At 50.0% G+C, this 71169-nt stretch overlaps 1 protein-coding gene across 2 annotated transcripts; it reads left to right on the top strand.

Annotated features, from left to right (window-relative positions):
- The first annotated feature begins 23999 nt into the window (after positions 1-23999).
- Positions 24000-37866, top strand: SHOX (SHOX homeobox). Of its 2 annotated transcripts, none has more exons than XM_074983305.1 (5): positions 24000-24698; positions 27537-27745; positions 31608-31665; positions 31795-31886; positions 33692-37866. In XM_074983305.1, the coding sequence occupies exons 1-5, from the start codon at positions 24416-24418 to the stop codon at positions 33935-33937; spliced, it is 888 nt and encodes a 295-aa protein (XP_074839406.1). In that variant the 5' UTR covers positions 24000-24415; the 3' UTR covers positions 33938-37866. The 2 variants fall into 2 exon arrangements, with proteins under 2 accessions (XP_074839406.1, XP_074839407.1); XM_074983306.1 differs by having other exon boundaries at positions 31795-31883.
- Positions 37867-71169: the final 33303 nt, after the last annotated feature.

Below are 71169 nucleotides of genomic sequence, written 5' to 3' on the forward strand. Positions count from 1 at the left end.
CATTAAATAAGACATTTTTTTAAATATTACCTCTAATAAAAATCATCATCTCAAAAAAGAAGGGACAAGTTAAATCCATATTCACTGGATAATAAGCTACAATAAGAATTTTAAGTAAAGATCTACAGCTAAGGAAGCATTTGCTACTTGCTTGCATTTGAAAATTACCTATCCACCTCCGTAATTCCAAAATCTGAATGTAACAGCCAATAAAATTTCAAATGGCTTGCCATGGACTTCTGTTCGTAGGGTCACATTTAAGTTAAAGTCATATATTCAAAATATTGTATGAACAGCAGTATTGCAGCAATGATACATACGTGTGCATTTCTGATTACAACTACTAAAGGACAATGCTACAGTTACTAGATTTATCATAATCCCTCAGAACAGTGAGTCTCAAAATCTGGTACTTCTACATTGCCAGTTCATAGGCTACAGTTGGATGGTAAGTGGGATGATCAAAAAAGTGGCATGAAGTCAGACTAAGAATCCATTATAACTGCATAGAAGGTAATGGGACAACTTCTTCTGAGTATACAGTTTGAGAGCCGCTGCCTGAGATTATAAATTAAAACAATTGACTTTATTTTTCACCAGCTGTGCTGTTGGCTGGTTTTGTGCACTGCATTCATCTTGCATAAAGAAAACAAACTAGATTGTTTCACTTTTTTTCTTCTGATCTCACAGGGGTAGCCTTGTTAGTCTGTATCTGCAAAAACAATGAATCCAGTGGCACTTTTAAGATTAACAGATTTCTTTGGGTAGAAGCGCTTGGGGGTGAAAAAACACTTTGTCCTGCATACCCACAAAATCTTGTGCCCAAATCCGTTAGCATTTAAGGCAGAGGTGGGCACCCTGCAGCCTACTAGGACTCAACCTGCAGCCCTCGGATGCCTTATCTGTCCTCCTTTCCCGTATGGCTCTTATGAACTGGGGCGCTGGAGCCCCGCTTTTCCTACTCCTCTCCCTCCCTCCCAGTACTTTCAGAACACCACAAATTCACTGATTAGTGCTCTGATCCTGCTCCCTCTACCTCCCAGAGCAGGAACAGATGATTCACAGCATCCCAGCTCTGGGAGGGAGGCGGAGGAGCAGGGACAGAGTGTAAATCAATGGAATAGTGATGCTCTATATGTGCGGGGAGGGAGAAAAGTAAGACGTGGAGCTCCACTGCCCCAGTGTGCAAGAAGCATGGGGGAAGAGTCTGTGGGGCTCTGCGTAGAACCCCAGTGAGCCATGGGTTGCCGAGGCCCACAGATGTGAAGGAGGGTCACTTCATGAGGCCCAGTCCCTATTTTTGGTTGCCCATCACTGCTTTAAGGTAACACAGGACTCCTTGGAGTTTTGTTTTGTTTTGTTTCTTGTCCCTAGTGATTATTCTTATCTTGAATTTTAACTCTTGGATGATCTATTTTTGATATGAGAAATACAAGCTGAAACAGAGTCCAAGCAATTGTTAATTTTGTCAGAATTTGTTTCCCTTTCAGGTTGTTGCTGATTGTGTTTACCTGCAAGCTGTTGCCACTAGTAACCTGCACCAAAAATAATTATGAAGCACATTTTCCCTAATGCAAAAGTACTGGCTATCAGGCCATTTTTCCCTTTCAAATTGTTTCTCTTTCCTTAGCATCCTAGTGCATAACGCAGCACTGTAATTAAGGCCTGCACCTGCTTGAGTTTATTTCAACAGTCCAAAAAGATCTCCCTTAGCTAAGCAAAAGAAAAATAAGGACAGTCATATTGAAGTAGAGTCTTCCTACTTTCATTGTTTCTATTGAACTGAACCAACAATACCTGTGATCTGCCTGGGCCAAATTTTGAGAAACACCTTCCAAGTTTGTATGTCTAATGTCTGTGAGTCTAAAGTTTTGTGTGCTTGTTTTGGCCATGAAAAGTCTGCTCACTTGTGCAGAGGGCAATTATCTGGACCTGGCTTGGGAATTGGGCAAAGTCACTTATGGTACTCGCAGTACTTGTCATACTATTGCTTTAATTGCTGGTTAAGGTTTCACATTTTTCTATGCAGACATGCAGTTGCTTCACTGGAATGGTTTGTGTTAGCAGTGTCTGTCAGTCTATTTCAAACCTAAAATCTCCTTTTCACTAACTGCCTCAGGCTCCACTCCATGTGAACATGCACATGAGTAACTGCGCTCCTGAGGAGCCAAAGGAGTTCAATGCACCAGTTTTTAAATGTGCATATACAGTGCAAATACTTCTTTTACAATGTGGCTTGATAAATAAAATTAATCAAGCAAGTCTGTCATTCAACTAGTTAAATCCACCTACAGCCATCTAACCCTCTCCTTTCTCAAAAACCTCATTCCTCACAAATAAGGATAAAGAACTCCGCATAAAGCCCCAGCTCTTGATTTCATCCTATCTATACTTCTTATTGAAATTGGAATGGAAATTGCAATGGAAATAAATAACTATTTACTTATAGTAGTTAAACTGCTAGAGTACAAAGACCACAGCCTATGATGCTGACCAGTATAGTCTTAGGCTATGTCTACACTACAGAGATCTTCTGAAAGAAGCTCTTCTGAAAGAACTTCTCTCGAAAGAATGAGTCCCCGCATCAAAGAGTGGACCAAAAGAGCGATCTGCTCTTTTGAAAGAGATTGTCCACAGAGTCCCCACTCTTTCGAAAGAACAGGCCAGGGGTTGAAAATGAGGACTTTTCTTTCGAAAGAAAGGCCCTGTGGAGCATCTACACACGTTTTCTTTGGAAAGAGGTTTTCAGAAGGAGGCTCTCTTCCTGAAGTAGGAAAGGAGGAGGATTTCCGAAGGATAGCCACATTCTTTCTATTTACTTTCAAAAGAACACTTCTTGTGTGAGATGCTGCATGGGATCTTTCGAAAGAGCCCCCTTCTTTTGACAAATCTTTTAAAAGAACTTGGTAGCGTAGAGGCAGCCCTACAGTTAAGGTGTACCCTCCAATTGGTCTCTCTCCAGGGCTGTTTCACACAGGCCACTCCCTTTGGAAGTTGCATGCTAATACACAGAGCAAAAGATGCTAAAGAGGCATGGATGGAAATTCCCCATGCCTCATTAGCATAACGTCAACGTGATTTGGAGTCCAGAAGACCATTCTTCCGGACTCCAAAATGCCATGTAGAAGCACGGCCCCTGGGGGAGGCTTCTGAAAGGATGTGCTTCTTCCAGAGGCACCTTCTTCCCAAAAATTTGGCCAGAATTTGACCCAATATATGAAAGTAATTTAGATGTATCCATTTAGATGTGCTACTGTCACTTCCACACATAAAAACATGGCCATCTCCAAGTATTCAGAAATCACAGCCTGAACCCCACATATCATGATGTTAGCTTAAAAGTCATAAAATTTTAAAATAAATATATTTGGGGAACTATTTGTTTAGCTTTTTATTTTAGAGCCTTTAGAAATCACATTTTCAAGCTTTCCTCTGTAAATCTGAGGGCTGGAAAGTTTCTGCTGTTTAAAAATGAAAGCTGAGATTCACATGCAATTACAAAATTCCAGGGACACTGCTTCAGAATGTACCAGATATCCCAAAAGTTGGCAACACTGCCAGCCTGCGGTCCCTTATGCTTCCCCTTTGCCTGTGCATGAAAAACACAGAGACAATGCATGGGTCACAAGTATTTGATGCTCATAGCTGGGATGGCAGAGGCCAAGGTACCACGTTGAAAATGGGGTCTGACTGGTAGGCAGTAGATGCAGTAGCTAATTGGAACATGGGACCCTGAAGGCATGGGCAACTGCCTTGCTCATCTTGCCTTAAAACCAGGACTATTGATGCTGCTGGGAAAGCTTAGTAAGTGGCCTGGTAGCTCTGGTTGCTGGGTCTTTTATCCACTTCTTTCCACAGTCCCCGCCTTCTGCCCTGTGAGGGAAATGTCAGGCTGTAGTACTGTGGCCACATCCAGGACAAGCTCATGCACAGTATAGATGTCACATTTGCAAATGGTGTTCTGTTCTTATGGGGCATTTATTTTTGTGGTATCTAGGATTATTTCACATGGTTGTACTGGGACCCATTCACATTTTCAGAGAGGAAATATGTGCTGTGCTTTCCGAGAAAGGAACTTTGTTATTAACCCACAGCAGTTGCATCTTCTATATATTTGAAAACCTACTTAAATTCCAGACTTCACATTGCCATTGAGTTTCTCCAGTGTCTTGCAGTACATACAGCGGCTCATCCCAATTCATAAAAAGTCATGACAAATAAAGGTGTGGGTGGCAAAACATCCAAGTAAGCAAAAGTATTCCTGACCCCCTCCCTCTCTGGTCAATTTCCTTTAATTTGAGTGGAGATGGCCCTAAATAGTGAAATTTACCTTTAATTCAGGGAGTGTTTGGATCCAGGGTGTTGGTTTGGCTCACTGTAGAAATGAAGGCCAGCTTCACTGGTGCAGCCACTAAGGAGGAAAAGAGGCTCATGCACCATCCCAAAATGCTTGCAGTTCTGGTTATGTTCCCTTCAGTATTGCTGTTGGATTCAATTCTTAAGGAGCCATCCTGCACAACAGTGGAAAGGAATGAGGTGTCCACTGGGCCCAACTGACCCTCTATCACACTGAGGGTTCTAGGCACCACCGAACCATTACTGGGAGGGAAGGAAACTGTAGTTACACTGGCAGATCAAGAGCCTACACTGTTCCCACACTGTTCCAGAATACTCCCTTTCCAAAATGGGGGTGGGCGGTGTAGGGGAGGGGATAATGGAGGGAGATTGTGGCTAAGTCCTACTCAGTAGAGGCCAGATTGTAAAGGTATTTAGGTGCCTAAAGATGCAGCGAGGCAATTAGTGGGACTTTCAGAAGGCATTAGGCACCTAGTTCCCACTGATTTGCCATTTTTAGTTATATTACTGGCTGTTTGATTTGTATCTAGGGAGGTGAGGTTCAGACTCATGGTCTCTTTGAGGTTCAGACTGAGGACTGCTACAAATTGCAACTTGTGGTTTCAGAATCATTGTGTATTTCAGGTACTCCCTTTAATCTTTGTTCCTTTTGAAGAATATAATATTGGAGATTTCTAAACTGTATGGGTATTTTTTTCTGTCAAATATTGATTTGTTTTGCATGATGCATTTAGTTTAAAAATGACAATATTTATTCAGACAAAAAGAACAGGGTGTTATTTGATATTTGTAAATGTTTATTTTTTACAGATTAGGAAAATATTATTTTTGCAATAGTTTCACATGGAAAACAACAAATTTCCACAGTTTTTGATAATTATTTTGAAAAATTGCTTGTTAGTCCCTTACTACGGTTGAGGATGACTTCCTGTTGGCAGATAGCTTTTTGTACTCCCTCCCTAACTCTAAAACCAAACCAAATCTACCTGATTTTTGCATATTCCAACTATCCTAAGGATAGAAAATCTTTCGAAGGTTTGCGGGAAATTAGATCTGGCATGCGTGGGAGTGCTGGAGCCCTATTACAGAGGAATAATTTACTTTTTTAAAAAAAACCTTAAGGAAATTCCGAGAAACTTTGTTAAATTGAGGTTAAGATTCAGCAGAGGTATTACCAAATCTTTCTCTTCCCCCACAACAAACAAACAAACAAACAAACAAAGAAACTCACCCAACAAAACTTTTCCAGGCTGTTTCATTAAACAAAACCAAACAAACACCTTTAGAAAAATTTGAAGTTTACAAAACGTATACAGGTTGAACCTCTCTATTCTGGCACTCTCTTGTCTGGCAACATGTGCAATCCAGCACAATTTTAGTTAGCCAGACAACCACTTATCATGAGCATGGCCAACTTTCCCGCAAAGTTTCTTTACAGCCACCAGTCCTGTCTCCCAGAGTTCTGTGCTGTTATTTAGCCTAATTTACCCCTAAATGTCTTCTAAGAGCCCAGTAAGCAGTGGAAGTGTTGGTAATGTGCTAGACAATATTGACTGCTCGTGATCTGGAAAATTCTCTTCAGCATTTGTCAGAACCTCAGGGTGCCAGGATAGAGAGGTTCAACCTGTATTTGACATTCTAACCCTTATAGGATTGAGAAACTCTCCCGTCACAGAAATATGAAGGTCATGAATTCAAATTCAAAGTACCTCAAGTTAAAGAAAACTTGCCCGATAGTGGAAGAATTTATGACTAAAGGAAATTTTCTTTGTCTCAAACATTTTCTGATTCTTAGAAAGACAGTGTCTTTTTTTATATCTCTTTCTTTAAATAGGCTAAATGACTCTCTGGATCTTGGAACCTTACTGAGCCATGGATAAACAGACATGGCTGGAAAAAAAACAAAGAACATAGTAAAAGAGAGAGTCTGATAATAAGTAACCCACAACATGGAGATCATTCATGGATGCTGCTAGTAAATTATTTTTAAAGTAATTAAAACTTTGTTCTTCAGAAAAAACCAATTCCATTAACAAATACCTAAACACTTAAATAAAAGAAAATTATCCAGAGCTCCTCATTACATTTTCCTTATATCTTTAATAACCACAGAAATTCTTAAGAAGCATTGAAAATGCAGAAGTATTTATGCAAAACCTTATGCACATGTTTACATGCTACACATAGTCTCATGGGAGTCAATGGCATTTACTCATGGTCTGCAAAGTTAAATGTGCACAGAAGACTTTGTGGATAAGGAGGGATGGGTGCTGTAGAAATCTCTAAGATAAAGAGCAAGATTCTTTCACAGCTTCTTGATCTTTATCAAGGAACATTTATGAGGCTTCAAAAATAAGTTTTATCACTAAACCCATCCCTTTCAATTAATAATTACCTATGTAGTGTAGCCTGATCTATAAGTTACATATTAATATATTGATTATTTAAGAATGCCCAGTTATCACTTTGAGGGGTGACAAGTTCTTGTCCCAAGATGAGGCCCAGTATTATTCAAAGTACTAGATAATTGGGAATCCCAATGTGCACAGCTGCAACGATCACACTATCGGAAGTCTCCTGTACTTAATACTAGTCCATTACTAGTCACAGCTTTAGCACAGTCACAAACACACTAAGGGTACATCTACGCTTAATGCAGCATTGACTCTGTGGTGATCAATCTGCTGGGATTCAATTTGGCACCTTTAGTAAGGACAAGCTAAACTGGATGCTGAGGGGTTCCCTATTGACCCTGGTACTTCTTGCAGTTGCATTCATGAGAAGTAAGGGAAGTCAATGGGAGAGGAGAAAGCTGAGATACATTGACTCCAGCTATGCTAATCTCATAGCTCGAGCTGCATATCTTGGGTCAACTTTTTCCCTTAGCGTAGACTTTCCTTAACTCAGTAAGGTAGACAGAGAGAATATAAGCAGTACATTTGAACATCCATGTACTCACACCATCCCTTGTAGGACGATCTGAAATGTTGCTGTCTTTCTCATCATCATGCTCATCATCCCTAGTGGCCATCCTTCTAGCACCTCCCAAAGGCTTCTCTCTCTCTCTCTCTCTCTCTCTCTCTCCCTCCACCCCCACTGCCCACAGGCTGCCTGCAACTTCTGTGATATGATACGCTGACACCATTATGACTCATGCATGTCCAATAGGAGTTTCTTCCCTCTTCCTTATTTGTATTTCCTCACTCTACTAACACAGAGGTGCTCTTCTTCTGCAGGTTAGTACAGTAATGGTTTAAATTTATTATCCTAGATGTCAGTTTGTTGTCATGGCAATCCTGTGGGTGGATGCTCATTCCAAAATTTTCCAGCAGCTGGTGCTAGCTCATGTTGCAGTGGTTGGATGATGTCATTATAAACTCAAACATCATTTGCATTAATGTAAATAATGTAGGCCTAGGTTTTCAGTAGTGTTCACTGATTTTAGTGCCTCATATTTTGGGGTCTGGTGTGAAACAGTATGGGGCCTGACTTTCAGAAGCACACAACACTTAAACCTCCAAGTCAATGGGAATTGAAGGGGCACAAAAATGTGGTAGCTTCAGGGTCACTGAACCTGTATCCCCTCCTCTGTTGTCTACTCCATGTGTGCCCAGTCAGGTGTCAGGCCTTCAGCCGTCACCTGTCTCTGGGTAGGGACGTATGTCCCTCACCCTTCTGATTGGAGGTTTTCAGGCTGCACAGCTCCCTGTTTTACATTGTGTTACCCCAGCAGGTCATTTTGCCTAAAGATCAGCACTTGCACTTTATTTGCTCTTCAAGGACTCTTAGCAGTGCATGCCAGGAGTTACAAGCTACCACACAGTTTTTCCAAAGGAAGACATTTTAAGGGCACAGTCATGCCTCCCTTTGACTCCCCTTCACCCCACATTCCAATGCTTCTGCCTCTCACTGCCTTTATTTCCTGGAGGAGCTATGGTAACTCTCCCCCAGGCTGTAGCACACAATCATACATAAACCATCGATAAAGTGAATACAGTACTCCCCAAAGATAGTGCATGGGGTTGCATTATCTGCCACACAAAACCTCTAAAAATTTGGCTCTGGTGTCTAAAGCTGGGCACCCAGAAAGTGAAAAGATCCCAAATCACTGGCTACTTTTGAAAAGTTGGGCTGGTTCTTCCCAGTCACACTTGATCAGGAGAGAGCCACTCAGAGGCCAGAAGTGTTCCCTCTGCACAAGAACCTGCCTACTCTGCCGAGTCCCTCTTTCTTTGTTGGGACTGTGTGCAGGCATACGGGTTAGTGCAGACATATCCCTCTGCAGGACTGGAGGCTTGTGGAGAACAGAAAAGACCGTTCATTCCATGGAAAATATTTCTTATGTTGTTCTGAAAGACCAAAACCTATACCAGAGGTTCCTCTTGGACATAGAGAAACGAAAAACAATGCCTCATCTCTTAACTATTTGCATTTTCTCTTGTTCTGCTAAGACTGCTCCTCTCATTTTATGAATCACCTGTTAGGAATGCTGCTAACACCTTCTTTTATCCAAAGATGCACTCTTTGGATAGGGTCGCTAAGGAAACTAATTACTTTTGGAATATCAGTCATGAAGAGAAGGTAGCTTACCAGAACAGTTCAGATAGGTCAACTTGCTAGACAATAACAACAATAATAATAACAATACTGCTAGTTACATGTGTATTTACAGGTAAGCTGATACGACTGTCACTTCTGAGTGACTATGCCCTTTGTTAGCATATGAGAACAAGATGGGGATGAGTAGTGAGACTGAAGAAGCAAAAAGAGAGAACCTGTTGAATGTAATATGTGTCTAGAGACCTCCAGTGAGATAGGACCACATTGTGGTAGACATGGTAGAAATCAGAGAATCATAGAAGTGTAAGGACCCTTGACAGGCATCAAGTCCAGTCCCCTGAACTCACGACAGCACAAAGCACCATCTACATTTTCCCTGACAGGTGTTTGTCTAACCCACTCTTAAAAGTCTCCAGTGATAGAGATTCCACAACCAACCTAAGCAATTTTTTCCAGCGCTTAACTACCCTGAAAGTTAGAATTTTTTTCCTAATTTACAGTCAAAACTTCCCCTGATGTAATTTAAGACCATTGCTCCTGGTCCTATCATCAGATGTTAAGGAGAATAATGTATTTTCCCTCCTTCTTACAACAGCCTTTTAGGTACGTGAGAGCTATTATGTCCCATCTTGGTCTTTTCTTTTTCAGACTAAACAACCCAATTACTTCAATCTTTACTCATAGGTCAAATTTTCTAGATCTTTAATCTTTACTGTTGCTCTTCTCTGAATCTTCTCCAACTTGTCCACATCTTCACTGAAATGTGGTACTCAGAACTGGAGTAATACAGTAATGCAGTTGAGGCCTAAATGATGCAGAGCAGAGTGGAAGAATTACTTCTTGTATCTTACTTACGACACTCCTGTTAGTACATCCAAGAATTATGGTTTTTTTTTTTCTCCCAAGAGAGTCACGTTGTTTACTTATATTTAGCTTGTGGTCCTCTGTGACACCTAGATCCCTTTCTGTAGTACTCTTTCTGAGACAGTCATTTCCCATTTTGTATGTGAAACTAATTATCCCTTTCTAAGAGGAGTAAATTGCATTTGTCCTAAGTGAATTAATCCTATTTACGTTATGCCATTTCTCCAGTTTGTCCAGATCATTTTGAATTATAATCCAAATCCTATCCTCAAAAGCCCTTTAAGTTCCTCCCAGCATGGTATCATATGCAAACTTTAGAAGGATACTCTTTATACCTTTATCTAAATTGTTGATTAAAATGTTGGCCAGGACCTGTGCAAAAACTGATCCTTGTGGAACCCAGGTGTTATGCCCTTCCAGCATAAGTGTGTAGCATTGACAACTACTCTCTGGGAATGGTTATCAAATCAGTTATGCACCCACCTTATTGCAGCCCCATTTAGGTTATATTTCCCTAGATTATTAATGAGAAGGTCATGAGAGATTATATCAAATGTTTTACTAAAGTCTAGGTGTACCACATCTACTACTTCTTCCTGATTCACAAGGCTTGTTACCTTATCAAAGAAAGCTCTCAGGTTAGTATGACATAATTTGTCCTTTACAAATCCATGCTGACTGTTACTTATCACTGTATTGTCTTCTAGATGTTTGCAAATGGATTCTTTAATGATTTCCTCTGTTATCTTTCCTGATGCAGAAATTAGGCTGACTAATTCCCACTAAAATCCCCTGAAAAGCTAATAGTCAAAATAGCCAAGACAGATGAAGGAACACATACGAAACAGGTGTATTATTATTCCCATTATAAACATGGAAAACTGAGGCACAGGGAGACTAAAATTGACTTGCCCAAGGTCACACAGGAAAGCTGTGGTTGAATAGACATGGAACCCAGCTTTCACTCCTGGTTAGTGGTGGCTTAACCACTTTTTATGCACTCATACCTTCCTTTTACTGGGGAGAAGGGTGTTCTCTGTAAGCTGTGCACTTGTACAGGTTGCTCAGGAGAAATTCAAATGCCACACAACTGATTAGCAGAGCATTCACATCTGGGTTTTCTCCCTACTGGTGGTGCACATTCACGCATGTCTCAGTGCAGATAAAAATGTATTCGGCTCCTGGATGGAAAAGATTAGAGGGACTGCTGGAAGCCAGGGGACTTCTCCATTTCTTGTTCTCTTACAGAAGGCCACATTCGTAGCTCACTATCCTATGTTTGGTACCAAGCTGCAGACTACAATGTGCCCCGCCATCATATGTAATTAGATAGGGGAATTGGAAGCAGTCTCTTTTCCCTTCATAGTCTCTCCACCCTGAGGTCCCGAACCGGCCCACAGAGCAGTAGCTCCAGTAAAGGCAGTGAGCCTTGCTAATACTAACCAGCATTCCTGCTTCTCATCTTAATACTCATCCCCAGAGGTGGCTTGTCAGTTTAACTGGTTTAAAAGTTAAATTGTCCAGAGGCAATGCGCTCAGCTGTTCCCTCTCCCTGGTCCTTTCAGCTCCCAGCTTCTTGGATTTTGGTAGTTGCCAAAGGGGTATCAACTGTTTTTTTTTCCCCACTCATAGACCTTGAACCTAACCCTCGGCAGATTTGCATGAGACCTTTGGCCTCCCTCTCTGGCCTCTCTCCCCTGACAGTGGCTGGCCTCTACCAGCCCACTGGACCAGAAGCACCAAACTAGGACAAGCAGCTCTGGGAAGCTGCCAGTCCTTTCCATATCCCTCTAATTTTTTGCACTGTCCCACCACTGTCCCCAGCTTCCACTCTCCTTAGCTGAGGTCTGCTCTTGGGTCTCTTCAGGTCCCTCCAGCAGCCAAACTAACCATGGAGAGCTGCTAATCTTCTCATTAATAACATGGAGCCTGTGTATAACTCCTGCTGAACAAATAAGTCAGCACTCCAAGGCCTCCAGACCCCAGTAACTCCAAAGGAAGCCCAAAAGAAACTGATTGCCATTTGGAGGGGCTACAAGGTGGGCTGGGTAGCCTTGCAGCGCTCCACAGCTGCTGGCAGAGGCACCAAGAAAGACTGCAGACTGCCCGCTTTAAACAACCCCCAGAAATCTTCCCCCTGGCATTTGGACCGGGTGATGCCTGGAGACATTCTTAGAATAGAAATTGACCTGGACCTCTGGGCAAAATCTAAGCCAGGTGTGTTCGGATGTGCACCTTTTCAGGGAGAAGTGCCAGCTGTTTGTAGACATTTATCACACATCTATCTTTTCACACAGGCTACAGTTACTCAAGCAAGTTTTGCTGACAGCAAAACTGGTGGAACGTCCACACACAAAATACACATTTTGTCGACAGTTTTTTGACAAAACTCAGCACTTTCGCTGGCATGCTGCCTCAAAGCTTTGAGGCATAACATTGCTGTCAACAGATTCTGTTGACAAAAAAGCCATGTGGATGTTCTGGGGGGGAGTGGGGGGCTTCTGTCAACAGACAGGGCTTCCAGTTCACTGGGAAGTCCTGTTTGCTGAGCTTCCGGTCCGCCATTCTGTCAAGAGAGTGGCTGGGCAGTAAGTCCGCTCTCTATGGGCAGAGTGGATCTCTTGACAAACAGGGCATCCACAACAATGGGCAGCCCTATCTGCTGTGCTTCCGGGTGCCTGTTTTGTTGAGAGAGTGATCCAGCAGTCTGGCTGCTTTGTCAACAGAACCGAGCCCCTTCCAATTGGCTTTTGTACATGGCTGCACTCTGTTCACAGAAGTTTTGTTGGGAAATCTCTTCTGACAGTGACTTCTGTCAACAGAGCTCTGTAGCGTAACCATAGCCCAAAGGTTCTCCTGAGCCCACCAGCCACACTCAGCAGATGGTCTACTCCTGGTTCAGAATGAAGCTGACATCTAGAGGGATGGCACTAGAAATGAAGGAATTTTAGGTATCAGCTGTGGCCTAGGCCTCCTTGTAGCTGATAAAGACACAGAACACTTATTTCTGAAACCCGCCATCTACACACACCTAACCCACAGCAGAATGTGGTGACTTAACCAGTCTTAGCACAACTGCAGTGGCCTCCCCTAATAGGGAAAAAAGAGACCATTTTTCATCTGGGAAAACAATGCCTCAGGAGAAGGGAGAATACATTGGTGAGCCAGTTTAGGCACCGATCCTTAACTTAATGCAGTTGTCAGCGTGTCCTGTGCTTTCAGTGAGGGCAAGATTGGGTTCTTAAATAGCTCCCTCCCTCACTTACACAGAGACAAATAAATTGTTCTTGTTGTGACTTGTGCTAAGAAACCATTGAACAGCAGAATCATTCCTTGCACACACAGGCTGCATCTACACAAGCGACTTTTGCAGACACAAGTGGGGTTTTGGCGACAAAACTTGTGGAGCAAATTATAAACACACAAAATGTGTTTTGTCAACAGAAACTGTTGACAAAAAAGCTGTGTAAATGCTCTGGGGGACCCATTTATTGACAGAGCAGATGAAAAGATGGATCCGCTTTTACGTGTGGATGCGATCTGTTGACAGAAGTTTTATCAGAACATCTCTTCTGACAGTGACTTTTGTAGACAGGTGCTTCTAGTGTAGGCGGATGCTTCTAGCATAGACATAGCAACAGAGAAAAGTCAAATCCACCTGCTTTAAATATGTATTTCATATTCCTGTGGTGTTCACTGGGATGAGACATCAGATAACTTCACTCTCAATCATAAATGCTGTTAGGATCCTTCTCCCAATCTCCTTCCCTACTCTCTCCATAGTTGCTCCTATTGGTAATAAGGAGCTTTGAGCAGAAGCTACCCACTGTAACTTTCATTCAAAGTCATCGCTTGTTGAAACTTGTTGCAGAAGGTAAAGGTCTGATTCCCGCCCCCCCACCTCAACCATCCAGAAAGGGGACATGTTCGCCTGGAGCTTAATCAGCACTTACTTACACCTTGTGGTTTCTGTCAACAGTATTTTGGAGCCACCATTTTCATCATCCTAACTGGCCAGGTTGGTGCTTTCTGGAATCGCATGGGCACACCAGAATGCGTGCTAAAGAAGAAGGAAGAACATATGGAAGCAATGATTCATTTTAATGAGGCAACTCTGCCTGATGTGACTCATGGAGTGCATCAGCTTAACCCAAAGTGCCCTGCCTCTGGTGTTCTGGTCTGAACAAAATTTCAGATGCGAGCAACAAGGGAGCCTCCTTCAAATGAGTGTTTGGGAAGTTTCAGAGTGGGGTGGCAAGAAAATGAATGCTTTGAATTTCCTGTGGGATGTATGGGACAGTTTCAATTTTGCCTGTGTTTCTAGTCAAGTCTGGTCTTCAAGCATTTCCAAGCCTTATTCATCTACAGAAAGCTTCCCCTCTTGTAGTTAATTAGCTTGGGAGCCCTCTTCGTTGCAGCAGTCCAGGGCTGTGTAAAGCGTATTAGTAAATGTAGTGAAATTAAGCAGAGGGCCTGTTACAAAACAGGTCTTAAGGTCTCATATATGTGTGCCGGGGCACGGGGTGGTTGGCATTTCAAAAATGCTTACTCATGACTGAACCAAATGCCCTTGCATTTGTACAACATCCCCAGGGCACACTGCTTAGATTGTATTAGTACCCAAGAGCCTATCCCACCAAAATGATCATGAGTGGGAAATATCTGAAACATTGAAGTGGGTGGAATCATATAGAAAGGGACACCACAAAGATGGGATGTTCGAGGCTAATAAAATGCAGGAGTGAATGACTAGCAAAACGATAAATCGGGTAACATTTGGGAGAGACAGACGAGAAAATAAGTGTTCAGGGCGTAAAACAAAGGTCGTCATAGCACCTGCATCCTTCTTTACTTCCCACCTTTACTTTCTTTCTTTCTTTCTTTCTTTCTTTCTTTCTTTCTTTCTTTCTTTCAATTAAATGATAACAAAGGAACAAAACCAAAGCCTTGTATTTCATCTAGGTAAACTTGCCCTCTCTCGTCCGAGTTGCCAATTTTATTTGCCTTTTTAAAGTGTAGCACAGCTGCATATTAAATCTAGCCCTCTGGTAGCCCTCCTCGAGGTTTTGATATGGACAGCACTTACCAGAGGGCAGTTCTGATTCACTCCCTCCCGGTCCTGTGTTCCTTCTGCATCCCCCCAAAAAATTCCCTTAGTCCCTGGGCAAGAACTTGTTTTTATTATTTAAGTGTTCCAACGATTGAAAGCCCATAGCCAGACCCTCCTCAAGGTCCAATAGAACATACCACGGCAGCTGGAAGGACTGTGTAGAGTCTCAGAGAGGGAGCTGGGTTAGTCTGTATCTTCACAAAACAGCCCAGCAACCCTGTAGCACTTTAAAGACTAACAAAATGATTTATTAGGTGATGAACTTTTGTGGGGCAAACTCACTTCAGATCTGAAGAAGTGGGTCTGTCCCACAAAAATTCATCACCTAACAAAATATTTTCTTAGTCTTTAAAGTGCTACAGGGTTGTTTTCCCAATGCATAGTAACACCCTGACAATTTCCAGTGGCCACCAGGCCCTTGAAGCCGAGGAGGCTGCGTGGGTTAAAACACAGGGTCTGGCTAGAAGTTGTATCTTTCACTCTCTCCTACATAGATCTCCTGTTGTTTGGCTCCTCGCCCTTCATAAGCTCACCTGCAACAGTCCCCCATACCACCGCCTCTGTATGACACCAGGAAAACCTGTCTCCGGAAGGGGAGAGAATTTCTCCACTGTGGCTCTATTCAGGCAGCGCGTGTCTTATTACTTTGCCAATATATGTCCTCGGGACCCACCCTTCCCCCCCCAAAAAAAAAAAAAAAAGAAAAGGACTATTATCTCCTGCTTCAAGTAGCCTTCCTGCAATAAAAGGCGCTCGATTGCGGCCAGCAGCTGGTATTTCACTGGCAGGCCTTTAGGGCTGGCCAGCAGCAGCCTTGTAGAGCCGAGGCGCAGGGCTGTGTGTACTTTGTGGGTTTTATCCCCCTGGCACTGGCTCAGCGGACTGGTGTAAAATGACCCAGCGATGGGGCTGCAGTCGAGAAGGCAGCGGATGAAGACCCAGGCCGTGGAACGCTCCCGGGCCCAGGCGAAGCAACGGGGAAGACGATCTGATGCAGGGGCGCTGCGGCCAACCTACCTCCAAACTTTCTCTTGCTCTTTTCCTGGCACAGCACCAAAGGCTGCGGCTGAAGCCAGCGGCCTCTTCAAAGTGACTTTCTGCGCCGCCGGCTGGGTACACCGCCAGCCAGGTAGCCCGTGCGCCACCTCCCCTGGAAGGAGGCCGGGCAGGGGGCCCTGCGCTGGAGTCTGGAGTTTCCTTATTTCCAGAGGCTGCTTCGGCCCCTCTCGTTCCGATCCCCTGCAGACCTCCCCGCCCAGGGCCCCGCCCTTGCTGTGCGTGGCCGGGGTGCTGGAGCAGGGAGCCCAGTGAGCTGTAGGGGGGCAGAGTCTTCGCAACAGTGGGGCGCCCCCCGCCTGGCTGCCTTGGGACAGGGGCTGGGGCGGCCGGGAGGCGAAGGGCTCTTCCGATGGCAGGTGAGCGGGTGGGATTTTGTCTCAAGGTCTTGGGCTGGGGGCGGGGGAGACTAACGCTCCGGCTGCCCCCCGAGCCCGGGCCGTCCCCACGTGCTGGGCGGCAGCGCCTGGCCAGCGGGGCTGGGGGCTTCTCTCAGCGGCGGGCGGAAGTGTCCACTGGGGCGGAGTTTGGGGGGAGGAAGATCCCGTTGGGGGGCACCGCGCGGGGCCGGTGGTGGGGGAGTTTGGGACGGGCGGGATCCGCCCTCGCCCGCCGGGGAGCGCCCTGGGGGCGGGGGCTGGAGCTGGGGGGCGGAATGAACGGGCAAGGCTGCTGCCTGGCGCAGACGGGACCTTTGGGCTGAGGTTCGGAGGGGGCTGGGAGGCTCGGAGCCGGACCCAGCAGCCCCGGGCGGGGCAGTGTAGCCGAGTGGGTAGAGCAGCGGGCTGGGCGCCCTGCCCCCGCCACGCTTTGGAAAGGCCCATGTCAGCCCCAGGGAAGCAGCTGGGAACTCGCCTCCCGCCCCCGCCCCCCGCCTCTGTGCCGGGCGGCCCTGGGCTCCGAGGTGGGCGGCTGGCTGGTGGCCAGCCGGCTGGAGCTGCTCTTTTCGCCCCGGGCCTCGCCTCAGGCCAGGAGGCTGTGCAGCGGGGAGGAAGGGCCGGGAGGAGCGGGCAGCCCTCCCCGGCCAGCCGCTGCAAGGCCAGGAGCCCCCTCCTGCGGCTGGAGCCCCGCGCTGTAATGAGCGCGGCGGGCAGCCATCCTCCCGGGCCGCTTCGCCTCCGCGCCCTGCGGTTTCGGGCGGAACAGGGACGCGCATCTGGAGGGCAAAAGCAACCCCCGCAGCCATCCACTGTGCGCCCATCTGCCTGTCTGCGCCCTGCTAGCGGGGACAGCTGCGGGGGGGTTACCTAGGGACGCGCTCCCGCTCCCGCTCCCGCTCCCGCTCCCCGCTGGCGAGGCCGGAGCAAGCTTGAGAACAGCTTTTAAACCCCCCGCAGGTGGGTGACAAGTGCGGTGCCAGGGTCATCACGCGAGTCACCAGAGTGGCCCAGATCCTGGGCGAAAGGCTCTCCCTCTCTCCACATGCTTCCAGCGTGGAGGCTCAGGGCTCCCGCGGCTGAGGAAGCGGGTCTCACCCACGAAAGCTGCTCACCTAAGAACGAGAAGTGTTAGTCTCGACGGTGCTCCAGGACTGCTTGTTTTTAGAGCAGATAATCACGTGTATATACCCACGCCTCTAGAGGATGAAAGTGACAGAGGTGGTCTTAGATTGTATCTTCCAAATGGGATCGCATAGACAACTACAGGTAAATCCCTAGGCTTATGCCTGTAAGAAATCCCTAAATGAATTTTTTCTTCCCCTGGGTATTAAAGCATTATGATTCGATTTGCTCTAATGTTTCAATAATTTCCGAGGAAGAAAAAGAAGAAGAAGAAGAAGAAAGTTGTCTCCATGACAGAAAAAAATAACTCAATATCTTTTCTTGTATAGGAAAGAAGTTAATATCCTCAATTATTTTTGAAAAAGATCATAACATCTGGAAATTGATATCAAATGCTGTACAATCCCTGAGAGACGATAAACTTCCACTGTATAATATCTCCACTAGAAATCTTAATAATCCCATAAATCTTCCCTGTGAATTGGGAAAATGTAACCGTTCATTGAAATACTCGTTGGGAAATCATTGAAAAAACTGTAAGAGGTCACTGAAATATTCGTGTGATTTCTCTTTTTTGTGCTGTTGCTAACTCTACGCACATGGGTAAATATTCCTACTTCGTTTTGAAGACATACACGGCACAGTCCCCGGAGGGCTGCATACCGTGCGAGAAATATATGCCCTTCTGACTTATTAATTATTATTACAGAGTTCAAAATCGCAGCCTATTACTGAAGAAGTCAAACAAATCTCTCTCTGTGCGGTGTACTGCTAAATCAGGACGCACTTGGCAGCCCAGAACTTTTCGTGTAGTTTCCATGCCTGACAAAGCCCCCTCGGCAAAGTCCCACGGAAGTCTAGGCTCCTTAGCTAAATGAACTGGGCTTGGGCTAGTGTGTTACATTTAATTACTCACATAGGCGACCGCACGGTGTTTTCTATAGATCTCTAAGAGGGTAGATTCGAACATACTTCGCTTCGTTTTAAAGACTGTAAATAATGAATCTAGTAAGAAAAAAATGATTTTGTAGCAGAGGAAGGAGGCTGTGGTGTTCTCTCTGCGTTGTGTGTGTGTGTGTCTCTCTCTCTCTTTGTGTATATCTGTGTGTGTGTCTGTGTGCGTGTCCGCGTTGGCTTAATCCTTCTTTCTTTTGTTATCATTTAAGAAATGGAATAAAGACAAGATGAAGCCCGTAATGTTTATGTCACTGTCTATTAATTACTGTAGAAACCGCTGCCTGCAGAGCAGCTTAATATATTCATCAAGTAGGATAGCCCATGTATGAGACTCGTTCTGGGAAGTCAGCAATTAGTTTCAACAGGGGTCTTTAAACTGGGCTTTATTTTGCTTTTCGTCTAAAATGTTTTGCTCTCCCTTTCTAATGGCTTTCTAAAAATAAAGCTCAACATAAATATTTTAAGATTAGATTTGTGAGGAAACAGTGTAATTTTCACCATATGTAGCCATAGTGGATGGTAGGATTTTTTTCTTTCTTTCAAAAAGTCTTTTCACTGAAGCTAGTACCAGAACTGTTCCAACATAAAAATGTATTCATCCCAACGTGGGCCACTCTGCGTTCCCGCCCCCACGTAAATCTTTAAGGTGGGAAAGGGAAAAAAGTGGGTTGATGAGGGAGATGCAAGCCTGCCATCATACGATGTCCTTTATTAATATTATGGCTGGGTAGTGTGCCGGGTGGATCAATCGTAGTCATTCACAATCAGAATTAAGAGCGCCCATTTTAATAAAAATCTGTTAGCCTCTCATTTGGGCCACGGATGTTGCTTAAATCAATAAAAAGCATAAAAGAGAATACGACGCAGGTTTCTAAATTAAAAAAAAAAATCCCATCTATGAAATGTGTTAAGACGTCTGTAAAATCCTGAAACCCTCGATCGATCCTTATACATATTTAATGCTTAAAAACACACACACACACACACAAATTGAAAACCATTAACACTGCATCCATTCTTATTATCAAAACAAATTGTCCTTGGAATTATGTGCTGTGAAAATGGAGCCAGATTGAAAGGGCATCCTCTGAAATATGTTTACTCGCTTTCATGTAAACCAAGACAAATCTCCGGGAGCCTGCAGGAGGAGAAGAAAGGTTTGACGGCTAATGTCCAGGATTACAGACGCACGAGACAGGCGCGCGCCCAGAGGACTCCGCAGCTCCTGGTCAAAACCTTGAGCTCCGGTTAAAGGCTAATTAAGGTGGGGATGAAACGGATAAAATAGTTTTTGGCTCTTTTGTTCGTTTGCACCCGGAGAGGAACGAGCGCCGGGAAAAGTCCCGCAAAGGATGCTGAAAAGCTCCACTTCCCTTTGGAACCGTGAAATCGAGCAGCAGACACGTTTCGCCTCTGAAATGCTGAAAAGCAGGAGCTGCTGGGCCCTCAGTGTTGTCCTCATTTTCCGCCGGGTGCCCCGGGAGCCCTCGGAAAGCAGAGAAGGAAGAAAGTGATAGTACTGCACGCTAACCCGGTCCTCTCCTGCGCCGTCGCTTCGGGAGCGCTCGCCCAGCATTGCGGCGGGTTATGCCCAGCCCAGGTTGTTTCTGCTCATTCCTGTGTGCGCGCCCCGTCGTTCGTAGCAATAGAGACGGCCGCACCACTGCTAGAGACACAACTTCTGTCATGATCTAGGTACGTGCTCATGTCTCTGCAATTGACATAGGCTCCCTCCACTGCTATTGCTCACAGCAGCCAAGCGGCACTTTACGGGACTGGACTCCAGGACCTCTCGAGGTCTGGTCTGTATTGTTACCGGGACGGCGTCAGGCTCTTTTCTAGTACAGCATCTATGGGGGAAAAATAGGGGCCGTCTGCAGTCGCCCAAGAGCCCGGGTCATCACCCATTTGTCTCCCCTGCACTGCCCCGACCCAGCTGCCCTGGTCCAAAGAAGCCCCCACCCCTGGCATTCTCCCGATGCTCGGAAGAGGATGGGCCGGGGAGGACAGCGGGGAGGGGGTGGGCGTGGGGATTTTCAAGGTGAGACCTCCTGGGCACAGGATACCGTCCCCAACCGAAAGGAGCTGGGTTGGCTTGAGGGGAGCCTGGTGTGGGTGAGAGAGAGAGATTTAAAGTTAAGTGCGCGCGTGTGCAAGAGAGAATTAGTGCAGCAGGTATTCAACCACTTCTGAAGGGGACACACGCAGAGAGCTGTCTCATGGATGGAGGGGAGGGAGGGGAAAGCGAGATGCCCGTGACACGAGGTCCGGCTTGCCAGAGGCTCCCTCCTTCCACCCGAACACTTAGGCGTGTGCTCAAGGGGACGGACTGCGCCGGGCAGGTGGCCTCGAGCAAGGCTCCCCAGTGACTTGCAAAAACTCTGTTGAACGAAGATTTGTTTTTTCTACCGTCCAGTTGATATAACCCGACAGTTCCCCGCCGGGCCCCGGTCCAAAGGCAGCTCAGGAGGTACAGCGCCTTGCGGGGCCGGGCCAGTGCTGGTAAAGCTGCTAGCCAGGCATCCGCTGAGCCCCGCTTGGCAGGCAGAGTTTCGGGTCAGTTGCAAAGCGCCAACTTAAAGCTTCGTTGCCCGAGGCCGCTCCGGGGAGATCGGTGCCTGCTGGGGTCAAGGGCTTGGGTGGGGATACAAATCTCTCCCTCTTCCCGCCCCTGCACAGCTTGCGACGGAGTCCGAGCGTGGCCTCTGTACGCTTCGCAGCCCCGTTGGGAGAGGGTTTTGCTCAAGCAGGGTCCCCCCGCCCCCCGGTTTTAGGAAGGCGTCTGCACGGATTGGAACTTGGCAAGCGCTTAATTGGCGAGAGTGGCAGGAGCTCCAGATAACGCGCAGGGTGGTCGGATAGGATAGCGCGTGCCCGCCCCCGCGGGATGGGGGTAGGGACCCCGGCCAGGGCAGAGGCTCTGTCTCAGAAGGCACCGAGGCCGGGGTTTTCCGACAGCGGCTGCGTACGGTACTGGCTGTTGCTCGGGCCATGCACAGAGCGCTTGGCGCATCCATGCCCCGCTCCGAGTCTAACGCGCCCGCTTTCCTAGCTCCGAGAAAGGCCACGCGCCCGGCCAGGCCAGCGAAATGCCAAGCGATGGGGCTGCTGAGCGCCCCTCTCTGCCGCCACTGGGCCAAAGAGTTATCCTGGCTGCCAGTAGCCCGGTGAAATAAAGCCGCCTCTGTACCACGCGCGGATGGCTCGTTACACCTTTTTACCCACTCGTGCGGGCAAACGGGCCAAACTCCAGGGGCGTTCGGAAATGGTGTCGCTGGAAATAATAAACCACACACACACACACACACACAAGCTGTATTTCAGAGAGACACACACCCCCATTGTATTTCAGACACACCCACAACCGTTGTATGCACACACGCACGCACACACCCATTGCATTTCAGATACATACACACCCGTTGTATTTCAGGCGCGCGCGCACACACACCCATTGTATTTCAGACACCCCCCGTTGTATTTCACACACATACACACAGGTTGTATTTCAGATACACACATCCGTTGTATTTCAGACACACATCCCCTTTGTATTTCACACACCCCCCGTTGTACTTCACACACACACACACCCGTTGTACTTCACACACACACACACCCGTTGTACTTCACACACACACACCCATTGTATTTCAGACACACCCAGTCCCCTTGTATTTTAGAAGCAGACACCTGGCGAGATGCGCCCTTGCCGGGGCCGAGTGGCTGGCTGTGGTAGGACAGCCCGGCGGGGTTTCAGGGAAGGTGCCCGAAGTAAACCCCACGCTCAGTACAGGACGGGGCGAGCTAAGGGCCTGGTGGATCTGAAGGCTGCGGGGGGCCTTTTCCCGGGGAGTCGCCCTTCCTTCCCTTCCGATGCTGGGCAAGACAACAGGACACCAGCGTCCACAGCGCCCAGGGCCGGGCGTGCGAGCGGCTGTAACCGAGCCAGGGCCGTGGGCTGGCTACCAGGGCTGTGCCACACAGGCTTTCAACCCTCCCCCCGGCGCTGAGACGGAGCGGGGCAGAACTTGGCCTTTCCTGCGCAGCGGCCTGGGGGGTTCCCTGCTGCGCCGCCCCAGGACTCCCGAGCCGGCCCGCGTGGGATCGGAGTTCGCAGCTCCCCCGCGCCGGGTCCTCCATCCCCTTCCCCGCAGCTCCCCTTCGCCACCTCCGCGCGGGCTGGCCTGGAAACCCAAGCGGGGCTGCTGCTCTGGGGCCCGCAGCGAGCTCTCCACGCGAGGCGCGGATCGGCGCGTCGTGGCCGCGTCTTCCGTATCCCCAGAGCGGTTGTTTCCTCTTCTTATTCCGAGGGGGCCGCGGGAGAGACGCGGGGGCCCGGGCTCTGATTGGCTTTGCCGATGACAAGACAAGAGCCGCCTGCTCAGTGCGGGGGCTCCCGGGCGGGGGAAGCGAACTCCGTGGGCAGGAACAATGCGACGCGGGGCCGGGGCATCGGCGCTGCGGAGATCAAACGCTCCAGCCACTGCCCCCGGCTGGGCGGTGGAAGATCGCAGCGGGGGAATGGATTTCCCAGCGCCTGATGAATTGTTCCCCGGCGGCTCCGCGCTCCTCCTGCGGAGGTGTTAACGCCGGGGTGTGCGCGGGCCGGCGGGCGCCCCTGCAGCGCGGAAATGCATTTGGAGCAGGTTAAGGTTCAGGGCAAGCGCACCCTTTCCTGCCAGGGGAAGAAGGGCCTCGGACGGGCGGGCACGGGGATGGGGGGGATGCCCCCGGGCTGGCGCTGACGACCGGCCATAAGAAAATGCAACGTGGTACCTAGGATGTGCCCCCGCTGCCCGATCCTTTGTGTGAAGTCCGGGCCGGGGGGCAGCTTTCTAGCCCCCTGGAACTGCGCAAGGTGCCCGCTACGAGCGGGACAGTGCAGGCGGGAGCTTAGAGTTACCCCCGGGACGTTGCAATGGGCCGGTGCACTGCAAAAATAACCGCCCGCCAGGCACCCGCTGGCACAAGCAGGGACAGCTCCGTCTTACACCTGACCGTCGTCGTTTGGCTTTTCAAATGTAGACGAAGCTAAGGCGGGCTTGGGGGCGTAGCGACAGGCCCCCCGTGCTAAGAAATCGCCCTGCCGTACCACTCACCCGGGCAGGCTGGCAGGAGACAAAACCGAGACCCTTTTAGATCTTAAATCTCCCGGACAACATCTTCGGGGGCCAGAATAGCGTTAGCCCGAAAGCAGCCCCCGTCCTGTTTCCAAGCAGCTGAAGGTGCCTCCGCCACTCGGCAAAAAAGCTGAGAAGGACCTCGGGGGTTGCAACAACCGGCTTCGCGGCAGCACACGGTTTTCCTCCGCAACAGGCAGCGCTTGCCGACCACGTTTGTGTCCATTGCACAAACCGGGCAATTGCGAATCAAACCCGAAAAGCGTCATCGCGTAGAAGCACAAGACAGCCTAGCAAACGCGCTTCTCCAGCTTGTATTAATTATCTCGTTATTGAGCAATCATTCTCTCCCCCCACTGATAGCCACACAGTTAATTGCAAGAACAGATTTATTTGATTAGCTAGCTCCGCTTTTACTCACGGTGTTGGCAAGCTTAGGATGTCCTTGCAATCAATAAAGTCTTCCTCGACTTTCATTCTGCAACCCATTTACTGACTGCAGATACCTGGGTTGGGGTTTTCTCTTTCCCCCCCTTTTTATTTCTCGCTCGCTCTGTCTTTGCCTCCCTAAATCAAGGTGCGAAGATGCCAACCCGTGATGAAATGAAAAGAAAGCCAATTGCTGGGCTGAGGTGGGGGAGATCGCTGTTAGGAGTCCGCCTGCGACTCTGGAGCAGTCAGTAATTGCTGGAGACAGGGAAAGCGGGGGGCTGGGCTGAGGTAGCCATGTATAAATAGTGTGATCTCAAATTGAAAGGCATAAATAACAGCAGGAGTGATCTAACCCTATACAGCCCATCTTCTACGTGCGAAAAAAGCGTGCGGAGGACGGCCAGATCTCCCGGCGAAAACAAGTGGATCTCTGTGGATACGCTCCCCGGGCAGCCATGGAAGAACTTACAGCTTTTGTATCCAAATCGTTTGACCAGAAAAGCAAAGACAGCAGCGGCGGCGGCGGCGGCGGCGGCAGCAACAAGAAGGAGACAATCACGTACAGGGAAGTTTTGGAGAGTGGCTTGGCTCGCTCCAGGGAGCTCGGGAACTCGGACGCTACTAACCTGCAGGACATTACGGAGAGCAGCAACCATTGCCCGGTGCACCTTTTTAAAGACCACGTCGAGAGCGAGAAGGACAAACTGAAAGAGTTCGGCACGGGCAGGGCTGCGGAAGGTAAGCGGGGGCAGGCGGGCGGCCCCTTCTGCAAAGCCGGCTGGGCTCGGGCGGCCGATCGCTCGGACCCGGGGCTGGCCACCCAACCAGCTGGCCCCGCGGAGAGCGCGAGCCGCTCGGGTCCGCGCGTGCAGCGAGGGAGACCCGGAGGAAGGTACCGCAGTGACCTGAGCGTAGCCCGAGCCCCTGGTTGAAAGTCGAACGCGGCGGAGCCCGGGGGAGGCGAACCCGGGATCCTTGGCCGGGGAATTCTCCTGTACCAGGAGACACGTTCTTCCTGTTCCGGGCCAGCGGCGTGCGGCTCCTTCTGGGTCCAAGCTGGACCCCAGGGCGTTGCCTTTGGAGCCCGCTGTGTCTTCCAGCGAGGCAGCAGCGTGATCCGCGCCAGAGGGGGAAATCACACTGCAGCAGCGCTGGAGAGGGGCAGGGGGTCGTGGAGACAGACATCCCGAGCCTGGGCTGCACCCAGGCCATCACCAGACGCAGGACAATCGGTCCTGGCCGGGAGGCTCACCTGTGGCCGGCCAGGTTCCCCTCCGCCTCCCAAGAGCAGCGCCCACCCGCAGAAAGGGAGAAGCACCGCGGGGAGGGAGCGGGGAAAATTCTCCGGGCAAGCTGGACAGGTCCGCTTGTCCAGGGAGCTGGGAGGCCACCCCTGGCGAGAGACGGACCCTAGAAATCGTTTGACGGGCTGCTGGTCACAGAGCAAGCGTTTGCCCTAAACGGCGGGCGGGGGGCCACCTGAACTGGCAATGGAACCCCATGGAGAATAAGAGGGGGGAACCAGACTTCTGCTGGACTCAGGGCCTGTATTTCTGCCCAAGTAGATTTCACGTAGTCCTGGGGGGGCTCGGAGGGCCAAGATCACAAAGCCTGGACACTGCCGAGAAATCCCCCAAAGAGGAACCCTTCTCCCGGCGAGCCCGAGGTATTGCTTCCCGCCCCTCTTGCTGGTTGGGTGCCCGGGCGTTTTAGACTGTGCTTATTTCACGCATCCGTCTGTGTATAGGGAGGTGGGGATGGAGGTGAGAAGGCGGAGTTGGGCAGTGACATCCTCGGTTCAGGTACGGGGTCAGTGTGATTTCATTACCTCCTCCCAGTCCCACCGGTACCCGCTCGGTCTCTGCTGGGCGCTTGTTATGCGGGACAGGAAGCGGACTGGCCTGTATGGCCCCCTTTAATGAGACGTGGCTCACTTAAACCCGGCTTCAGAGCAATCGCCCGCCCCGGCGCGAGGAAGTGGGACCGAAAGGCTGTTTCGGCGAAGGGCTGGCGGCAGGGGAAGCGCTGATCAGTGGGGACAGGGAACGGGCCTGGACCGGGGCAGCGCTAAGCTGAGAAGCGACACCGACCATTGGCCCCTTTCTAGCTGCATGGCCACCAGCCCAGACCCCGCTGTCGCCCAACTACTTTAACGGGCTTGTCCTGTGTTTTGCTAGGGAGGGTGAAACTCCCCATTGCCTCTGAACATGGGGCCTGGCTCCCAGCCCCGCACTGGCTGGGAGGTGGATCACAACACCAGAACCAAGGGCGGGGGGTGAAGGACTTCTTGGGGCCCCTCCAGTGGGGGGCTCGCAAATAAACGGAGCTCCTCTTCTCCCGGACAAAGCGGCTCCGCGCTGGGGCTCGGTCGGGGCGAGCAATGGGCTGCGGCAGGCGCGAGTTTAAAACCCGCACGCTCCCATCCCCTGGGCTTGGGTCACTTTCCCTCCCACCGTGAAAAGGGCTTCGGCCCTCGGTCCCTTCCCCAACCCAAACCTCCGTGTTTTGGCGTTTTCCCCCTCCTGGGTGCGACTCCACATCTGCAGCAGGCTCGGATTGTAAACGCTTCCCGCCCTCTTTGCTGGTTACCCCCCCCCCCAGCGGGGCAACAGAGGGTGGGGGAGGCAGAGAGGAAGGCAGTTGTTTCCCGATGATGAGCGGCTCAGCTTCCCCCGGCAGGGAACAAGGCCGGATGCTTCCAGCGCCTGAGAAAGCCTGGGCGAGAGTTTGTCCTGCGGCTTCCCCGGGTCTCATTTCCCAGGCCCGTGGGACTGCGGCAGGGAACGCGTCTCCTGCCACGCAAGCGGTGCGGTAGGTGCCTGGAAAGGAACCGGGGAGGCCGAGGCTGGCTTTCCCCCGGGCTCCGGGCAGCGTTCCGGCAATGCTTGCCCGGGGCCCACCTGCGGCCCTTCCCGCAGCCAGGCAGAGCGCCTAGTGCTCAGCGACTGGTTTGCGACGCCCCCCCACGCCCCGGAGAAATGAACCCGCTCACCTAACCACCCCGAGCTGGGGCGGGGGTTCGAGCCCCGGTCTGCCAAACCCAGGGCTGAGCGCCCAGCCCTCGAGGGGGCCATTTAGGGACCTGGGGCAAATAGGTTCAAACAAGAATGGTGCTCGGCCCTGGCGAGAGGGCAGGGGCTGGACTCGCTGACCTCCCCCGGTCCCTCCAGCTCCAGGAGATGTGTATCCCCCCCCCCGAGCTGCTTTCCCCATCCACGGGCGCCTTTGCTCTTCCTCTCACTGGGGCTCAGACCCTCCCCTGCTATTTCAAACCAGCGCGCAGGGGCCCCAGGGGCGCGCTGCTGCGCTTGTCTTCTCCCCCCCGGGTCGCCCATGGAGCGGAGCGGGAGGTGGGACTCGTGCTGGCAGAGGGACGCGGCCCCTCTCGCCGCCTAGGCGCTGGGGAGACACGCTCGCCCCTCTTCCTTGGTCGGGGCATAAACCCGCCCGCCTTCCCCTTCCCCGCGGGGAGCGAGCCTGGCGGATGCCCCTCTGAGCGGGGAGGCGAGGAGAAAGCGCCGGCCCGGGCAAAGCAACTTTGGCGAGGGGTTAAAGCCCGGCTCGTGTCCCCGGCAGGGATCTACGAGTGCAAGGAGAAGAGGGAGGAGGTGAAGTCCGAGGACGAGGACGGCCAGACCAAGCTGAAGCAGCGGAGGAGCCGAACCAATTTCACGTTAGAGCAGCTGAACGAGCTGGAGAGGCTCTTCGACGAGACCCACTACCCGGACGCCTTCATGAGGGAGGAGCTAAGCCAGAGGCTGGGGCTCTCGGAAGCCAGAGTGCAGGTAAGAGAGAGGCTGGCGCCGGCCGCCTGCAAGTGCCCTCAGCGCAGGGCCAGGGGTGGTGCCAGCTGAGCCGCCGCCTCTGGGGGCATTTCCTGGGCGCTCGCCCTGCCCCAGAGCCCTTAACCCCTCCGTGGCGGCCGGGCCCGGGCACGCTGCCGGCAACTGGCTAATCAACAACGCAGCCAGCTGCTCTGGCAAACTCAGCCGGTGACCTCGCTCTTCATCCCCACCTCTGCCTTTCCTCCCGGCTCGCCTCCCACGGGGGCCTGACTGCACCTCCGGAACGCAACGGCCGCAGCTAAGGGGGGAGAGGTGCAGAGCTTTGGGTTCAGCCCGAGCCGGGGGAAAGGTGCTCCCGTCTGCCTCGCCCAGCAACGTGCGAATTCATTGCACCCCGTCTGGTGCGTTTCCCACTCCCCCGGCCTTTATTTATTTATTTATTTAAAAAAAATCTGACAATCCAGTCACAAAAACGTGGCACTCAAACGCCAGCAGCCTGGCTCCTCGTGTCTCCCAATCGCTTGTCTTACACCTTTTAATTCTAACTTTCTCCTGGACAGCCCAGGCGTGCGAGGGCAGAGGGGGAGGAAAGAAAGAAACAGGGAAGCCATTCCCCGAGCAGATGTCACGGGAGACGGAATTAATAAAATCAACCTGTGGATTTCTGAGCAGGAGTAGAAAGCAAAGAAATCCACAGGGCGAATGAAACCCTTCCTATCAGCTTGTCTTGCTCTATAGGGCTCCCAGACAAAAAGCCCCTTTGGGTTTTAATCGCGTCAGTTTCCCTCCGGGGAAAAAAACCCCCCACCTCTCTATGCATAGATATGTAAATAAATCATATACACTGGGCTACAGACGACAGAGAGATTCTCTTTGTCCTCCCGAAAATAGCGCAAACGTGCAGCCTTTAGAAAACGAACAGGGGAAAATCTTCTGCTTCTCAGACCCCCTCGCTACCTGACAGCCGCTAAAGAAGTGATTCTTTGAGGCATTTCCCGACATAAGCAGTGTAGCTAGTTTTCCTGTGTAAAACAAGCTGGGCCAGGGACCCCGGCGCGTGGGCCACACGCTTAAACAGGAGGGCATGCTGCCGGGAACCAACGGGCTGCCGGCCTGCACTCTCCCGGAAGATTGATCTAACTACCCCAGCTAAATTAATGAAAAGATTAAACTTTTGCTGAAGGGGACATCAAATCTTATGTCATTTTCCCCGATCTCCTTGCTGGGGCTCTGTAATATCTTTCTAGGGCCTTGATGTACTGTTTCTATAAAAATAAATTACTCGTAATTGAATTCTGCCCTCTTCCTTTCGAGTAGTTTATTACTGGGTAACGGCACCTCAGCAGGATGCTCAGAGTCGCGGGGAAGCGGGTGCTCGGAGAACGGGTGGCTCTTGAAATACCGCACCCGAAATAAAATACACAACAAGCGGGGAGGATAAGCAAGGGCAAATTTAACTTCTTCATTTTTAAAAAGGAGAGCTGCCCGAGAGAGCTCGGCCGTCCTTGGTGTAAGGAAGGGAAAGCGTTTGGGTGAGATAATTAACCCGGGAAAACCAGAAGCCTCCATCCAGTTAAACAGAAGGGGTAGCAAATAAAGAAAGGAGGAAAAGGAAAGATATTTTAATACTCTCCGCAGTGTTCCCTAATCCCTGCCTGCACCGCCTGCTCCTTGTTGTTAAAGGATATAGTTTCAATTTAGCGTGGAAATTTGCTGTAAATAAATTGAAGCCCCTATGGTAGCTAGTCCTTATTAACCTTTTATTTTTAGTGTTGTACTGGAAACTCATATCACGCAGCTGTCAGGGTTATAATTGAAAGTTATGAGACCATAGCGAGGAGCAGGCAGTAATTCAATTACAACAAATATCTTTGGGTTTATGGCGCAGGGCTAAATTAAATGTCATTATTCACTGTCTCTAATGGAAATCAAAAGGAAATCAGATTAGAGCATTTGTGAAAGAAATCACTGAGTGATCCTTAATGAAGAAATAACTGTCTAAACCAGTGTACTGTGCTTTACTTAGCATATTCATGACTAATTGGAATTGATCGTGAATCACACCAAGCCTGATTTATTATCGCTTAACGCGGTGGCTAATTCATCACTTTTTATTCCCCCTAACCTTATTTTTGCGTAGCTGAAGGGAAAGGGCACTTCGTTTTACCGAGGGAAATGCACTCTTGGGCTGAACGCTAGTCTGCTTTGCGGGAGAAGTTGCTTCCACGCTGCTCAAATGCCTCACGACCCTGGGAACTCCTCGGCCAAGAAAAAGGCAGACACGTTTCATGCCCCCGTCTTCTGCCGCTGCTGCAGAGCTCTTCCCCGCACGCGGCAGCAGCCTGGGACACAGATCTTTAAACGTTCCTTGGGGGGTGGCTTTCTTTTTTCGCTTGGAAACATACGTTTCACTTCAGTAGTCCCTAAAGCCACCCAGTGACGCCCCGCTGGCCCGAGCGTGAGAGCCGGTAACGCAGGGAAAGAGCACGCCCCGGAAAAAAAATCAGCTCCCCGTTTTCAGCCAGCTCCAAAGCCGGGCACAGTTCAAGGCTGGCTTAGACTAGGGGCACTCGGTCTCATTCGTGCTATCAGCCGGCGCCCGAGAGCACCGGGCATTGTGGTCCAGAGCGGGGAAGGCGAGATCCTAGTTAAGAAAACCACTGAGGTGCCCTGGGTAATTAATGCCTTTGGAAGCCTTTCGTTGCACTAATTACTCCATGGTAAATGGCCATCATTAAGGCAATTGAAGAAAGCTTGAAGGGAAAATGTGATGTAGGAAGTGCAGTTAGGATTAATTAACCGAATGAGCACTTAGCAAGTGGAAGAACACCAGAGGTTGGAGGTGTTTACTTAGCTTCAAGATCTTAACAGCATCGCCAGTCGATGGGGGTCCGCGTTTTGTGTCGGGACAAAAGCGGGCAAACCCACTCGAGCCTGAGCGTCTAAAGAGCCACCCCACTCACTTTGTTAAAGCAGCCGGTTAGAGGAACTAGTGCACTCAGCCATCTGAACTATTCTCCAAGGATGCCCAAGAGAAACGACGACAACGGGACGTTTGCATTGGTTTGACTGTTCTAATGACTAGAATTAGCTGAGGATTACTGGATTATGGAGATTGGCCTGGTAGCAGTATAAATAATTCCGCAAAGCCAAATTGGGAAAGAGTCTGGTATTGCCTGGAAGTCAGCACATTAAAACGTCAGCAGGAGCGTTTCAAACCCAAAAGTTAATGTACGAGGGAATCATGCAGCCCGTCCGCTCGAGTCTGGATTTATGATTTTCTGTGAGACCTTCAAATCTCTCAAACCCCATAAAACTGCAGGTTTTGGAGGGGAACAGATAATCCAATTGGTAACAGATTGTACGGGCGAGACAGCGAGCCCTGAAGTTGGACAAAATGTTACCGGCTTGGCTCAAACCCGAGGGAACAAAAAAAAGCCGGAGAAGGGGAGAGCCTGTGAACAACACACTTTCGGTCTTTGCTTTAGCGATCGCCCCGGCTCACCTGCCTTGGGCGGCCCGCGGGAGACGGGGGGGTTTGGGGATAGGAACAGGCGTCCCGCGTGTTCGCTGTCCGGGTTGTAGGGGATTTACGGTAGGTTCTGAGCTGCGGGCCTCGCAGGCCACCCTGGCCGGGAGTGGAGGGAATGTTGGTGGGTTCGGTGGCGGCCCCGCGTTGGCTCAGCCGCCCCACCCGGGCTGCGAGAGCCGTAATCACTCACGCAGTGCGCCCTGGAGCGCCTCTCGGCTGTGCGCGGGTGTCTGTTTCTGACCCCAGATCTCCCGGGGCCGGCTGGGCCGCCGCTGGCTGGTGCCGGCTGCCCGCACGGCGTGCCCACCTTCCCCCCTTCCTCTTCCGCAGGTCTGGTTCCAGAACAGGAGGGCGAAGTGCCGGAAGCAGGAGAATCAGATGCACAAAGGTGGGTGGCAGAGCCTGGGGGGAGGAGGAGATCACGGGGGGCTGGAGCAGAAGAGGTGGGATGACACGGGGGGGGGTGTTCCCCGCGACCCCCGCTCCGGGGCTAACCGCGCCTTGTCTCTCCTGGCAGGTGTTATCCTGGGAACCGCCAGCCATTTAGACGCCTGCCGAGTGGCCCCCTACGTGAACATGGGAGCCCTGCGGATGCCTTTCCAACAGGTAGTTCGTTTTGCTTCCCGTTACACGCCTGACCCAGCGCCTGGCGCCCCTGCCCGCCCTCCTCCCCCGCTGCCCTTTCGCCGCCCGGGGAGGAAGCGGGACACGTTTACAAGTGCCATTTATAGCCAGGTTGGCACGTATTAAAAGCACGCTGTAAAACTTCAGAAGGGGCCTCTTTCCAACACCCCCCCAACCCTCCCCTGCTCGGCCCAGGCGCAGGCAGAGGAAGGCGGCTGTAGGTCTGGCCTCCTTTCCTGGTGCGCTGCGGCCTGGTGGCAGCCCCCCACGAGCCAATGAAGGAGCGAGGAGCGCAGCCAACCCCCCCAGAGAGGCTCGGCTCGGCTCTCCTGAGCTTAGCCGAGGGGAGTCTGGTTGCAGGATCCAGCCCCGGCCCGAGCAGAGGGAAAGGCTGCCAAGTGCCCTTGGATAGATGAACGCAGTGCGCCATGCAGGGACCGGCTCCCTGAGTCAGGACGCGGCCCAGCCAATCCCTCTCCTCGCTTAGGAGCTGGCCGCTCCCCCAGGCCAAACTCAGGGACGGGGCCCCCCATGCAAGTGACCTAGTCCCGGCAAAGCCGATCCCGCCAGGCCGAGTCCAGGGCCCCAAGCTGCCCCAGAGCCTGGGCGCGCAGGCACAGCTTGTGCTCCGAGTGCCGGGGCCTGGCGCTCAGGCGATCTGGGCGCAAGGCCAGGGGGAGCATCTCTGGATCCTGTTAGCGAGCAGCGTAATCACATGAGTGCCCGGCTCCCCGCACCCTCAGGGTGTAGGGGCAGCATCCGCCTCTTGGGGTGGGGGCAGGACCCAGAGGTCCGGGGAGGAGATCGCTTCCCCCTTGGCTCGCTCTGTCTCTGCGCTCATTTGGTGTGGGGTGCAAAACCGAGAGCCCGCTTCTGCCCCGGGATACAAAGCGGGCTAGGACCAAACCAGGGAAGTCGGTGGAGTTACGCTGAGCTAAGGGAGCAAAGAGCCCAGCTCGCCCTGCCCCCACTCACTACCCGCAAGTTTCAGCCTGGGGCTCGGCCGGGTGGTGCCCTTACCAATATCCTTGGGGACTCGGTTCCCCAGCCGCAGTGCAGGTGGAAGGGCCCCGTTAATGGTGCTGCTTTTTGCAGAGCGCCTGTACCTGGGGGGAGAAAGCCCACCCCCGCGCGGAGATCTCACTCCACCGTGCTGGGGTCGGGCTAAGGTGCTCCGGAATGAACACGGGCTACTCCTCCCTTGTCCCGGGTGAAAGAGTTTCCAGGAGGCTAGAAATCAACCCCCCTAGCGCGCGCACGACTATTTAGCACTTGAGTGGTTAATTCATTTTGCAAACATCAGGCGGCCTCTGAAGGCCTCTCTTCTCCGGGGGAGCTCTGAGCAGCCAGGTAGCGGCTGTACGGGTGTAAATCAAGGCCCTGGGGCTGGCCTTTGCAGGCTGCTCAGCCCCTTGGAAAGCCTCGGCTGGCCGAGCCAGGGAGCCCGCTCTGCCCCTCTTGCCCCAGGACGGAGCTCAGCTTGTGCGGCGGGCGTCAGGCCAGGGCTCTGGCGCCGAGGCGGGGCACAGCAGAAGTGGGGACCGTGTTAACACGAGGCCGGGGGGGGGGGCGAGTCGATGGCAAATAAATGGCCACCCCTGGCGCCCCCACCGGGGGAGGGGGAATGACGTGGCTCGGCTTCAGAAGCCGGGCGCAGGAGGGCCGGCCCTTGTCCCAGGGTGCAGGGCGCTGCACGCGGGGAGGTGGCCGATCCCCACGGGGGGGTGGGTCCAGGGCGTGGCCAGCCCTCCCGCCCCTTCTCACCCCGCTCCCCTCTTTCCGCCTGCCAGGTCCAAGCGCAGCTGCAGCTGGAAGGCGTGGCCCACGCCCACCCGCACCTCCACCCGCACCTGGCGGCCCACGCGCCCTACCTGATGTTCCCCCCGCCGCCCTTCGGACTCCCCATCGCCTCCTTGGCCGAGTCCGCCTCCGCCGCCGCCGTGGTGGCCGCGGCTGCCAAGAGCAACAGCAAAAACTCCAGCATCGCCGACCTGCGGCTCAAGGCTAGGAAACACGCCGAGGCGCTGGGGCTCTGACACTGCCTGCCCGGGGGTGCGCGCGTAGGGGGGGCCAGGACTCCCTCTCCCCCTCCGCCGCGCGGGGACTCTGCCCGGGCCCGCGGGGGGGAGCCAGGACTTTGCAAGACGGTCACTGCGGCGCTCCTACCCCCAAGGCCCTCGGCTTGGCCGCCCCTCTGCCCCTTGGCAGCCGAGCCGGGTCGGTGGGGCCCGCGGGGGGCCCGGCTGCCTGCTCATCTTTTGTAGGTTTCACGCCCCAGGCGTCTGCCCAGGTGCGACTGCGCCCCGGAGGCAGTGCTCGGGCGAGGCAGTCCCGCAGCCGCGTTCAGCAGATCGCACCCGGCCGCAGAGACTCGCCGGCGGATAACGCAAGCGGGGAACCAAATCTTTCACTCCCGCTGAGCTGCGAACGACGGGACCTGTGGATTTGGACCCTGGCCAGAATGATTCCCAGCAGCGTGAGGCCGGCGGCTGCCCTCTGCTCTGCGACCCTGGACACGTGTCTGAGCGCGTTCTGAAGACAGGACCATCCATTCAAACAAAGCAAAAACAGTAATAAAACCGATCCTTGGGGCTGGTCTCCATTAAAGCTGACATTTCGTTGTTGCCAACGGTATTATTTCACTGCCATGAGCCTCTTCCAACGCCGAGGAGCTGCTGCTGCAGAACGGTTTTGGGTTTAAATGTGGAATTTCAGATCTGAGGCGAAGTTGGGTTTTTTTTTTTTTTTCAGAAAAAAAAAAAAAACAGCAATAACAAAAAGGTGTCTCAAATGGCTAAAAGTCATTTGGAAGGAGGACAAAGGAGACCGAAAAAGACTAGAATTTGCTAGCCGGTAGTGGTGGCTTGGATGATGGGAACGATATGAATGCACCTGTTTTACCCAGAATCACCTGAACTAACAGAAATGCGCTGTGCCATAGGAACAGGTTGACTTTCTGATTTTTTTTTTTTTTTCCTCCCTAATGTCAGGATCTTTGAATTGAAATCTTGCTCTTTGACAGGATATAGGGAGAATGACTCATAACAAAGATGGACATATGGTTTTAAGGCATAATACTGATGCAGCATTACTTCTAGTGAAATGCAATTAAGTGCAGTAAAGTGCAATACTGTAAATATTATAGATTAAAAATAGCCGTACATTCTTATTCTGTTAATTACCAGTTCTTCAAGAACCATAACTTAAGTCCTTTATGCTCAGACTGGGTACATTACAGTTTAGTGCCAAATGACAGTCCGAGTCTTCTAGGAATGGATAAAAATATATGTATCATATGGAAAAAGATAGATGCTATGATTTCTAGTCAATGTGCCATATTTCTGGGAAGTAAGATGAAAAGCCTGTATGACATTTTTGCGATCATTTTAAGTAAAACAAAACACAAATACAAGTAAATGTTTTGTTGGGGTGGACAAGTTCAGCATTTGCGAATTTTTCTTTGCTGCAGTTATGTAGACACTGAATGCAAACTCCTCTCAGCAGCACAGCTAGTCTAAATGGGGGAAACCCCACTGAAATTATATTACCAAAGTATCCAGGTTAACTGAATTGGTTTTATTTGCTGTTCCATGATCTTCTAATCATTTTATTATGTTGTGAGTTTGGGTGTGAGAACAAATGCTGTTCTTGTCTACTTCTAACAAGATAGCTTGATTATTTTTTTTTCTTTTTGCCTTTGTTATCAAGGCCTGCATTGATGGAAGCTTATCCTTTCAATAGTACTGCCAGTAAGCCTGTTTTTCTTCTTCCTCAAATTGTATTTATCATCTAGCAATCCATTACTAGTTCTGGCTTTTGCTGATATTTATCAACCCCAAATATTACCAGAGGGCAAACAGGAATATGTTCAATCTTTTCAGTTTCAGACATTTGTGTTTCCTCCCCAAATTTTGATATTTTCTGACAAGCGTATTTTTTGAAATGTCAAAGTTCTGCCATTTCCCACCTATTTATTATGTGAAAAGTCATTATATTTTGGACATGCTTGAACTGATAAATTTTACCTGTCTTTCCTACCTCTCTGTGAAAGCCTGATTATCACTTTCAACCAAGGCTGTTATACAACATTAACCATTGCAGAAGGGTATGGGGAATAAACACAGACAAGTACCAAGATTGGAACTCAGACACAACTTTTTCTAGAAGGTATAAATATTGTTTATAGCAGTAATGTAAAGCGTATGTCTTCTAGATAAAGTTTGGCCTTAATTCAAATATTGCTAGTTACGTCCCATTTTACAACTAAAACAATAAATACTTCTCCCTACAACAACTCCAGCATTTTTAACGTACACACAGGGAATTTCACCATAAGGAGGCAGTGCACTTCAATTGATGAGCAGGTATATTGGTTACCCAGAATACTTTGGGGTGCTGTGATTCATAATGCTAATGGCTCAGTCCTGAAGCCTCTGTTCACTTGGACACAAGCTCACCTTTGTGCAGAGGGCCAGCACAAACTTATGCACTGCATACATCTGTTTAAGACTGATTCTGAGTGAGCCACCAGCAGGGCTTTGGACTTCTATGCAGGAGTGAATTTCACCTTCCCATAGTTCCACAGACTCCAGTGAAACTTCTCAAATGAGGGGAAGCTGCAGGATTGGTCCCTAAGAGTGTGTCTACACAGCAAAGTTATTTTGGAATAATGACCGCTATTCTGAAATAACTTCGTGAGCAACTACACAGCAAAACCAAAAATAATTTCGTAATAGTGGGTGGCTTAATTTGAATTCTGTAAATCTCATTCTATGAGGCATATCGCCTATTGTGAAATAGATGATTTGGAATAGGGGCTATATAAGGGTTTTTTTGAAATAAGCTATAGTGCTTCCAGGGGCTCTAATCTGCAGTAGGCTCTATTGTGTGTGGATACTCTATTTCAAAATAGCTGAGCACTATTTTGATATACATTTTGGCTACGTTGACACAAGAGGGTTTCTCTGACAAAACTGGGCTTTTGTCGGAAACACCTGTGGAGCCTTTGCACGCAAAATGCACTTTGTTAACAGACTGTCGACAAACCCTGGCACATGTGCCGGCAGCATTGTGCCTCTCCATGTTCAGCTATAACACCTTTGACAGTTTTCTGTTGACAAGAAAGTCGTGTAGATGTTCTGGGGGCCTTTTTGTTGACAGACAGGGCTTCCAGTTCACCAGGCAGCCCTGTTTGATGAGTATCCAGTTGAACATTCTGTCAAGAGAGGAACTGGGCAGTCTGGACTCTCTCTGTCGAGGGAGTGGATTGTTCTTTCAATCTGGTTTTGTGTGTGGACATGAGCTGTTGACAGAAGATTTGCCAGGAGGTATCTTCCAACAGTAGCTTCTGCTGACAGATCGCTGTAGTGTAGATGTAACCTTTGTGTGTAGATGCACATGTTGAAATAGAGTAGTCTGGAGAACCTCTTCCGGAATAGCTGATTCTGAAATAATGCTGCTGGGTATACAGGCTGAGTGTCTTCAGTCATCTTAGAAAAAAAAGTGGTCTGCTTACCTACACTTCCTGAAGTGTATTACATTTAAAACATTATGTATTACGTTTTGATAAGAATTGCAGACTATCAAGCTGACCTTTGACATTGTACTGGATGCTAGCAGAGGAAGAACTGTCACATGCAGTCAGGAGTCTTCTTCTGTCATTTATTATAGCGCATTTTCTTTTATTTATACCAAAAATGCAGGAAAACAAACCCTTGGTAACTGCAGAATAGCCTGGGCCTGTCACTCTTTTTTGCATTACTGAAAACTCTACCAGTTTCCTAAGGCTGGTACGTCGTCTCAGTGGGTGGCTTGGTGGTATCTAAACCCTGCACTGGAAAATGGGAGGCAAGTGGCAGCAGCTACTGGTTTAGCCGGATTTGAAGTAGTAACCATAGACTGTCCCTGGGGAAAGGGCAGGATGTCTCACTTGATCCACATGCTGCTCCTGCATTTCATTCAGTGTAGCGCACACACACACACACACATTCCTGACAAGGGAATGAAGGGGCTGCCACCAAGCCTGCTTCTGCTTGTCTTATTTCAAGAGCAGGATAGCATGCTTGGTCCACAAGCCTCACTGGGTCCAGCTTTGGGTGGGACACATAGCTGGTCTTTTTTCTTACTGGCCTCCTGAAAACTCCTGCTTCAGCTGGCACTTGTAAGGGCCAAATCCTCAGTGGGTGTAAACTGGTGTGTTTCTGTTAACCTCAGAGGGGCTGCTCTGATCTACACATAGTGAGGATGTGCACCTGATCTCTTTGCTATCTCTGCCACCATGCTTAGTCCTTTTGTCTTTTTATCACGAGCTTCAACAGGTAAGTGATGGAAGATAAGACAACTTAAGGTTCCGAGATATTTAGTAAAGCTAAAAGATCATCTTTACTGAATTAATTTCACAGATAGCATGAGCCTTGTTTATTGAATGTCAGTGGCCACATTAATCTTTGCATCCTGTCCCATTCTGAGAAACGAGAGCTTTCCAGAGATCATCAGAACAATGTGCATTGGCCAGAACTTTCTGGGTGTGGGTCTTCATTTACCATGAACTGACCTCCTGCAAAGGTCTTCCTCATTAGATGGGCTTGTTATTTTGAAAATAATTTGAACCGCCTCAAAATAAATAATTTAGCTTAGAAATAAGTCCATGAAAATTCAGAACAGAGCCCGATTAATCACACTCAGGCCTTTGAAATCAAAAGTTGAACCTCAGCTACAGATGTTTTTCAACTGTCAAAAACATGCTTAAATATTTGTAAGGTTATTATTCAAACTCTGAGTCTATAAGTCAGATTTTACTAACTTGGGAAAGTCAAGGAAGAAACCAATGAGATCATTTTTTGGCTTAGTAGAGTTACATGTGTAGTAGTATTTTGTTTTATTAAACATAACCTTTAACACTTATATAAGCCCTTTTGTAAGCAAAGCATTGTGTACATTTTTAATTGATGTTTGCCATTTATGAAGAAGGTAAGGATTATCTCCATTTTACAGAGGAAGAAATTCAGGCATAATAATTAACGACCGGATTCTACCACCTATAATCACGCTGAACACTATTATTTGTATTGTGGTAGCACAGATAAGCCACAATCGGAATGGACCTCCATTCTGCTAAGTATCATTTAGTCGTATAACAAAAAGAGTTCCCATGCCAAAGAGCTTATAATTTAGTACCCTACTCCATGAGTAGTCCCAAAGGTAATATCCAGCATGATTATGGGTGATGATGAAGAATTATATTGTTTTCCTGAGACCATGCAGCTATGCCCAATATGAAGTCCCTCAGTCAATGGGAGTTTTGCCAATGACTTCAGTGGAGCCAGGATTTCAGCCCAGATCTCTAGTTTCTGGCATAAACATGATGAGAACTCAGAAGTTCCTAGCATCTAATCATGGGCACGGTTCATTAGAATGTCTTGTCTCCCACTCTCAGCTAATAATAATTTCTCAGACTAAATGGCCTGATGTCACTCATTTGCATGCTTGTTCTAGTTCTTTTTTTTGTTCCTACATTTACCTATGAAATAATAAAATACTTTAGCAACAAGATTTTGAGTTGACACACTGTGGCCATTGAGTCAAATACTCTGGTACACACAGTCCTATGGAAATCTGAAGCCCTGGAGAGGCAATTATAAGGAAAAATACAATTTTTTGGACAGGGTGGGGGAGAAGAAATTACAAATACTTTCCATCTGTTTAGTTATGTAAAAGGATTGTTTAATTTCTTTTTATAATACTTACAGTTTATGTAAACATTATTAACAGGCCAGTGGCAGGATCATTCTTTCCTTTTCTTTTTTTGAAGACATTTTAGTTATGTGTACTAAGAAGAAAACATTTTCATTTTATGACTTTCCCTGTTGGTAAAACGGTTCCTCCCTCCTTCAACACTATGACCTGTGTCTCATGCACACAATCCAGTGGCTCCTGTTGTACCAGATATTTCCTGCTAGTTGGCCTTTTTAGCTAGATCAGTGACACCCTGGACTTTGGTATTTTGAGGCAGTCTTCAAAAGAGGTAAAATATCTAATGTCCCTTGAATATTGGGTGTCAGTTGGACAAGTTTTACATGATCATCTGGTCCCTAATTCATTATGAATCAGCTTAAAAATTTGCTGATTTTTCAATAAAGATGAAAACTTGATGCAATTCATACACATTTTATTGCAATTTGATAATAGTTAAAATCAGTTGACGAATGTAGAAAATATCAACTTTTGAAGCTGAAACTATTTATTGAAAGGCAATACTTTCATGAATCTAGGCCTAAGGTATGTACTAATTACATCAAAGACAAGTAAATAGCTCTCTTTTTGTATTGGTGTATGTGGATGTTTTATTTATTGTTTTGTTTAAAAATTTCTAAATCTGTAATATTTTAATTATGTTGAGTGTAAATTTGACAATGCTTTGCATTTATTTTTATATTTTTAAACTTGTTGCTTTTGCAAAATTATGAGCAGCCAGTATAATTTACAGTACCCTTGCAATGTTTCGGTTATGTATACATAGTGTGTCTGAGTTTACAGACATTTCAGGGATTGTTAAAATGGAAAAAAAAATCTCCAAAACCAACTGGTCTTAAAGTTTGTACTCCTCTGTTATTGTGGAACAAATCTTTATAGGTTTTGGTTATGTCAGCATGCTCCTACATGAATTCACCAGACATGTTGAGTTCCGGTTCCAGAGTGTATTATGTTGAATCACATGATATGAATGTACATCTTGTAAAAGTGAGATATGAATAAACTTATAAACATTTGTAATCATGTGTTAAAGAATACTCCAAATAACTGATGCCAAAGCAATTATTTAATAGTGGACCTTTATTTTATTAAACATACACAGAGCTTTTCATTTATTTACCATTTTTCATTCTTCAGGGTTTTTCAGACAATGAAAACAATATGCTAAATCCTGCCATCAGACTGCGTGTAGAACTTCTGTTGAAGTCAGTGGAAGTTTTTCATACAAATTGATAGCAGGGGATGACTCAGCAATGATGAACAGATGCCACAATTTTAGATATTTACTTTTATATTGTGACTGTTTTTTTTAGGGCTGCTGACTTTTCCTTTAGCATCATCTTTCTGACAAATGCATGCATGGCCATTTGGGGACTACATGGATCTGAGTCAAACCCTGTAGAAGCCATGGCCATTAGGCCAGGGGCAAGTAACTTTGTCATGTCTCTCACTCTATGATTACTGGATGCAATTTTCTCTCCTGAGAGTCATAAATCCATCACCCCATTGGGGAAAGGGATACCCAATTTACCTTCTCACCATTGCTCGTTGCATTGCTTCGTGATCAGCCTGGTCCAAAACCTACCAGAATTAATGGGAGTCTTTCCATTAACTTCAAAGCACTTTTGAGCAGGATCTAAATTCAGAGCTTATTGAAGATTTAATTTCTCTGGAACTACCTTGCATGATATTCTTGTTGTGGTTGAACAACATAAACCTTCCAAGAGGGGTTGTTCCTTGTCCCCGGAACTCCCCAAATTCCCATCAGTATGCTTTTTTATTAGAGCCATATTTACATGATTTCTTTTCTGTAGCAGTTTATGTAAATTGAAGTCAGAACAAGAGTTTGGCTTGTCTGTTCCTGTTTTTTTTTACCAGTGCCTGGATCTGAAGCTCCTACATTTGCTCTTTGTTATATAGTTAGAATGCCATCAGTACGTATCTCAATTACCGTTTCACTCCCAGCCAGTACTACTTTTTAATATCCTTCCTCTCTTAAAACAAATATTATGATGTCACTGACTATGGAAGAGCTGGGATAACATACAAACAAAAGCTGTATTTTCTATTCCATAAAAACACTCAAAGAACATATGGTGATCAGTAATGTGTACTATAGCCTCTATCAGGCAAAGTATAAACTACCTTCATTTGTACTGAAAGAGCAGCTCCCACAGAAGACAATTCCATAGCAATTTATAAATACAAGTGTTTCCATTTTTGTGTTTCTTTATATTCAACTCAAATATTTAAAAGAGAACTAAAGAAACTAATAGTTACAGGAAATTTAGTAATATCAGGCATACAGTTGAACTCTGGAGGTTGGTCGTTGGAAGACATTTATTTTAAACAACTTCGTTCTTTTCCTCTCCATTTATGTTGAGAAGAATAAGTATGCTCCTTCAAATATTACTTGTCTGATTGTTTCCTGACGTCATTGGCAGCTGGTTGGTGGCAGATGGGGGGAATAAAGACGGTTTAGTGAGCTACACCCTCTGAGGGGACCAAAGCGCCAGGCAGTTAGGAGGAGTTTGCTTCAGCTAGACTCCTGCTTACTGCTTGGACCCACCAGTGAGACTTGAGCCTGACTGCTGCTGTCTGATGCAGTGAGGTACAGTAGCCTCCCTCCTCACTTGGGCGTGAGGGACCACAGCGGAGCTGTATGTAGGAGGAATGAAGCGGTACACATCTCTCATAGGGTTAGCTGGAGGCACGAGGGCTGTGTAAGGCAGGAGTAGGCAGAATGCCTCCCTGCACCCAGTGGGCAACGAGATGTCCAGCAGCAGCATTTACTATACCCATCTGTAGACTGATGGTGCTGTTTCCAGCACAGCTCTGCAGACACAAATTATTGGAGTTGATGCAGAGGCTACTCTCTTGGGTGGAGAGTGACATTTTGAGCCCTGGCTGTTCTCCACAGTGTGCCTTGTGGAAGCACAGTCAACCAAATTATGGCTGCATCCTATGCAGGTACTTGGCTCAACGGTCTGTCTACCTAGTTAATGAGTATCTATTGAGCCCACCAGTAGAATCTCTAGGCATTTTCTAGGCACATTAGACTTGCATAGGTAGGTTTCTAAGACACCCTAGGCAGCCTTCTGTTATTCTCTCTTCTTTGGTTATAGAAAACTCTGACTGGGAACTATATGTACCTACCACACCCCTTCCCTGGTTTAAAAGTTTGTATATGAACTATAGAATTAAGGTTGCCTGTGCATTAGGACAGGCTTTAGTTACATGATTGCATACTATTTTTTCCACAGGACCTCTGCCTCATTTGGTGCATAGAAAGGGTTGTGTTCAGGGACTCAGTCAAGGCTTTGTGCTGTTTTCTGTTGGACCCCTGCTTCATTTGCTGTAAAATGGAAGATATGCATATATAGGGAAGAAAGGAGGTAGCAAACTAATGCAGGAGAAAGAAAGGCTGGCCTTGTGCTTAAGATAGTTAAGTACCTTCTGACTCCCAGAAGATGGAGGTTCTATTTGGGCTCTGCCACACACTTCCTAAATGCTAGTAATCCCAATCTAATTATTGTAAATTTTCTTCTTTGGATGTTATTCTGTCCCTTGATTCTACTCACTTCAGCCTCTACCCAGATGGCTTCACCTCTCAATTTCTGCTTTTTCTAGTGTCTTATTTTAAATGGGTTACACATGTGCTGCTGTCGCATAATTCCACAACTGGGCATCACATTATAGTACCAGCCTTGTTTTAATTATTTTTCCTCATGTAGTCATGATCTGTGGAGGCTGCAGGTCTCAGTGTGTGGGACTCCATCTTGAGCTGAGTGGTCCTCCACTCAAAAGGAGCCTTTTCCTATATTCCCTTGCAAAGTATTACGATGTGCTCTGCTTGAGGCGACACCTTAAATCAGCTCACAAGTGGAAGCTGGTATATTTTGCCTGGAGCATATAGCACTGCTACTCCGTGATCTGCCTGGGCTTCCTGTTTTGTTTCCAGCTGGAGTTAAGATGTTGGCCTTAACTTACAAAGGCCTGAATGGCTTGGAATCATCTCCCTCAGAGCCTGCCCTCTGTGTTATTCGTGAATAAGAGTGCTGGAGCTGGACCCCGCTTGGTGTATAAGAGAGGGGAGCCATTGGCATGGTAGTTCCTCGACTTTGGACCCTGCTTCCTGCACTGGTCCAAAACAGCCCTGGTCAATGGTCTCTGAAGGAATGATGCAAGGCACCTCTATTTGTCAAGCCTTCTTAGGAGCAATCTGGCCTCAAGGGTACTTCTATACATCTCTACCTCCTGGGATGTCATTTTCATCCTGCCCATACTCAGTCCCCGAGTAGTAGTTTATATTTTGCCCAAAATAAAACCAGCAAAAGGAGGACTCCTCTGACCCTTAAATTCCTGGCTATGTCCAGTAGATTGAGATGAGTCACATCCAACAATACATTTTGTTCCAGTCTGGAGCATCAGAATATCATACCTCTGTAGTCTTGATTATAGCCTTAGTGAGTCTCTGGAACTGTACGTTCCTCTGTAGCACTGCATGTACTCTTGCCTCAGATATTTGTTCTGACTTCTGAAATACTACTTTCCCACAGGGCCAGCTCACAGGAAGTTTCAGGTTTGTCAAACAAGCAAACTTTAAAGAATTTGCTTTATTTAAAAAAACTTCTTACTGACTCATCATCATATTTTCCAAGACTGTTCACAGGAATACTCTGACTGGACCCTTTTGTGATGAAAGTTTTAGCTATAAATTCAAAGCTGTGTTAGCCACTTATCACTAGCTATGAAACAGAATTATTATCCATCATGGTGCTTGCACTTTTAAACATCTGTATTTTGTGAAAATGCAGTCATTTTGTTTTAAACTGCCTGCTGTACCTGTGGTGCCTGGAACTGAAAAAGCAGACAGAGGTCAGCTGTTTGTATATGGATTTAAGAATGATGAAATAAACTTTATTTCAGAAACTCATTGTCGCTATGGTAACACATGCTTATCGTATTTCAAATGGGAAACAGGATCAGCCATCAAGTTTGAAAAAACCAAGTTACTACAATTGTTGATTTATGCATGCCCCAAATTTAGCAAAACAAATTAAAAAATACAGTCTTATTCCAATAAATAGAATTTAATACCAATACATAAAGAACATTTTACTTCTAGTAAACAGTATTATAGAAAAAGCCTGTGAAAACACCAAAGCTGCGTCTACACATGCACGCTACTTCGAAGTAGCGGCACCAACTTCGAAATAGCGCCCGTCGCGTCTACACGCGTCGGGCACTATTTCGAAGTTAACTTCGACGTTAGGCGGCGAGACGTCGAAGTCGCTAACCTCATGAGGAGATAGGAATAGCGCCCTACTTCAACGTTCAACGTCGAAGTAGGGACCGTGTAGACGATCCGCGTCCCGCAACGTCGAAATTGCCGGGTCCTCCATGGCGGCCATCAGCTGGGGGGTTGAGAGATGCTCTCTCTCCAGCCCCTGCGGGGCTCTATGGTCACCGTGGGCAGCAGCCCTTAGCCCAGGGCTTCTGGCTGCTTCTGCGGCAGCTGGGGATCTATGCTGCAGGCACAGGGTCTGCAACCAGTTGTCAGCTCTGTGGATCTTGTGTTGTTTAGTGCAACTGTGTCTGGGAGGGGCCCTTTAAGGGAGTGGCTAGCTGTTGAGTCCGCCCTGTGACCCTGTCTGCAGCTGTGCCTGGCACCCTTATTTCGATGTGTGCTACTTTGGCATGTAGACGTACCCTCGCAGTGCCTATTTCGATGTGGTGCTGCACAACGTCGAAGTTGAACATCGACGTTGCTAGCCCTGGAGGACGTGTAGACGTTATTCATCGAAATAGCCTATTTCGATGGTGCTACATCGAAATAAGCTATTTCGATGTTGGCTTCACGTGTAGACGTAGCCCAAGAAGATTGTCCTCTGGGAAATGTATCTTTGAGACAATTTAACAAAGTCGAAGTTTGAAGTCTCTCAAGAGCAAGATGGGGTGTTAATGTTTTCATGTCTGGTCTAGCAACATGCTAGACATTTCCAGTTACATGTCTAGAGGGGAAACAGGATTGTGATGGGCAGGTCCACTCACTGCTAGACTGATGCCACTTCCTGGCCCTTTTGGGGAATAGTGTGTGAGGCAAATGTCCTTCCCACAGTTGCATGCCATCCTCTGCGTCACTCTCTGGATCTGCAGTCCCCCTTTTGCTCCATGAGTAGCTGCCTCTTTGTGACTTAGCCTTTCAACTAGGTCACCATACTTGTGTTCTCCCTCTGGAGTATCAAAGTCTTTCCTCACCAGCAGTCTCATGTGGTCTTCCTATTTGCTGTCCTGTCGTACCACTCCCTCAGTGGCTGGCAGACAAGACTGGACTCACCGTCTACTCTGGGTTCTGGCTGAGGGATCCTTTAGCCTGGAGTCAAGATCTGTTCCCTTGTAGGCCTTACGGTCTCTCCTAGACCTTATTGTCTTCCAGGGAGTGACTGTTGACTTTTCTGACAGCCCTCTCTGCTTCCCATTTCCTTTCTTTATAAGTCCAGCCCAGCTCATTCCTACTAAGCTGGGCTTCCTCACTCACTCAGGGGATTATTTGGCTACCTGATGCCCCTCAGCTGCGACCCATTAAGTTAATTAGTCACTGTGATTTTCTGTGCAGGCATGAGGTAAACATATTAGGGTGCATGGTTCTTACATGGATGTTAACAGTGTTGGTTATGTTAGCTCTTTGTTTTTAATCATTTAAAATATTTCTACTTCTCTCCAGCCTTGTGTTGTCCTTGATTGCCGCAACTTTTGTATCATATGGGTCTGAAACACTTTCCCTCCCCACCCTCCTGCAGTACTGATGTTTTCAAAACTGCAGTAAGAAATGTGAGAAGGTAATTAGTGGTGTAGTTATGGAGAACGCCCGCTCGGTGCTAATGATCCTGATAGTGACAAATGAATATAGAAGTTCTCCAGCAAGAATGTGTTGAAAGAGACTACATAGCAGTTGTGTGAGAGAGTCTTTCAACAGCAAATGAAGCTACAGTCATAAAAATATGAAACCATCATTACCATATGGACTTCTAGGGTGAAATTCAAACCTATCCAGACGATGCTATGTGGCATGAAAATCCTACATAAGCATTATTCTGAGGTCTTAAGAGGAATTTTATAGTGGCAAAATGAGCATGGACCTGTCTCATGTGCTCACTTAAGGTACAATAACAAAAAGAAGGTCCTGCTCAACTGTTTTTTTTTTTTTTTTTGAAATCCAAATTTCCTGACTCTAAACCCAAATTGAAGTAAAGGAGGAGTGAGTAATGGCCTAGGCAGAGTGCACTGAGGTTCTCTAGCAGAACTTTGAAACAACAGATGCAATTGCTTTACTGCCCCTGCTCCCTGAAAACATAATTCTATCTTATTCATTGGGCCTTTTGAATGGTGGGACACAACTTTTGGAATTTATGCTGTCTGTGAAGGTCTGAGCTAAAGCCATTAAGATCAATAAAAGCATCTGCATGCAGAAATCTTCCTGTTGGCCTTTTGGTTAACAACCCTAGTAGTGATAAGTAGACATCCTTGAAAAACAGACTATCATCACCAGCCAGAACATTTCCAAATGAGACCTCTCAATCATACCAAATAGTATTAATGCTTCACTCTAATGTAGTTCCGTTCATGCTTTGATTTCAAATCACTTTACAAAAGAAGTAAAATTTATATTTGCAACCATTTAGCATCTTTCACTTAGAACATTTTAGCAGTTTTAGGAGAGACAATAGTTACCATGTCTATATTGATTTACTCTATAGGTTCTTTAGTGTCTGAACCCACTCCAGTACTTTTATAAGTGATAAGCCTCACATCTGTTAACTGCTACTGTTTACTCATTCTTTTGCCAGAGGAGGAAGCATGTTCAAAGGAGAGTCTTGTTTTTGGTAAAGTTTTGTTTTGGTTTGGCAGTTTTTATGAATATACATGTTGCTATGTGTTTAATGTTACAGGTGAGGACAAAAAATGTACTGGATGGTTGGCATGAAGGCACTGAGGTTTGTGATGGTCCTTAGCTCTTGGGGAGTACATTTTACTGTTTCAGTCTAACTTCTGAAAATAGTTTTTAGCTTCAAAATATGAGTTCTGTTATGCCACAAGGCCATACATGTCAACCACAATAATCATGTAAGAGCTTGCAATGGTGTTTCAGGTTTCTTGGGCTTAGGTTATGGGATGCTTTGAAAATAAAAACAAAGGCCTTGAACTTGAGCCTAAATGCAATGGGAAGCCAGAGTAGAGATTGAAGAACAAATTAAGAGACTGCTGCCATGAAACCAGGGAGAAATACAGCCGTAAAATCCAAATTATTATAAACCCCACTAGGAGTTTGCCCGCCGGTGGAATTCCAGATTGAGCCTCCAGGGGTTCCATACCACACTGTAGGGACTGCTACAACAATGGTTACCCAAGCTCTCTGACACTGTTTGCTAGCATGCTTTGAGTCAGGGTTGGGCACCTGATGGAGTAGAAACTCCTGAGAAGGCAAATAGAGAGGCTTCTGCATACATACTTTTCATTACTGTGATTCCCACTCTGAAGATATCCACCATTTCAGAGGGATGCTGAAATTCAAGGTCCTAAGCTTTTGTTAGGGTACATTTTGCAGAAAAAACAAAGTGCACATTGGTTTTTGTTTATCTGCTTGATGTTTTTGCTGGATGATGCTAGAAAGCCGCATTCAACTAGCATTAAAACCCATCTTTCTAGAACAAATTGTATTCATATTTTAAATGTAGCATTTAAAAAAATGGAACATTATGTACAAAATTCTCCATTCTGATCCACACATCAACTCTCAACTCCAATAGTCTGTTCTCTCTCCATGAGTGGAACTCCCATTGATGTGTGGATCTGAGAGGAGAATTTTGCCCTAAGGGCTCAATTTTGCTCTAAGACTGACATATGCGTATCATCAAAAAAACTGAATAATCTATGCATCTGAGGAGCTATCAGCAGCTTACATGCAACATTGTTGCTCTTTGGAGATTTCTCCTATCCTATAAAGAAGTGTATTAGGCTGGGAACTACATGGATCTAATTGATCTGTGCTAGTATGTCCCCACTTCTCAAGTAGTTTGAGGTTAGTGTGAGGTTATTTATAATACCCTAATTATTCATGTTATGTCATCTCAGACAGGCAAATTCAATGAGCACTCTTTGTTCTGTGTCACTTTCTTGAGTGACTAGCATTCTTGAGCCTCTCCAGCTGCACAGTCAATTGGGAGTTGTCTGACCATGTGGGATTTTCCACATACTTCATCAATCTCAGAGACCCAAATGCAAAATACGTTAATGAAAGAATAGATGATAATAGGCCATACAACTGTATAAAGCTGTGGTCTGAATGAAATTTCTCCCGCCATCTATTGGCAAACTGACGGAAAAGACCTCAGGAGTGGACTGTATTTGCATAGGCACACCTTCTTTGCCTAGGTGATCAGCATTCAGACATATTTGGCCAAAATGATAATTTTTGGTTATAAATTTCACTGAAGTCTTGGCTACAGGAAAATGGAATGTTGTTATCTTTACTGTATATAAAGAGTGGCAGAACTGTACTTATTATGCCTTATTTGAACCTCATTGGCTGAATTTGGGGAAATGATGCCAAACCCAAGTGAGGGATAGAGAAGGAGTGGACTTTGTTCAAAGGGTCTTAGATGCTATTTGACCATCTTGCTAGAGTGTCTAATGACCCGGCTGTTTAGACTCAACTGAGAGGCCTTACGTCTTCTCTCTTCACTAGAGTTGATAAAACTGTCTGAAGGGCTTAGAGTTAGATCTTGTGTGGGGACAATGTTGTGATGGAAAACAATGCAATGGAGGCAGTAGCAGTGAGGTTCCCTGCCACCTTATGAAATCACTAAGAATTGGGCTTGGTGCTGGAACTTCAGAATATGGCAGTGCAGCTAAAGACCGCAATGAGGAGTTGCGGTAGCAACAGAAACATCATTTGGCCACCATCCCCCTCAAGGTGGAAGATGAATGCATCCATGGATTCTGAGATATCCCTGACCTCAGACAACAAACTGAATGGGATGCAGAGGAGGAAAAAGATAAGCAGCGTGATAAGTTGACATTTGCCCCATGGACTTTCACTTCATATGGTGGAAAACTGAGGAAAAATAGTGTGCTCAAAGTACTGTGGGGCTGGTGCATATTTCTTGTTTGCATACTTTTAAATTATTTCCCCAAATTAAATGCAACACCTACTTTTCTCTTATTCTTTGTTTCCTTTGTTATGAAGAGACACAGTATTGAAACAGAGGAAGTATTTCTTCTTAGAGGCACCCTGTGATGATATTTAGTTTTCACAGATTTCTGATTGGTGGCTGGAACCTGTTTGTTTTGTAATGTTAAGAGGATTACTTAAATATTTGAATCTGGAAAAAGCTACATTTTTATTACTTTCATCAGGTTCAGAATTTTCATTATTTTAATTTTTAATATTAGTATTTTCATGCTATTTAGCTCTGAGAATTTTAGTGTTCTAATCTCAAACCCCAAAGAAGTGGGCCTTACCCACTAAAGGTAATAAATAATAAAACCTAATACATAAGACTATGTCTGGAGTAGAGCGATTTGTTGGCAGAAGTTTTTGTTGGAAGATATCTTGCAACAAAACTTCTGTTGATAGGTTGCATCCAGACAGCAGAATAGATTGAAAGAGTGATCCCCTCTGTTGACTGAGAATGACCGGACTTCCTGGCTACTCCACCAGCAAAATGGCCACCTGGAACCATGACAGATAAGGTCACAGGTCACCATTTCCTTCCGGGAGCCCTGGTGAGACACACCCTTAAAGGGACCGCTCACCCCAGACATCTGTTCCCTGCCTATGCTGCTGGCTTGTCTGATTCCTTAAGAGACAGCACAGTTAGGCTGCGTCTACACGTGCACGCTACTTCGAAGTAGCGGCACCAACTTCGAAATAGCGCCCGTCGCGTCTACACGCATCGGGCGCTATTTCGAAGTTAACTTCGACGTTAGGCGGCGAGACGTCAAAGTCGCTAACCTCATTAGGAGATAGGAATAGCGCCCTACTTCGACGTTCAACGTCGAAGTAGGGACAGTGTAGACGATCCGCGTCCCGCAACGTCGAAATTGCCGGGTCCTCCATGGCGGCCATCAGCTGGGGGGTTGAGAGATGCTCTCTCCAGCCCCTCAGCTCACTGGTGGCCGCGAGGAGCGGCCCCTTAAAGGTCCCCTCCCCCGCCCCGACTGCAGGAGGCTGAGGCAACGTGCAGGCTCCTGCCTGCACACGCGGCGGCGAGCCTGCACAGCCCTCAGCCCCTGTCAGCAGCCATGGCTGCCCAGCAGCCCCCCCAGCGCCCCCAGGGGACCCCCCCCAAGGGGAGCCAAGGCAGCCAGCAGAGCCAGAGGACCACGCAGTCTGGGAAGCGGCAGCGGGGCCCCTCTTGGACGGAGGCCGAGATGCGGGACCTGCTGGGGCTCTGGAGCGAGGAGGAGGTGCTCCAGGTAATGGGGAGCAAGAGGCGGAACGTGGATGCGTTCGCTCGGCTGGCCGACGGCCTGGCTGCCCGGGGTCACCCTGCCCGCACTCCGGACCATGTCCGGAGTAAGGTCAAGGAGCTGCGGCAGGGTTATGCCCGGGCCCGGGATGCGGCCAGCTGATCTGGGGCCGCCCCCGTCACTTGCCCCTTTTACAGGGAGCTCAGGGACATCCTGGGCTCCCGGCACACCTCCTCCCCTCCGGCCACCCTTGACACCTCGGCTGACGAGCCCCAGCAGGCCCTGCAGACGGACTCCGCCCCGGAGGTAAGCCCCGCACCCCGGGGGCCCCCCCCGGAGGCCATCCCCGGGACATCGCGGCAGGAGGAGGAGGAGGAGGAGGGGGGGGGCTCCTCCTCCACCGATTCCAGCCTGCAGATCCTCCTCCTGCCATCCCGGAGCAGCAGCAGGGCCCCCGACCCCCGGGGATCTCCGGACCGTGGGAGCGGACCCACAGGTAGGTACCCCTCTCTGGTGGACACCCCGGGGCTTGAGGGGCGGGGGGAACAGAGATGTGTCCAGGGCCCCCCACACGCTCACATGGCCATGGCCCCAAGGACACCAGGGCCATGGCCCTCACAGCACTGCAGCCATCAGCCCCTGCCCCCCGCCACCCTGCATGACAGTGCCATGCCCCATCCCCGAGCCAGGGGGGAGCGGAACCTCGAGGGGCCCCCGGGCGGAGGGGGTTGGACACCCCGCAGCAGCAGCATGCGATGGAGTGGGGGGAGTGCCAAAGGGAGACTCAGGCTACATATGAGCCACCCGAGCCGAGGAGCTCCCAGGGCCAAAGGAGGATCCTGGCGCTACAGCTGGCAGGTGACACCTCTGCCCTGAACAAACAGGAGGGAGGAGCCGAGCTGGCTTGGACTTGGGGGCCGAGGGCGGGGGCCACAGGTAGAGGCTAGGGGAAGGGAGAGCTGGTAGGCAGCCAGCCAGAGGACAGGGAAAGCTGCATCCCAGAGGGGCCCCCCTTGGGGTCTTCTCCCCACGACGGGTTGGAAGGACTGTCTCTTCCGACAGCTGGTGCTGTCACTCCTGCCAGAAAGTGGCCACCTGTGGCCTAAGAAACCTCTTCTGCTCTCAGACCCTGCGGGGTGAAGTGAGAGTCGCTCCCACCAGGGGACGGGGTGCAGGGCAGGGGGACCCCTGAACCCCATCCATCACAGCAGCATCTCCCGGGGACGGGGATGGGGAACCTGCAGCACAGGGCGGGGGGGACAAAGGCCACGGCTCGGGGCCCACACTAATGCCTGTCTCCATTCTTCTTTCCCCCCTCCTCTCCTGTGTCCTGCACCTGCACCTGCACCATCCGAAGGACCGGAAGAGAGCACCGGCGAGGCCTCGGTTGTCCCGGAGAGCCCTCCGGGACCCTCGCTCCAGGGCAGCCCCTTGGCCGAGGAACCACTGGCCCCGCGGAGGGCCAGACGGCGGACCCCATGCCTGCTACCGGCGGCAGCCACAGACCCCCAGCTGCTGGCCATCCTCCGCCGGCAGCTGGAGGTGTCGGAGCAGCACCTCCGGCTGCAGGAGCAGGCGCTGGCCTGGCGCAGAGAGGCATGGGGGGCCTATATGGACACCATAAACCGGCTGGTTGATTACCTGGTCCCCCGTGCCGCGCCGGCCGCGCCACCGCCCGCCATGCCCATTCCTGCAGCCCCACCACCAGCTGCTCCAGCCGTCGCCGGGCCGTCCGCCGTCGCCCCACCACCTCCCCGCGAGGGCCACCACGCCGAGGGACCCCTGGAGCCACCCGCGACTCGCCGGCGCCGCTACCTTCCGGTGGAGCCCGCTCCCACCCAGCCGCGCACCAGACTGCAGGCCCTCCGGAGCTCCCGGCCGGGCACGCCCACTGCTGGGCTGTAGGGGCGAGGGGCCCGGGACGTGGCCCCCCCCCTTGTTGGACAGACTTTGGGGACTGGGTGGGTGGTGTGGGTGTTGCCCCTGTTTGCCCCGTCCCCCCCTGTACATAGTTCTCCCCGTTCTCCTCTCTGCTTTTGGTTTTTCTTTGATGGCGCACAGTGCTTTGATTTGTTGTTGTACATAGTTTTATTTGTGCCCATCTTGGTTTTGTTGAATGTTTGTGCCTCCTTTTTGGTTTCTGTTTCACATATATATATTTTTTTATTTAAAAAAAAAAAAAATTCGTTAAGACAAAAAAAACATTTACGTTCACCCACAAGTTCGTGCTGTCATTTCTCCTGGACAAGTGGGGGGGGGGGCGGTGGGGTGCTCCATGGTGTGGGCGTTGGGGCAGGAGTGTGGGGGAGGAAGGGGTGGGCAGTAGGGGGCCTGGGCAGAGTTCACCTCGCGGCCTGTTGCTCGAAGTAGGCCCGCAGGGCTTCCCGGACCCGGGTCCCCTCTGGGTCCACCTGCTGACTGGGGGCAGCAGGTGGCTGCACGTGTGCCCTGGCGGCCTCGGCGGCCCAGCCCTGAAGAAAGCTCTCCCCCTTGCTCTCCACGAGGTTGTGCAGGGCGCAGCAGGCACCCACAATCTGGGGGATGTTGTTGGGGCTGGCATCCAGGCGGGTGAGGAGACATCGCCAGCGTCCCTTGAGGTGGCCGAATGAGCGCTCCACCACCTGGCGCGCACGGTTCAGGCGCTCGTTGAAGCGCTCCTGGCTGGCGGAGAGGTGGCCCGTGTAGGGGCGCATGAGCCACGGCTGGAGGGGGTAGGCCGCATCTGCGAGGATGCAGAAGGGCATGGTGGTGTCCCCCAGAGGGATCTCCCGCTGGGGGATGTAGGTCCCCGCCTCCAGCCGGCGGCACAAGCCCGAGTTGCGGAAAACCCGGGCGTCGTGGGTGCTGCCAGGCCAGCCCACGTAAATGTCCTGGAACCGTCCCCAGCTGTCCACCAAGGCCTGCAGGACGACTGAATGGTAGCCCTTCCGATTGAGGTATCGGCCGCCACTGTGGTCCGGGGCGCGGATGGGGATGTGAGTCCCATCCAGAGCCCCGAAGCAGTTGGGGAAGCCCAGGGTGGCAAAGGCGGCGACAGTGGCCTGTGGGTTCCCCAGCCTCACGAGCCTGTGCAGGAGCATGGAGTTGATGGCACGCACGACCTGCAGAGAAAGCACATGGGACAGCCCCAATGAGGGGTGAGCAGGGTGTGCGTGGCCCTGCCCTGCCCTGGCCCCCCTGCCCTGCCCTGCTCTGCCCTGCCCTGCCCTGCCCTGGCCCCCCTGCCCTGCCCTGCCCTGCTCTGCCCTGCCCTGCCCGGGCCCCCCTGCCCTGCCCTGCCCTGCCCTGCTCTGCCCTGCCCTGCTCTGGCCCCCCTGCCCTGCCCTACCCTGCCCTGCCCTGGCCCCCCTGCCCTGCCCTGCCCTACCCTGCCCTGCTCTGGCCCCCCTGCCCTGGCCTCCCCCTGTGGGTTCTCTTACCTCCATGAAGACAGCCCCAATGGTGGCCTTTCTGACACCAAACTGCTGCCCCACGGATCGGTAGCTGTCCGGAGTGGCCAGCTTCCAGACAGCGATGCCGACCTGTTTCTCCACAGGGAGGGCACGCCGCATGGCAGTGTCCTGGTGCCTGAGTGCGGGTGTGAGCCACTGGCAGAGCTTCAGGAATGTCTGGCGGGTCATCCTGAAGTTCCGGAGCCAGTGGTCGTCGTCCCACTCCCCAAGCACCAGCCGCTCCCACCAGTCGGTGCTGGTGGGGTAGCTCCACAGCCGCCGGCGTGTGAGGCGGGGGGTGGAGCGGGGTGCTGCAGGGGCAGGGGCTGAGCCCTGCTGCCCTGGGGGCATCTCCTCCCCTGGGGCAAGAAGGTGCTCAGCTGCCCCCAACATGACATGAGCCAGGGCAAGCCCTGCTCCTGCCGGGAGGGCTGGGTGGACCTCTAGCTGCTGCTGCTGCTGCTGCTGCTGCTGCTGCTGGGGGTCCATGACTGCGGCGCTCAGGGTCTGTGTGCCTATGGCTCCTCAGACCGCGTGCTGTGCAGGCTGAGTGTATGTGGGAGGGGCCCTTTAAGGGAGCGGCTAGCTGTTGCCCCGGAAGCGCTAGTCCGCCCTGTGACCCTGTCTGCAGCTGTGCCTGGCATCCCTATTTCGATGTGTGCTACTTTGACGTGTAGACGTTCCCTCGCTGCGCCTATTTCGATGTTGGGCTGAGCAACGTCGAAGTTGAACATCGACGTTGCCGGCCCTGGAGGACGTGTAGACGTTATTCATCGAAATAGCCTATTTCGATGTTGGCTGCACGTGTAGACGTAGCCCTAGAGTAGAGCTTCACATCTTTCTGGGAGAGACAGCTCATTCCAGGGGAGCCATGGTGTCAGAGCAGCCCCTGGGCTTTTGCTGCCCCACACAGAGGTGCTTCAGTAGCTCCTGAGCCTTCTAATGGCTGCCCTCCTCTTCCTCAGGGAGGGCAAGCCTAAGTTCACCTGTGAGGACCTTGCCATGACGTCAGAATGGTCACACCTGCACCTGCCCCCCACAGGTGTACAGGCAGATCTGGAGGCACTGCACCAGTTCCTACTGGTGGGACTGGATGGTCATGGAGAACTGGGATGACCATCAGTGTCTCCACAATTTCTTAATGTGGAAGACGACCTTCCTGGAGCTCTGTGCTTGGCTCACCCCTCAACCACGAGGGACAGGACACCCGGCTTAGGCCTGCCAATCCTGTGGAGAGGTGGGTCACAGTCTCCCTCTGAACACTTGCCATCCTTGACAGATACGGCTCAGTGGGCAACCAATTCGGCATGGGGCAGTCCACTGGTGGGGTCCTCCTCATGGAGGTAATGCACTCTTGGTCTGTAGTCCTTGCATGGGTGTGTGTGTGTGTGTGTGTGTCCCACCCAAAGGGGATCTCAGTAGGGTTGGGGGCATGAAAGGTCAGGTTGGAGTGGGCTGAAGTCCTGTCCCTGGGGGACTGTGCCATCCCATCCTCACACAGCCCTGCTGCTGTGGGGAATTGGCCTTAAAGGGGGTGTCACAGAGAGATCGGGGCAGGAAGGGGACAGGGACCCCCTGGGACCCAGAGATGCCATCCCTCAGTCCCTGATGTACGTGATTGGTCCCCTCCCTCTGCAGGTTGTGCATCCATCAACACCATCCTGCTGCGGAGGGTCATCCATATGGGGGACATGGATGCCGTCATGGTTGGATTTGCCGCACTGGAGTTCCCGAACTGTGTTCGGGTTATTGATCGGACCCACATCCCATTCCATACCTGAGACCATAGCGTGGCCAAGTACATCAACCACAAGGGTTACTTTTTGATGGTGCTGCAAGCTCTGCTCGACCACCGTGGACATTTCGCAGATATTTACGTTGGGTTGTCAGGCCAGGAACACAACGTCCATGTGTTCCACAACTCTGGCCTATGCTGGAGGCTGGGCGGGCACATTCATTCCCTGCCATGAGCTGGCAGTCAGGGTTGTGCAGATGCCATTCTGCATTGTGGGGGACATGGCCTACCACCTCATGCTGCAGCTCATGAAACCATACACTGGCCAGCTGGACTCCAGCTGGGAACTCTTCAATGTCTGCCTCAACCAGACCAGGATGCAGGCCAAGTGTGCCTTTGGTTGCCTCAAGGTATGCTTTAGGTGCCTGCTCACACAGCCGGATGTGGGAGAGCACAACATTCCCCAAATTGTGGTGGTATATCATGCCCTGCACAACACTGTAGAAGGGTGGGGGGAGGTCTTCTTCCAAGGGTATGGGGGTGGACATCGGCTGTGAGGGCCGTGCATATGAGCAGCTGAGCAGATCTGCCATTTGCCAGGCCTCTCCAGATGAGGTGTGGAAGTGACAGGCCCTGAAGGAGAGCTTCTGCCACAGCCCCTAGGAGCCCTCTCCAGGGTCCCCCCAGTGAGGGCCTTCAGCTCACAGCCCTACCCCATCCACCACAATCCCTCCCTTTGCTATCTCACCCTTCCATGACCCCCGCACAATGAAAACTGATATGGATGTGGTGAGCAATTACATGGCTTTTACTAAAAAAAAAAAAATGTGCGAAAAATAACCAGTGCAATTAAAAACTATTCTCAACAAACTGGAGTGCAGTGAGCTATTTACAGTATGTGTGTGTGGGGGCTTGAGATAGGTTGGGGCCATCTGAACTTGGATGGGTGGGGCTTGGGACGGGGTGGGAGGCCTCAAAACATGGACAGGGTGGGGGCACCATGAACCACGGGGGGACAGGACCCCAAGTGGCATCGACGTTGGGACCCCTCCTGCTGTGGGCTCCGGGCCTCCATTGGGGCTGGGTAGGGACCAGGGGGATGTGTGGAGGAGGTGGGGCTGCAGCTGGGTCTGTGTGGGCATGGGGAGCAGGGTGGGGCTGGAGGGCAGGAGTGACAGGCATAGCCCTCAGCCACTGGAGCACGTCCAGGACGCACTGCAGGATGGCTGGCGAGGGCAGGATATTAGGGCGGAGGGGCAAGGGACCAGCAGGGGCAGGGGCAGCAGCCATGGGTGCCTGAGCCATCAAGTCCCACCAGACACCAGTGACAGCATCAGAGCAGGACATGATTTGGTCCCATACTCACAACCTTCTGCAGCCGCCACTCCATGAGGCGTGTCACCATCCAGACAGCGGCACTGTGGTCCTGGTCAAGGTCGTCATATACATACTAATGGCCCCTCTGGCTGCGGGCTCATCCTGGGGATGAGATGGGAGTGGTTCACCCTGGTGGTGATGTTGGGGTGGCCCAGTCCTTGGGTGGTATAGATCCAGCTGTAAGGACGACAAGGAGGAAAGATGGTGAGTCATTCATGCAACACAGACCCTGAGGCTCTGTCTGCCTCCATGAGCAGCAACCAACACACTCTGGGCCAAGGGATGGGGATGTCCGAGGGGCAAAGCCATGTGTGTCCTGCACAGGGTGCCCTGCCAAACAGGGGCTCCGTGGTACCGGCAGGACCGGGCTGACCACTGTGGCTTGCCCCTCTGCTTGATGGTCTAGTTAGCAAGGGGGGTGTCCAGCCATGGAAGGGTTCCTTATAGGTTTTGGGTGAGTCAGGGGCAGCCTGGCCCTCCCTGGGGCTTGCACATACGTCTGTGGGTTGCAGCACGGCTCGTAGGAGCAGGTGGTACCTTGTGCCTGCAGGCATGCCTGTGCTGGGTGCTGCACTCCTTGGTGTGTCTGTGGTTGGGCTGGTGCCCTTGTGGCTAGCTGCTTCCAGCTATGGCAGGTGCTAGGAGACCCCCCTCCCAGGCATGGAGCTTGTCTGGCCTCCTATGTGGCTGGCAGCAGGATGCCGCCCATGCCAGGGGGCTGTCTGCTGAGGCTGGGTGGTGCCCACTACCTTGCACATGGTTCCACGTGTTGGGATGGCAACATGAGGGCCTGCCCAAACTGGCTGGGTGACACTCACAGCATGCCCCATTTGCACCCACCTCCCGCACCTGGTGGGGTGTGATGCATGGGGAACTCACTGGAGGGACGCTTGCCCAGCACCAATGATGCCCTAGAGGTGGCCTTGTTGGCCAGGACTGGGGTTAGGACAATGCACAGGCTGCTGCTAGCTTCTGACTACATGTCTGGCTCCAGCTTCCACGGGGGTTGGGGCTCGGAGGCCTCCTCCTCCTCCTTCTCCTCCTGATGGTGCTCCTGCTGCGTTGGGGTGGGATCCTCGAGTGCTGTGTCCATGCTGTGGTGCAGCAGGGAAGTGTCCCCCATCCAAGATGGTGTGGAGCTCATGGTAATAGGAGCAGGTGGTGGGTCCTAACCTGGAGCATCGGGCCACATCCTGGGCCCTGCCATAGCCCTGGCAAAGCTCCTTAACCTTGGCCTGCACCTGCTCCATGCTTCAGAGGGGGTGATGGTGGTGGCAGCCCCTTTTGGCCAGAGCAGTGGCCATCCAAACGTATATCAGGGCATTGTGGTGCCTTGCTTTGGAGTCTTGGGGGTTCTCCTCCTCCCCCTACAGGTCCAAGGAGGCCTGGACCTTGGCCCCAGACCAGGATGCAGCCCACCACTTGCTGCCCTGGGGTGGCTCCTGTGACCCCTCAGGCTGGTCCCTAGGGGGTGTTCGGATGCCTGCTCCTCAGCCATCTGAAAGGCTCTCATCAATAGTATGCCAGTGAGGGCGTGGGGGACTGCAGTCTATAGTTCTGCTGCTTCCCTGCTCTCAGCTTCCTGGTAGAGGGGTTCCCCAGCTCCCTGCTGCTTTAAGTATGGGTGGAGGCAGGGACCATGGAGCACTGCTTGCTGTGGACAGGTGTCCTCTGGGGCACCTGCATGGGGCCCTGGAGGCCTTTTCTGTCGATAGAAGCTTCCTCTGCCCAGAACATTCAGACTCATGTTTTGTCAACAGGTCTCTGTCGACAAAGATGTTCCTGTATGGCTGTCAACAAAAGCACTGGGAATTTGGATGCTCCATGGGTTTTGTCGCCAAAATGGCTGTTTTGTCAATAAATCCCTCCAGTCTAGCCATAGCCTAAGAAGTCTTTAAGGTGCTACAGGGCTGCTTGTTCTTTGTAAACCGTATCTTCTTCCTCCCTGCAGCAATCGTGCTGCTAGTTTTCCTGCTCCTCCCCCTTCCCACCCTTCCAGTTTCTCCTCTGCTACTGGCCAAAAGGGGTGTTTATCTCTTATGAGAGGCAGGGTAGAAAGAGAGCCTCATACTTTCTACTCATCTCTTCCCTCTACCAGTGACCTCATATTTCCCTGTTTGCACACATTGCTGGAAAAGTGCAGGCCTTCTAAGTATCTGGCCTGAAGATTTCTCTTTTTTCTGGTTTATCATCTAAGGAAAGGGAAAGATGACACATGCTGGAAACTCCCCCTAGGAGAGAGCTGTGATTCAATCCACCCAAAACTGACTTAGCCCATCTTCAAGTGGCCACAAACACCTCTTTTCTCTAGCACCTTCTTAGGTAGTAGCTATTCCTTGTGGCAATGGTGGGACATTTGAGGAAAAAAAAATGTTTAATCCACATACCCACTCAGGTGTTAAACAGCCGATCATCAGTCACAGCCTAAAGGAAAATTGTCCTCGTTTTGTTCATTCCTTGAAATTAATTCCTTCATGGAACAATGATGCAATTTAATGCTGTTTACTGATTGAGTGCTGCCATTCCTTTGTGTAGCTCCAAAGCCAACTAAAACATTGAGAAGTCCTGGGGCATAAGCTTTCATGGGCAAAGACCTGCTTTGTCAGATGCATGTCATGAAGTGGGTCTTTGCCCACAAAAACTTGTGCTCCCAAAAATCCGTTAGTCTCTAAGGTGCCACAGACTTCTCATTGTTTTTGCAGCTACAGACTAACTCAGCTACCCCTCTGATAAAATTAACCATGGCATCTCTTAATATTTAAATAAATACATTAGGGGAAAATTCAGTTATTTGGTCGTTAGTTGTTGTTCAGTTAGCTGAGAAGATGAAAATTGCAGTTTTTCTCCTATGTCTATATCTGAAACAAATAATGCTAAGCTGTAAAAGTTAATTGTCTATGCAGTTTGTCCTCTCTCCTTCTGAACTGATCAATATGCTATATACCATGATTCATGGATGGTAAAACCATGATCCAGGAGCACCTCTAAATCATTCCTGAATTTCACATTGGGTCTGTAGTGAGTGCTTAATTTGCCTTGTCTACACAATATAAATACCTAATGACACCAAGACCCAGGTGGCAGTGTCATCTGGAAATAAGCTCTTCCCTCAGTAGCTTTACAGCCCCACATTGGTCCACTCCAACAGCCCTACCTGGCATAGCCTTGGCTAGACACCCTGGGACTGGAGGAGTGGAATGAACCATATCTCCTCCCCCTCAGGGGTTTCCTCAGCAGCACCTGTCTTCTTCTGAGAGATAAGGGCGGTAGTGTGTGGGAGGGGGCAGTACTTACCCCAGCTTCCAAAGACTATCTGCTTTTCAGATTCACGACATAAGAATATAACATAAGAACGGCCGTATTGGGTCAGACCAAAGGTCCATCTAGCCCAGTATCCTGTCTGCTGACAGTAGCCAATGCCAGGTGCCCCAGAGGAGGTGAACTGAAGACAATGATCAAGTGATTGGTCTCCTGCCATCCATCTCCCACCTTTGACAAAAGGCTAGGCACCATCCTTACCCCTTGCTAATAGCCATCTATGGACCTAACCTCCAAATATTTATCGAGCTCTTTTTTAAACTCTGTTAAAGTCCTGGCTTTCGCAGCACCCTCTGGCAAGGAGTTCCACAGGTTGACACTCTTCCTTTGCCACACATATGGAACACCCATTCCTATATGGAACAAAACCTCTGGGATTTTTTTTTATTGTAATCAAATCCTTGGCTTTGGCTCAGTTTTATCAATACCCCATTCAGATGAATGCTGCAGGTCACACGTCTCACAACCATTGCTAATATGCTTATGCCAGTGGTTTTCTATACTCTTCATTTTGTAGATCACTTCAGTGGAGACTGCTCTGATTGTGGATCTGATTCACCCCCACAACCCAATACCACAATTACTTAGCTCTCCAAATATGTAATTCCTTGGGTCACCATGAAAGGCTTCATGAACCACAGTATGAGAATCATTTCTTTATGTGAACAATAACATATTTCAGCCTAAAGATTGCAAACCACTGCTATGTGCTATGACTAATCCTTCGAGTATGTGCTATTGTTCACAGAGTGCATGGTCACGTGGCACTGTTTCTGCTTCCTGAGTGGATCTCTTCCAAACCCACAGGCATGCTTCATTAAGACCACCAAACATGTGCCCTGTGACTAGGGATTTTAGTTCATACACACGTGAGCATTCACAACAAGGTGTGCTCATGCGAATATTTGTAGAAAAAGAAATCACTAGTCTGAAGTGAATTCACAGCTGTCATGTGAGCAAGCGTTCTTACAAGTTTTCTGGCAGTATACACCTGGCTCTCCTGGGGGACTGAATCAGGAGCTGTCTAGTCATGTAATTCCTAAAGTGGGAAATTCCTAAAGTACACCATTCTTGTGCTAGCCCTCTGCACAGAAGTGAATTGCACCCACAGAGGACAATAACAATAACATTGGTTTGAACTTTTCTATTTCAGAATGCTTTACCTAATCAATCATTACAATATCTCTGTGTAGTAGATATTATCGTATGGTACAGACGGGGAAACTGAGGGTACATCAGCCTGGTTGATCTCGTGGTAAGTGTAGATCTTCTGGGGTTCGATTTCACATGCTTAGTGGGGACACATGAAATTGAATGATCAGGGCTTGACAAGAGACCACTGTACTCCTCATTATCATGAGGAGTAAGGGAGGTCAATGGGAGAGTTTCTCCTGTTGACCTCGCTCAGTGAGGATGGTCAGATAAGTTGTTCCAGATAAGTTGATTCCAGCTATGCAATTGTCATGGCTAGAATTGTGTCTCTAGGATTGACTTTCATGTTTAGCGTAGATCTGCCCTCATGCACACAGGTTGAATGAGTTTTCTAAAGAAGTAAGTGTGCAAGCCCAAGATTAGGACATAGATGTTCCTTGACCTAGCTGTGTGCCCAGGAAACTAACCTACAATTCTCTCTCGTTTCAACGTGGCAAAAAGGCAATTCATGGGGCTTATAGGGCAAGCTGTAGGTTTATTAGGTCATTTATAAGCTTTACAAAATCTGGGGTTAACAGAAATAAATTTTACATAGTAGTTATAATGAAATTTGATGTAGCTGAAAATTTAACTTCAAGGTCATGCCACAATTTACAGAACACATATTCCTGAAACATGCCATTACTAAAAGTGGTAGATGGTGTCACTCTATACATACCATCTTTATATATGGATAATTCATGTGTGCAGATCTTGCTTTCAACACACAGTGGCTTTAGAAATAGTGTCTCAAAGTCATTGCATCAGCATTTCTATGAATGAAATATCATTGCTGTTCTGGGAAATACCAGAAATACCATGCTATGCCTGTGTCTGTTTCATAGACACTTAAAATCTTGAAAACATTTTTCACACCAGGAAACATGATACCCCAAAGGTGGAAATCCTTCCTTTCTCTATCCCATGAATGACGTAGCCTCTGCATTCCTGAATAGAAATATTATATGATACTGGTATTAAAAAGAAAATTCCATTGTGAAAATGTTATTAAATGTGAAGGAATGACCTTAATATAAAAAGAAAGCAAAAGTTCAATAGAAACCTCTCCAGGGGAAAAAAAAAAACTTTCCTAACAGTGTATAGCCATGTCTACACTAGCCGTCTATTTCAAAATAGCCGTGCCAACTTCGAAATAGCGCCCGCCGCGTCTACACATGCCAAGTGCTATTTCGAAGTGAAATCAATGTAAGGTGGCGAGCCGTTGAAGTTGCTATCCTCATCAGGAGATGGGAATAGCGCCCTACTTTGACGTTCAACGTCGAAGTAGGGCACGTGTAGACGATCTGCGTCCCGCAACATCGAAATAGCGGGAGTCCTCCATGGCGGCCATCAGCTGAGGGGTTGAGAGACACTCTCTCCAGCCCCTGAGCTCTATGGTCACCGCGTGCAGCAGCCCCTGAAAGCTCCCCGCCCCCTTATTTCCTGTGCAGGAAGCTGAGAGCTCGTGCAGGCAGCAGCACAGCCACGTGCCCAGCCTGCACGTCCTCACCAGCCCCAACCCAACAACCAGCACCCATGGCAGCCAGCCAGCTCCCCAAGCGCCCACAGGGAACCCCCCCAAGGGGACCCAGGGCTCCCAGCCTGACAGCCAGGGGGGAAAGAGGCAGCGGGGCCCCTCCTGGATGGAGGCCAAGATCCGGGACCTGCTGGGACTCTGGGGCGAGGAGGAGGTGCTCCAGGTAATGGGGAGCAAAAGGCGGAATGCGGACGCGTTTGCTCAGCTGGCCGAGGGCCTGGCTGCCCGGGGTCACCCTGCCCGCACTCCTGACCACATCAGGAGTAAGGTAAAGGAGCTGCGGCAGGGTTACGCCCGGGCCCGGGACACGGCCAGCTGATCTGGGGCCGCCCCTGCCACTTGCCCCTTTTACAGGAAGCTCAGGGCCATCCTGGGCCCCCGGTACACCTCCTCCCTGCCGGCCACCGTTGACACCTCGGGTGACGAGCCCCAGCAGGCCCCGGAGACGGAGTCCACCCCAGAGGCCAGCCCTGCACCCCAGGGGCCCCCCAGGATCCCACCCCTGGGACACCGGAGGAGGAGGAGGAGTCCTCCAGCGATGGGGGGGGGGCTCCAAATCAACCTCCCCTCCCGCAGCTCCAGCAGGGTGTCCACCCGATGGGTGTCCCCCGACCATGGGAGTGGACTGTCAGGTATGTACCCCCCAGTGCACACACCTGCGGTTAAGGGGCAGGGACAAGAGACATGACAAGGGCCCTCCACACACCCAGATGACCATGGTCCCGAGGACAGCAGTGGCATGTCCCTCAGAAGAGTCCATCAGCCCCTGCCCCCCAGCAGGACAGCGCCATGCTGCATCCCTGGGGATGGGGGGAGAGGAACCTAGGGTCCCCCGTGGGGGGGGGTTGGACACCTATCATCATCATCAGCATCTCCAGGGGACAGTGATGGGGAACCAGCAGCAGAGGGGTGGGGCGACAAGGGCCACGGGTCAGGGCCCAGACTAATGGCTGTCTCCACTCTTCTTCCCCCGTCTGTTCCACAGCCGCACCATCGGAGGGCCCAGAGAGCACCGGCATGGCGTCTGTGGTTCTGGACAGCCCACCAGGGCCATCCCAGCAGGCCAGTCCCTCGGCGGAGCACGGACCAGCCCCAGGACGAGCCCGACAGTGTCGGAGGCATCCGCGGGCGTCCACAGTCCCCCAGCTGCTCGCCACCCTCCGGCGTCAGCTGGAGGTGTCCGAGCGGTGCCTGCAGGTGGAGGAGCGGCGGCTCGATCTCCAGAAGCGAGCGCTGGCCTGGCGCCAGGAGGCTTGGGGGGCCTTCATGCGCACCTTCCAGGACATCGCATGGCACTTGGCCCCCCCGCTGCTCTGCCCACCGCTCCGCCCACCGCTCCACCTGCCGCTCCGCCTGCCGTCCCTCTACCATCTGCCGTCCTGGGGCCTGCTGCCGAGGGGGACCATGGGCCTCCGGACACCACCCGGCCCTATTTGCCAGTTCTCCCGGCCCCCCACCCAGCCTCAACGGGGCCTCCAGCCCAGACGTGGGTCGCACCCCCCGCACACCAGGTGCAGGACAATAGGTGGTGCGTGGCGGAGGACGTTGACCCCAAGGCCCCCCTCCTTTGGACATATTCCCCCCCATCCTTGTAAATAGTTTTTGTTCTACCCCTTTTTAGTACCTGCCCCCCATGTACATAGTTCCCCCCTTCTTCTTTTAATGATTAATACACATTGCACAGTTTTGTTAAAAAAAAAAATTCCATTTATTGCACAGAAGTGTGTGTGGGGGGTGTGCTCTCGGGTTCTCTGTGGTGTGGGCGTGGGGGCAGGGAGTGTTGTGGAGGATTGGGAGGGTGCAGTGGGTGGCTCACCCGTGGCTGGCCCTGCCAGCGTTCACCCCGCAGCCTGGTCAAGATGTGCCCGCAGGGCCTCCTGGACCCGGATCCCCTCAGGGTCGACCTGGCGACTGGGGGCAGCGCGTGGCTGGACGTCAGCCCTGCAAGCCTCCACAGCCCAGCCCTGGAAGAAGGCCTCTCCATTGCTTTCCACGAGGTTGTGGAGTGCACTGCACGCGCCCACAACCTGGGGGATGTTGGTGAGCCCTGCATCCAGGCGAGTGAGGAGACACCTCCAGCGCCCTTTGAGGCGGCCGAAAGTGCACTCAACCACCTGGCACACATGGGTCAAGCATGTGTTGAACCGCTTCTGGCTGGCTGTGACATGGCCTGTGTAAGGGTGCGTGAGCCAGGGCTGGAGGGGGTACGCTGTGTCTGCGATGATGCAGAGGGGCATGGTGGTGTCCCCCACAGGGATCTCCTGCTGGGGGATGTAGGTCCCCGCCTCCAGCCGGCGGCACAGGCCCGAATTACTGAACACCCGGGCATCATGGGTGCTGCCAGGCCAGCCAACATAAATGTCCAAGAGGCGGCCCCGGCTGTCCACCAAAGCCTGGAGGACCACAGAATGGTATCCCTTCCTATTCAGGAAGTGTCCTCCGCTGTGCTCCGGGGCACGGATGGGGATATGGGTCCCATCCAGAGCCCCAGAGCAATTTGGGAAGCCCAGGCTGGCAAACCCCGCGACGGCAGCATCCGGGTCCCCAAGCTGCACGAGCCTGTGGAGGAGCAGAGCATTGACTGCGTGGACGACCTGCAGGGGAAGGACATGAGAGAGCACCGGTGAGGGGTGTGCAGGGTGTGTCTGGCCCTCCCCCCAGGGCTCCCCCCCCTCCCCCCAGGGCTCCCCCTGCGTCCTCTTACCTCCATGAGGACAGCCCTGACGGTGGCCTTGCCCACGCCGAACTGCTGCCCTACAGATCGGTAGCTGTCTGGAGTGGCCAGCTTCCAGACAGCGGTGCCGACCCGTTTCTCGACCGTGAGGGCACGTCGCATGGGGGTGCCCTGGTGCCGTAAGGCAGGGGTGAGCCACTGGCAGAGCTCCAGGAATGTCTGCCGGCTCATTCGGAAATTCCGGAGCCAGCGGTCGTTGTCCCACTCGCCGAGAACCAGCCGCTCCCACCAGTCCGTGCTTGTGGGGTAGCTCCACAGCCGGCGGCGTGTGCGGCGGGGGGGGCTGGGAGGGCAGCAAGGTCTAGGGCTGCTTCCTCATCCCCTGGGGGCAGCTCATCTTCCTCAAATAAAAGATGGTCAGCTGCCTCCTGCATGGCACTGAGCAGGGCAGCCACTGCTCCTCCGGGGCGGGTGTGTGGGCCTCTGGCGGCTGCTGCTGCTGCTGCTGCTGCTGGGGGTCCATGCTGCTTACATAGGGTGTGTGGGCTTGTGGCTCTGCAGACCGCGTGCTGCGCAGGCTGAGTGTGTCTGGGAGGGGCCCTTTAAGGGAGCGGCTTGCTGTTGCCCCGGAAGTGCTAGTCCGCCCTGTGACCCTGTTGCAGCTGTTCCTGGCACCCTTATTTCGATGTGGGCTGCTTTGGCGTGTAGACGCTCTGCAGCGCCTACTTCGATGTAGTGCTGCCCAACGTCGACATTGAACGTTGACGGCACCAGCCCTGGAGGACGTGTAGACGCTATTCATCGAAATAGCCCATTTCAATTTTGCTACATCGAAATAAGCTATTTCGATGTAGCATCCCAGTGTAGACGTAGCTTATATGATACAACTGATGTTGTAACAGGCACTCTGACGTAGCTTTTCTTTAAAACCTGTTTCCCCTGACTTTAGTTTTCCAGTATGTCATAAACAAGGGCTCAGCACTGGAAATGCTTAGACCATTTCTGGATGGAAATGGAGATCAGTTTTTGAAGCTTTCCTCAGGTCAGATGGTCAGGCAAAAGTTTACTAACAAACCCCTTAAATCAGCTTTAGGGCTAGATTGTGTCTCTGTGACATGATGAAGGGGAAGAGGTTGTAACTGTGCTGCAATGAAAGAGCCGCAGGAAGCCAATCTGGCTGACTCAGGCAGAGAATCTCCCAAGGATATCAGTTCTGCTCAGGTCTCTCCTATTGGTATGTGCGGAGATGGGGTGTGTTACGGCTTCAACCTCATTCTCACCATCTTTTCTCTATTTCATGTAAGTAGGAGTCCAGAGCATGATGCTAGCCAGAGGAAATACCCTAAGGGCAGAATAAAGACCCAAGACTTTTTAAAATAGATGTTTCAGTTGGGAGGCCTATCAGCCTTTTTGTTGCTTCATACCTCTGAATTTCGGCTGAGATTCCCTTCAGATCACACAGTCCAAGCTACTGTTCCCTGACAGAGCTTTTCATCCCTCTTAGTGAAAATCTGTTTCCACAATCCTGAAGGTAATAAAGCTTGCAATGCTGACATCCATTTGTCTTATTTGCCAACATTAGATAGAGTAATTCTATTTCTTCTATCAGATCTTCTATCAGATAGGTTCGGTAAGCATTTTTCCCACCCTTCTCTTTCTTTTGCCCTCTCTCAGGGGCTCAACCTTGTCAGAGTTCCAGTTCATTCACATTTCAGATTGCTGGTCAAGATAATGTGCTTAAGGGTTATGAAATGTTGATGGATGGCCAAATTAAGCTGCAATGCCACAGGCCTCCTAATCTATTGTATTTAATTAGAAATTCTCAGGAACTCTCAATCCTTTAAATCAGTGGTTCTTAACCTGGGGTACACGTACCCCTAAGGGGTGTGTGATGCCCTTTCTGGGGGTGCAAGACATGCCAGATTTTTTTAGAAGGTAAACTATTGAAAACACAAATTAAGCACTGGCACATAAGTACAACTACTTTGTTTCACCAAACCTACATATGAATTCAGTCAGCCACTAACTGTTAGCGCGTTGGTTACAGTTTACTTCCACAGCAAAACTCAGCAACATCTCCGGGTAGTACTTGCGTATTTTTGTATGCAAACTGTTCTATTACTTGTGGTGAGTAATAACATAAAATCATTTTACATATATTTAATATGCATTCAAAAGTGTATAGGCCCCCCATCTCCATTTTTGATTTTTGATAAGGGGTGTGAGAACATATTTTGAGAACCAAAGGGGTGCAGGCTGCAGTAAAGGGTACGAACCACTGCTTTAAATCCTTTCTTGAGTGGAAGTTATGGAGGGAAAGCATCTTTTCTTCCTGTTTTTTTACAAGAACATTAGCAGCAATATGGACAACATTAGGTCCCCGCAACAACCTGTTATGCTAAAGAGCAACATGAATCCATTTCCCCATTCCATCCCCTTCTATTTCAATGTGGGGTTTGGCACAAGCAAATCTTTACCCTCAGTAAAAAGTCCAAGAAATAAAAATAGATAACTTATTGTGCCCATATTGGGGAGCTAGGGGCCATCCAGAAAGAGAAGCTTTTCGCACCTTAGGAGAGCACATCTGCAGGTAGACAGGAAGAAGCTGCTATGCCCCTATAGAGGAAGCCTATTTATGATGTTGGCAGAGATAACAAGAACAGTATCTCAGCACCTTACGTTTTCTGAGCAAGACATGTTTTCAGGCTGTTGAATTCCTGAGGCTGCAAAGCAACCTCTGGGCTTTGGAACACTCCTTTAAAGTATAAATTTCTGTGGGCCTGAAGGCAGATGGGGACAGATGGCCCTGAGCCTCCCACAGGTCTACGTAGAGTTGGCAAGGGAAAGGGCTAGGGTTAGAACCTCTGCTTCTTCTGGAAGAAGGAGTGCCATCCTATCCTAAGGGAAAAAAATCGGAAAATAGAACTTCTTTTATTTAAGGAAAAAAACAATGTTGTTCGTTTTAGGACTGGGTAAGGATTTCAGGATATGGACCTTTAATAACAGGAATTTTAGGTGCTCAGGACCAGGCAATAGGCTGACAGGTACCGCAGGTGAGATATTTGTCTGTATGTACAGCTTAACTCGGACTAGGATCCAAACCTAACAAAGCCATAAACTTCCCTTATATCTGAATGGGCTCATTCATTTAAATGGGAATGTGTTTGTGTGGGTGGAGGGAGACAGAGAGAGAGAGAATCATTATTCACACCCATGTTGGTGGTTCATACAGTTCATTATGTGTTCTTAACCAGTTCATTAAATCTTTTAGAAGTGACCTCAAAGAAACCCATGCTCAAAAAAAGCTTAACAATGTCTTAGTTTGTAACTCCTGAAACATTTCTGCTTGTCAGGGAGAGAAAAGGAAAGAGACCACAAGTAATTTAACACCTTTTTCTATTTATGGTTTGATGGTTTAACATTTTTGTTCTTAACTGTCTCAATTTAGTGCTTATGACAGGCCCGGAGACTGAAGTCTTGTGTATAGAATGGGTATCGGAAAAGCCCCTGCAGTGTAAGCTTCCCCATATTACCTCCTTGATTTGTGCCATACCTCCAACCTCAAATGACCTTTCCGAGACATCAAACAACGGCTTGGTCTTCAGTTCTTTGCCTCTCTGCTGAAACTGGCTGCACAGCTGCCAGATCTTGCCAATTGCTGCGGTGACTTTTTTGCTGTTGATAAGTCACCAAAAAGAAGTCAACAAGATAACAGGCTTATTTCACAGATGCATATTCCTGATGCTGCAATAACATTTTTAACAGCCACACCTGTGGCAAGCAGCGTTAATGGGAAGGAGGTCTCTGGATGAGTGTTTCCATACCTAAAGCTATGACCGTGCGGGTTGAGTCTCTCTAATCTGGCGCTCTCTTGTCTAGCAGCATCTGTAACCAGGAATGATTTTAGTTAGCTGGATGACTACTTATCATAAGTGCGGCCAAGTTTCCCATGGTCCCATAAAATTTGTTTCCAGACACTATTCATGGATCTCAGTGTTCTGTGCTGTTATTTAGCTGTAATTTAACCCTAAATGTCTTCTAAGAGCCCTGTGAGCAGTGGAAGTGTTGGTAATGCTGCTAGACAATACTGACCTCCTGTGGTCCAACAAATGCTCTCATCTGGCACCAGTCAGGTCCCAAGGGTGCTGGACTAGAGAGGTTCAGCCTGTACCACCTTTTCTGGAGGTGTTCTGTTACTGGTCTGTACTGCAGTAATATCGAGAGGGTCCAACACACATAGTACAATAGTGTCTACTTTGAAGAGCTTACAGACTAATAAATAAGGCAGAGACAGTAGGGTGGGGAGCCAGATGCAAAATAACTTGCCCAAGATCTCACATCAAATCAATGGCAAGAGTTGGCAATAGAACACTGACCTGCTTTGCACAGCTAAGGCTCCATCGACCAGACCACTTTGTCACACTTGTACTTATAAGCTGCATGACAAGGAACAGGAATTCACCCCCAGTAAGTAGATAGCGGAAGGGGTAAAAAACTACTTTTGGGTCTGCAAATACTCCAGGCTTTCTTACTGTCACAGTCAATTGTTTAAAACTAAAGATAGGCTTAGTCTGCAACACTGAGAGCTGGGACTGGAGTTCAGATGCCTCGAGGATCTGAAATGGCTGTTTGGCTCCAGTGTATTTGCTTGGGCTCCTCTGAATAGGCAAATGCTTTCTCTAGTATAATCTTTTTCATGTGGTATCAAAGTCAGCAATAGTTAGGGAAGAAATTACTCTTATTAACTCTTGCCTTTCAGAGAGTCATTAGTGTAAGGC

The sequence above is a fragment of the Carettochelys insculpta genome, chromosome 1 (genome assembly GCF_033958435.1).
Source record: "Carettochelys insculpta isolate YL-2023 chromosome 1, ASM3395843v1, whole genome shotgun sequence".
NCBI lineage: Eukaryota > Metazoa > Chordata > Testudines > Carettochelyidae > Carettochelys > Carettochelys insculpta.

Bases quoted from the DNA above. Each gene is read 5' to 3' on its own strand.
- SHOX (XM_074983305.1), top strand. From the start codon at position 24,416: ATGGAAGAACTTACAGCTTTTGTATCCAAATCGTTTGACCAGAAAAGC. The intron at 24,699-27,536 runs GTAAGCGGGGGC...TGTCCCCGGCAG, and splicing joins CACGGGCAGGGCTGCGGAAG to GGATCTACGAGTGCAAGGAG. The intron at 31,666-31,794 runs GTGGGTGGCAGA...CTCTCCTGGCAG, and splicing joins GGAGAATCAGATGCACAAAG to GTGTTATCCTGGGAACCGCC.